The following is a 72089-nucleotide window of genomic DNA, read 5'->3' as shown; positions in this document are numbered from 1 at the left end:
ATTTTTTTATAAACTGTTACTGTGAAGTATAATCTTTTAATGTTATAAAACAGTATTCTCAAAGACATGCACATTTATTAGAGTCACTGCTCTCAAGAATACTCAACTCTACCTGGAAAACAGACTTCTGGTTTCCAAGGGGCGGGGGGGAGTGGGATGGACTGGGAGTCAGGGGTTAATTGATGCAAACTATTGCATTTGGAGGGATAAACAATGAGATCCTGCTGTATACCACAGGAAACTGTATCTAGTCACTTGCGATGGAACATGATGGAAGATCAAGTGAGAAAAAGAATATATATATATATATTTGTGACTGTGTCACTTTGCCATACAGTAGGAAATTGACAGAACACTGTAAACCAACTATAATGGAAAAAATTAAAATCATTAGAAAAAAAGAACACCCAAATCTATGGCTTCTCGCTAAAAAATAATAGGTCACTCGTTAAATTCTTACTCCAGATAAAAAGTTACCAAATCAATTTTACCTTAACAAATATTTCTTAGTAGAATAGCTGACATTCCACCATTTTTAGGTTTTCAATGAACAGAGCTGCAAAATTAACCCCAAATAAAATGTATTCAGAAAAAAATAATGCAGTTACTGTAAATTAAGGCAAAGTTCACTTTCCTTCAAATGTCTACAGCTTTCTGTTTCATCCCACGTTTTGTCTTTCATCATTTTATTTCACATCCTGGCACAACCTGACATTTAGGTTTTAAAACAAATGACTCTTCTCTGCTCTCACTCAGTAAGAACATAGTCATTCGCTCACATAGACATTTGTCTTTCCTTACCACCAATGTATTTAGAAGAGTCTCAACCACTTATATTAATTACAAGTATTAACCAAGGAAAAATAGGAGATGGATACTTGAGAATTTCTACACACAAGCATCTCAGCAGATCAGCAATGAGCACACATTTTATGAATGCCTACAGTCACACGCATCCCTTTGGTTCCTTAAAGAGACGAAAATAATCACACACCTTAACATGGTCTACAGGCAGCTAAACACCCTATCAAACTGTTATCTGACAGCCATTCTATAATATGTAAAAATAGGAGGCAAATTAAAACTATGCCTGCTAATCGGTATGTTTGCATCCTATTTTATTAAAAATTGTCTCGATAGCCCAAATTTTTTACTAATTAAAGTTTACAAAGGTTATTAGAAATTGTACGTAAGATGACATATTACAGAGCATCACAACTACTGCTAACAAAAATATCTTCAGAAATAAATTCAATTAAATAAATTCAATTTATGAACAATTTATTTAATTTTTTAATTACATTCAATTTGTTTCAGAAATCAATGCAATTTGATTGAACACATAATTTTACATTTTCAATAATGCTACATATGCAGAAGTAATGCCAACTCATCTGATCAAGCCAGTACAGCAAGTTTAAGTTCAAATTAAGTATTACAAAAGTTTTGCAAAAAATAAAATGCATGTTTATATACTATTCCAACTTGTTATAAAATGGAGAGAAACATACCACTCTTTCTAAACCAAAATGACTGAACCCTTCTGATTTATCCAAGGGTTCATTCTGAATACCTGAACGTGGATTCTTACATATAAATGACGTGAGCTAGAAGTTTCTTTCTTTCTTTTTCTTAAAAGTCTAGCACACTTAACTTATTAAAAAGCCATTTCCTTTCTAAGACCAGAGTAAGCAACAAACATGTGTAAGCAAAGGATGTGTTTGACTGTTAGTACTGACTGAACATGAAGTTAAAACTTCTGAGATCACCAGTTATTCATTTCTAAATAGAATTATGATATTTAGAGTCATCCTTAAGTAAACTGAGAATTCCTCTCAAGCTGAGTGGTAGAAAGATAATTACAAATCTCTCTTCCCCTTTTATTGATTTCCCTTGGATGTGTTTTACTTTGGGGTCTTGCATCTGCCTTTATCCTTTGAAATTGCAATGGTGGTGCCAAAGAAAGCAGGTGACTAATGAAAACCATTACCTCCTCATGAGCACTAGCTTCCCTTCCCCTTATACAGAGAACTCAGAAAAACAGATAAAGCATGGAAAGAAAGAATTTCTTAAAGAAATTTGGAGGAATCACACATTTGCTGGAAAATGGGAACATGTCATAACAGTCTCACAACTTACAAATAAACATATCCTCCACCAGTGATATTTTTAATTTCTAAGAAAATATTCTGATATTGCAACCCAATAGACTTATGTCCCCTGATAAACTTGGAGAGTTTGATATTTACCCTGAAACTTCATAGTAGTCAAGATAAATCTTCCCAGAATTAGTTTTTAATACTTAGTTTTCTGGAGTTCCCACTGTGGCACAAGGGGTCAAGGATCTGACTGCAGTGGCTCAAGTGACTGTGGAGGTAAAGTTTAACCTCTGGCCCCAGAACTTCCATATGCACAGATGCAGGCAAAATAATAATTATAATTATTATTGCTAGGGAACAATTTACCCATAAATAATCATACTCTTTCATCAATTTTGAAATTGTAAATATTTCATAATATTGGTAGACTAATTATATTACTTTATGAATTTAATCCCATACTTGGGATAATAGTAGAATAACCATGGACTTTTAAATTAGATCAGGTCTGAACTCCATTACTTGTTTACCTTGTGATCTTGAGCTAAATTTCATGTCTTTTTTCTTTTTAGGGCCGCACCATCGGCATATGGAAGTTCCCAGGCTAGGGGTCTAATGGGAACTGTAGCTGCCAGGCTACTCCACAGCCACAGCAACAGTAATACCAGATCTGAGCCACATCTGCGACCTATACCACAGCTCACAACAACACCGCATCCTTAACCTGCTGAGTGAGGCCAGGGATGGAACCTACAAACTCATGGTTCCCAGCTGAATTCTTCTCCACTGCGCCACGATGAGTACTCCTAAATTTCATTTTTGTTTCCATTTCATCATCTGTAAAAACAGAACACTCAATCTAATAGACTTGTTGTCTAGTCAGAAAATATACATAAAGAACTTAACAGGTTTCTGGTACTCAGTGTACATTTTACTTCCTTTCCCAATTGATGAAAATGCACTTACAGTCCTAAAGTCTGCAAAGCTTATTGGCAGCAGTCTTAGAGAACAGCCAACCACTTTCTGAGGTAAAAGAAAAGAATCAACCTTCTTTAAAATGCCACTCCTTACATTCTCTCCAAATTAATAATGAGATGCTTAATAACCTGTAGGATGCAGGTGCAAGAAAAGTATCAGGCTTCTTGCTTCTTGCTTTCCATGAGCTTAACAACTTTTTCACCTTTCACTTCTACTTTTATCCAGGAGGGGATTAATATTTTGAGAAGACTGACAGAGGAAATAACACAGTCTTTCAAAGTACCTTTGGAACTCTGTAACTCAGGGTACATTTTCACAAAAGGAGGTAGAGATAACTTTGGGATTAGTAAACTTGAAAACCTAAGGAAAAGAAACAAGTTGAGTCACTCTTCTTGGAATATTAAAATATAGCAATGCATTTTTCTTCCTGTTCTCGATGCAATGTCCTTCCATTAATTTTTTAATTTAGAATCCTAAAACTGTGAGATTATCAACATTTATAATTTACAAGTATAAACTCAGAGAATTTAATAGATTGCCTGAGATAGACACCAGATGAATTATGCAGAGAGATGTCCAAGTTCCTTCCACTACCTAAAGCTGCCTTCCTGTTTTCTCAGGTTAATGAGATTTAATCCTATTAAATCCTATTAATCCTATGTAACTGAGTCTTGTATCACTGCCCACTGGATATATAATTTTTTACTTCTATGTCTACGCTAAAAGTTATCTTAGTATTCATAACTCTCTCTGATAATAACATTCTTTATCTTCTTAAATGGGAAGAACCATTAAGCCATAATAGTTTCTAATAATCAAGTACTTGTCAAAGAACCATGACCTCCCAAAGCAGACTTAGAGCATCTCTGAGGTACAGCATTATGTGTGGTATGTACACTGTTGTTAGAGACCACAGAAATCTAGTAGGAATAGCATAGGAGCAGAAAAACCCATGATTTATCTCTTTAAAGGTCAGAAGCTGAACAAGCTGTACTCAACTCCAAACAGAGTGGGCATGCATGAAACACATACATAGAAGTATTTTAAAATTATTTAGAGAGTCACCGAGAATATGAGATAACTTACTATACACAAATTTGTCTAAGACCAGATTACTTTTCTACCCTTATCTTCTGATATATGCTTGAGATAATATCCATTGTTAGGTGGAGGTAGTGGGAGAACTTTCCCTCAGCCTGATATTTATTCATCACTGGAAGGAATCCCTTGGGTGAAGTTTTCCTGGTCTTGGTTTTGGCCAGAACAAGAAGCATGAAAATAACTCACCCTGGACATCTCTTGGGAACCTCTATGTTAAGAGTGATAACTTTTGCATATTCTGGGAATCAGAACAGGGAGACAAGAAAAACACATATAAAGCAGCTAAGCACGTACTTGTGAGTCTGTGGTTCACCGAATAGTGTTCCAAGGCATAGATTCCTGATCTCCTCACATCATGTTACACTATATGATATGAGCATGCATTCCCACCTGGGTGTTTTACTCATAATATGTAGACTCCAAACACATAAAAATGAAAGGGGCACTATTTAATGACATCAGTTGGGCCATCACATGTTCATCTGAAGTGTTTCAGTCAGTCAACTCAAATACTGAGACTTCTTGCTCTTTTCTCTCAAATCTAAAGAATTCTACCATGCTGCCTTTATAAATCTCATTTCTAAATTCTCCAAGTTTTTATCATCAAGGTCCTACACTATCTATACCTCAACATTTGCCTTAATGACCTCTCTGCACAGCACTTCTGTATCCTATAATCTATGCGACTATATTTGAAATTTAGTCATATACATTCAATATATTCAGTATATTTGAAATGCTCCTGAACTTCAGATCAGAACTTTTGGTGATAAGTTGTCTCCTAATGCTCCTCAAACTGTGTCTTCTGGAGACTTCTTGGAATCCGTATTTCAGTTGGGCAAGAGAAAAGTTGCCCCAGAAAAGTTGTTACTGCTCTTTACTGATTCCTCAGGGAATGTGCAATAGTTTAACTTTTTAAAAAACCATTGGCTTGGAAGAGGACATTCCTAATGCTACGGAGGCCAAGTCCCAGGAGAACCTGTGATAATAAAAGTGCAATCTTAATTTTTGTGTTGCAATAATGTCTTTGTCCAGCTGGAGATGGAAGGATAAGATTTATTAAACAGATCCTTAGAGATTTGGTTAATATCAAAACCATGAAGCTCTATTTTCTGCACAGCAGAGACAGCTCTATGCTAATCTCTTTCATTTCATAATTGCTTTATGTTGATTTATAAATTCTCCTGAACTTGAGCAGTTTTAAAAGGATTCTTATAACTAAAAGAAAAACAAGCTCCCACTAAATCATTATAAAAACCTTCTCAAAGCACTGGTGTGGAGAACAGATGGGAAAAAATTCCTTTTTAAAATTTTGTGAGCTCTCACAACTTTTAGGACTCATATCCTTGCAAATCACTACACCCAAAATATTTCAGAGAACTCAGGTCCCTGGAGTCTTTTCCATGAGAATGTAAAATGAAGGACGTTTACTTATGGCAAAGAAAGCATTTGACTTTTCTCAGCTTTGAAATTTTTTTCTTTAAAATAGCATATAAAGAAAATCAATACCAAAATTTTGTGGGAAAAAAATACTTCAAAAAATAAATCCCATACCTAGGTTTTTTTTTTTTTTGTTTTTTTTTTTTTTTTTTTTTTTTTTTTTTTCGCAAACTTCTGTTTAAATAAAAGATTTAGTGAAAACATAAAGCTATTCTTTTCTACAAGAAATACTACAACATTACAGTATTAAAAGTCAATGTTGGTAAGTAAAATTATGGTATTACAGTTTTATAATGCTTAATCTAACAGCAACAAGAAATGCAGAAATTGGCCTTGAAATGATTAGTACCAACTTACTATGAAATATGTCCATTTTTTTCATATTTGAATGATAAGTAATATATTTAACTGAGATGTAAGTCATAAAACTCTCTACCAAGTCTATTTTACCATAGAATGGGATTAGGATTAGAAAATAGTATACTTATTAAGTGTTAACTCTGTGTTATATGCTACTCAGAGACTATCACAGATCATCTCAGTCCCCCCAAAATAACAAGCTTACAAAATGTAGGACAGACTTGTGTTTGCCAGTGGGGAGGGGGAGGTAGTGGGTTGCATTGGGAGTCTAGCATTTGTAAATGAAAACTGCTGCATTTGGAGTGGATGGGCAATGAGATCCTGCTGTATAGAAACATGATGGAGGATAGAGAAAAAGAATATATATATATAGAGAATATATATATATTCAGAATATATATATATTTCTACAAGAAACACTACAAATATATATATATTCTATATATATATATTTCTACAAAAAACATGATGGAGGATAGACAAAAAGAATATGAATATATATATATATATAGAATAACTGGGTCACTGTGCTACATAGCAGAAATTGATAGAACATTGTAAATCCATCATAATAAAAAATTTCAAAAAATTAAACTGCCAAAAAAGGAAATAAAATAAATTTCTCTAGTTGTGTCATTGTAAGGGAGAGATACAGAAGCAGGCAAAAGTTTCTTTCTGTGCAGCCAGCTGCCTACTATGCCCAGAACACAGAGTATATAGCCAAGAGCAAGTAGACTACATTCTCTTCCTAAATGAGGACGCTCTTGAAAAATGAGCCTTCTCGTCATTCTTAACAGCAACACATTTGAAACTAGTCCTAACTGATAAATATGTGTCTCTTGACCTTGCAGGTGATCGACCCCATGAACGTCTCTGAGCCAGATTCCAGCTTTGCTTTTGTAAGAGAATTTATACTCCTAGGTTTTTCTTGTGAGTGGAAGATTCAGATCCTCCTCTTCTCACTTTCCTTACAACATATGCTCTGACCATAACAGGCAATGGGGCCATTGTTTGTGCGTTATGCTGTGACCGGCGACTCCACATCCCCATGTATATGTTCCTGGGGAATTTCTCCTTTCTAGAAATCTGGTATGTCTCGTCTACAACACCCAAGATGTTAATCAACTTCCTCTCAGACAAAAAGACCATCTCCTTTGTTGGATGTTCCTCCAATTTTATTTCTTTTTTTCTTTGGGAACAAGTGAATGCTTACTTTTGGCTGTCATGGCCTTTGATCGGTACCTCGCTATCTGCCGTCCCTTGCACTACCCTAATCTCATGACTGGGCATCTCTGTACCAAACTGGTCATGACCTGCTGGGCTTGTGGGTTTCTGTGGTTCCTGATCCCCATTGTTCTCATCTCTCAGATGTCCTTCTGTGGATCAAACATTATTGACCATGTTGTGTGTGACCCAGGACCACTATTTGCACTGGCGTGTGTCTCTGCCCCAGCAACTCAACTGCTTTGTTACACTCTAAGCTCTTTAGTTATCATTGGTAACTTTCTCTTCATCCTTGGGTCCTATACCCTTGTCCTAACAGCTGTGTTACGGATGCCTTCAGCCACTGGGAGACATAAGGCCTTCTCCACTTGCGGGTCTCATTTGGCTGTGGTATCACTGTTCTATGGATCTCTGATGGTCATATATGTGAGCCCAGGACTCGGACATTCTGCTGCAATGCAGAAAGTTGCAACTTTGTTCTATGCTATGGTGACCCCACTCTTCAATCCCTTCATCTATAGTTTCCGGAATAAGGAGATAAAGGCGCCCTGAGGAAAGTTCTGGGGAGCTTCAGTATATTCTAAGACATATTAGATGACCCCTCTATGATCAGGTCAGTAGAGTCTGATGAAAACCAACCTGAATTGTATCATTATCCAAATCTTCAAATATGGGTCTAGTGATATTAATTTATATCAGCCTATGAAATTAAGAATCTATGGTGTCACTTATAAAGTGCTGAAATTATATAGATAAATGGAAGTGTGGGGTTCCTCTTTGCACTTACACTGCATATTAAATAAGAAATGTACCCATTTGGATGTTGTTCAAATAGTTCATTTATCAGTGATTAAAAACTATCTTGGTGTTCCCACTGTGGCTCAGTGGGTTATGAACTTGACTAGTACCTAAGAGTATACAGGTTCAATCCCTGCCTTTGCTCAGTCAGTTAAGAATATGGTGTGGCCATGAGCTGTGGTGTAGGTTGCAGACACAGCTTGGATCCTACATTGCTGTGGCTGTGGTGCAGGCTGCCAGGTGCAGCTCCAATTTGACCCCTAGCCCCAGAACTTCCATATGCAACAGGTGCAGCCTTAAAAAGCAAAAATTAATTTAAAAATAAAGGATAAAAAAAAACATTTAATTTAAAAAATTCCTTTTACATGATAATTTACATTAATAGTTCTGTCATCCATCAATAAAATTATAATTTTGTCATTTTGGTTGTTTGCTTAGCAAGTTATAAATAAAGGAAGGAAATATATTCTTTTCTGATTGTGGTTACTGTATATGACTTTATTATTTTTGTGACATGATCATTACTAGTAATTAAACTCTAAAAACGATCATTGATTGGAGTTCCCACTGTGGCGTAGTGGGAATGATCAGACTCATATCCATGAAGATGGGGGTTCGATCCCTGGCATCACTCAGTGGGGTAAGGATTTGGCTTTGGCATGAGCTGTGATGTACGTCACAGAAGGGGCTTAGATCCTGTGTTGCCCTGGCTGTCATGCTTGATGCTTTTCTTTTTTTTTTTTTTTTTTTTGCTATTTCTTGGGCTGCTCCCGCAGCACATGGAGATTCCCAGGCTAGGGGTCGAATCGGAGCTGTAGCCATTAGCCTACACCAGAGCCACAGCAACGCGGGATCCGAGCCGCGTCTGCAACCTACACCACAGCTCACGGCAATGCCGATCGTTAACCCACTGAGCAAGGGCAGGGACCGAACCACAACCTCATGGTTCCTAGTCAGATTTGTTAACCACTGCACCACGATGGGAACTCCATTGATGTTTTCCTTTCACTGTCTGACTAACTTCACTTAGTATGATAATCTCTAGATCCATCCATGTTGCTGCAAATCACTTCATTCTTTTTATGGCTGAGTAATATTCCCTTGTATGTATGTACCACATCTTATCTACTCTTCTCACGGTGGACATTTTGGTTGCTTCCATGTCTTGGCTATTGTAAATAGTGCTGCAGTGAACATGGGGATGCATGTATCTTTTCAAAATATGTTTTTTTTTTTCCAGTTAGATTTCCAGAAGTGAGACTGCTGGATCATAAGGTAGTTCTATTTTTAGTTTTTTGAGGAACCTCCATACTGTTTTCCATAGTGGTTGGACCAGTTTACATTCCTACCAACTGTGTAAGATGGTTAGCCTTACCCTGATTTTTCACCTGGAGTTAAACTCCTTTAGCATTAAGTGAGATAAGACATAGGTAGGATTAGGCAAGAAGCTTCCTTCTGTCTTCATTTTCTTCCCTTCTCTCTTTCTTAGGATTCTTTGCAGTTTCCTTCTCATCTGCCTGTCTCTTAAATACTATTAAAATGAAATTTTAATATTTTAAATTATAAAAACAATAAATCAGCATGTCCCACATTTTAGAAAAATGTATACACAGTAACATGTACACACACACCTATTTGGTCTTCCCCTTGACCCCACCCCATGGGCTCTTACTGTATATACTATTTTGCAGCTTAATTTTTTCATTTTATATTTTTTACTTTTATTAAAGTACAGTTGATTTACAATGCTGTGCCAATTTCTGCTTTATAGCATAGTGACACATTCATACATATATACACATTCTTCTTTTTCATTAGATATGAAAGAGATTGAATATAGTTCCCTGTACTGTATACTAAGATCTCATTGCTTAACCATTCTAAACATAAAGAAAACTATTTCTTTTCATGTGAGTTCTAAAGCTCCTTATCAATCTTACTTATCAGTACTCTGCCATAAAATTTCTCACTTCTCTAGTCCATTGAGGATGTTTTCTAACCCTATACCCTTATCCAGATTACATGACTTTGAATTTTCCTGAGATCAAATAGGGAAAGGGCTCAAAAAGAATAGGTCATCAAGGCAAGAAATATTTCCACCATAGTGTCAGACTCACTACCTTGTGTTCATAAGTTACTATGTTCATGTCGCCACTGGTTTTTATGATCTCATCTTATAACCCCAATCACAATGACTGCTTCACAACACTTTCATAGTATAACATTACAACCTGTATATGACATTTTTTCAAAGCCAAACTGTATTCCAGATAGAGAGAGAGAGTTTAGTAGCAGTAAAAAGATAGAGTTCTTTTTGTTTGTTTGTTTCTTTTTTTTTTTTTTGTAATCATGTAGATTTTCAAAAGAACACAGCAAGGTGATGTTTAAAAGTAATTGTGTTGAGTGAGGTATGCTCTCACACCAGTCAGAATGGCCATCATTAATAAGTCTACAAATAACAATGCTGGAGAAGGTATGTAGAAAGGAAAACTCTCCTACACTGTTGGTGGGCATGTAAATTGGTATTACCACTATGGAAAACAGTATTGAGATTCCTCATAAAATTAAAATGAGAATTACTAGCAATCCACTCCTGGGTATACATTCAGAAAAAAATATAATTCAAAAAGATACATGTACTCTTATGTTATAGAAGCGCTATTCACAATAGCCAGGACTGGGTGACAACCTAAATGTCCATCAACAGAGGAATGGATTAAGAAGATGTGTTACATATATACAATGGAATACTACTCAGCATGAACAAGGACAAAATAATGCCATTTGCAGCAACATGGATGCAATTAGAGATTCTCATACTAAGTGAAGTAAGTCAGAAAGAGAAAGACAAATACCGTATGTCAGGGTTTTTTTTTGGGGGGGGGGCTTTTTTTTAGGGCCACACCTGCGGCATTTAGAGGTTCCCAGGTTAGGGGTTGAATTGGAGCTATAGCTGCCAGTCTAGGACACAGCCACAGCAATGCCAGATCCAAGCCACATCTGTGACCTAAATCACACAGCTCATGGAAATGCCAGATCCTTAACCCACTGAGAGAGGCCAGAGATCAAACCTGCAACCTCATGGTTCCTAGTCAGATTCCTTTCTGCTGGGCCACGATGGGAAATCCCTATTTGTCATTTATATGTGGAGTCTAAAATATGGCACAAATGAACCTATCTACAAAAAGAGAAACACACTTACAGACATGGAGAACAGACTTGTGTTTGCCAAGGGGGAAGGGGGAGGGAGTTGGATGGACTGGGAGTTTGGAGTTAGTAGATGCAAACTATAATATTTAAAATGGATAAACTATATAGCACAGGGAATTATATCTAATCTCTAGGGATAAACCATGATGGAAAATAATATGAAAAAAGATGTGTGTGTGTATGAGTATATATATATATATATAGCTGAGTGACTCTGTTATATAGCAGAAAATGACACAAAATTGTAAATCAACTATATTTTAAATAAAAATTTTAAAAAATTGTGATATCCTCTGAGAAAATGAAAAAAGAAAGTCCATATTTTTTACCTTGAGGTATGAGTTATGGTATTTGCTAGCTGCCTTTAAACCCTTGTTAAGTGACCAAACACTGAATCTCTCTCAATTGCTACTTACTCCCTCACAAAATAAAATTTATTTCTAAAACCAAACATTACGTATGTTCAAGATTCTGTGAAAAGTAAGAGCATGAGCACATGGGAAAACAATACTACAAGAAAAGATAAAGTGAATGTATTCATTTCCCAAATTTGTCTTTTTTTTTGGGGGGGGGGACCCTCAGCATATGGAGTTGCCCAGGCTAGGGGTTGAATCGGAGCTACAGCTGCTGGCCTATGCCACAGCAACATCAGATCCAAGCCATGTCTGTGACCTACACCATAGCTCACAGCAACACTGGAGCCTTAACCCACTGAGAGAGGCCAGGGATCGAACATGCAATCTCATGGTTCTGAGTCAGATTTGTTCCCGCTGCGCCATGATGGGAACTCCTAGTTTCCCAAGTTTAGATGTGTAAATTTTCCATGACTGGGTTTGTTCTTATGGACAACACTGAAAGGAATAATAATTAATATTTTGAGCCACTTGTTTTGTGCTAGGCACTATCCTAGGTCCTTTTATATAAATGACTTTATTTAACAACTCATGACAACCCAAAGAGTCAATTCAGTATTACTGCATCTCCAATTTACTAAGGATGAAGCAGGCATAAAGGGTAACTTAGATGGAGATGGTATTTGATGACATTCAGGCTAACTGCAGGACCCATACTTTTCTACTACTGTAAAGGAGAAGGGCCAACACTCTGGAATCAGATGGATTGATTTCAAATCTAAGTACCATCACTAACTATATGAGCTTATGCAAATTATTTCATCTTTCTTTTTTTACTTTTTGTAATTTAAAAATTGAGCTAAGGATAATACTTTCATTACAAAGTGGCTGTGATGAATAAATGAGACTAATCAGAAAAGCATCTTTGCACACAGTAGAATATAATTGATGTCAGTTAATATTATTGATATCTTCCATTAGTAAAGCTCTTCATCTTTTACAAAACACTTTGATATACTCTATCAGTTCATCCTCACAAATTCTGTGACATAATTCGAGTCGATATTCTCATGCTCATTTCATAGATGAAACCCAAAAAACCAACTGTGTTGTCCAAGATCCCACAAGTAGAGAAAGGAAGCAGTTTGGCTGACATCAGTACCAGGAGGAACTTTGCTGTGCCACACTTTCCCTCCTGGAAACTACAGCTACATCTTACATAGCTACCTTTAGATCTGCATGGCAATGCAGTCAAAAAGCAGCATTTATCTCAGAAGTGAATCCTGTAGAGAAAATATGCATGTAGGAGAAACACTTAGAGTGGATTTATTTTCAATTGTTTTAAGACAGAAACTAGATAAATTACATGAGGTTTTAAATAAAAACTATACAATAGGTAAAATATGTTCCTGAGTAAAGAACACAGATCACAAAACACTATTATTATATAAGCTTACTTAATACAGAGTGATGGTATTCTGGGTGATTTAGATTCTTTTTACATCTTTTGTGTTAATATCTGTTTATATCCTAATTTTTCCACAATGAACATGTGCATTTCATCTAATTTACAAAGGATGAGAGCTTAATAATTAATGTTTAGAATAGAACATGTAATTCATTATATGTATTTATTTTTTATTAAAATATAGTTGCTATACTATTTCTGCTATATAGCATTGTGATGCAATCATATATATTACATGTGTATGTGTGTAAATATATATATATATAATGTATATATATATATGTATACAGTCCATTTCTTATATTGTATGTCATCATGGTCTATCTCTAGAGATTAGATATAATTCCCTGTGCTATACAGTAGATCCCTATTGTTTATCTATTCTAAGTGTAATAGTTTGCATCTACTAACCCAAAACTCCCTCTCCCTCGCACTTCCTCCCCCTCTCCCCTGAAAACCATAAGTCTGTTCTCTATGAGTCTATTTCTTTTTGTAGATCAGTTCATTTGTGCTATATTTTAGATTCCACATATAAGTGTCATATGGTATATGTCTTTCTCTTTCTTACTTCACTTAGTATGAGAATCTCTAGTTGCATCAATGTTGCCACAAATGGCATTATTTTGTCCTTGTTTATGCCTGAGTAGTATTCCATGGTATATATGTACTCTGTCGATGGACATTTAGGTTGTTTCCCTGTCTTGGCTATTGTGAATAGCACTGCAATGAATGTGGGGGTGCACGTATCTTTTTAAAAGGTACTAAAACATTTAATTTAGAACAATGCTTTTAGACATATTGCATACCTAAGCTTTCTCTCTGTTTTAAGCATTAAGAAATGACTCTGCTCCTGTCTTTGGTAGGCTTTATAGAACATGCCTTTCAAGAACTTCTCAAAGACTTTTCCATGCGAGGTCATTTGGGGAGAGAAGGAAACTTGGCCCCCAAGTTCTTCTATTTCTCTCAGAATCAGCTCTATCTCTAAAGTAAAGAGGCATTCCTAGCAGAAACTCTGGTTTTTATAGTTTTTGGTCTCCATGCTTAGAACAGAAAGAAAAGAGGAAATAGACATAATAAAATCAAATGAACCACCAATGAATGTACCCAAACAACAACATTTTCACCAGGGCACTACACGTTTCCATCTCTCACCTAAACTCCTGGTTACCACTAGTACAAGAGCCAGTTTTTCATTAAAAGAGAGTTTTAATTATTCTTTAACACCCACCCTTTATTACTTCCATTTTTTTCTTTTTTTTTATAATTTTTTTTATTTTCCCACTGTACAGTAAGGGGGTCAGGCTATCCTTACATGTATACATTATAATTACATTTTTCCCCCACCCTTTCTTCTCTTGCAACATGAGTATCTAGACAAAGTTCTCAATGCTATTCAGCAGGATCTCCTTGTAAATCTATTCTAAGTTGTGTCTGATAAGCCCAAGCTCCCGATCCCTCCCACTCCCTCCCCCTCCCATCAGGCAGCCACAAGTCTCTTCTCCAAGTCCATGATTTTCTTTTCTGAGGAGATGTTCATTTGTACTGGATATTAGATTCCAGTTATAAGTGATATCATATGGTATTTGTCTTTGTCTTTCTGGCTCATTTCACTCAGGATGAGATTCTCTAGTTCCATCCATGTTGCTGCAAATGGCATTATGTCATTCTTGTTTATGGGTGAGTAGTATTCCATTGTGTATATATACCACCTCTTCCGAATCCAATCATCTGTCGATGGACATTTGGGTTGTGTCCATGTCCTGGCTATTGTGAATAGTGCTTCATGAACATGCGGGTGCACGTGTCTCTTTTAAGTAGAGTTTTGTCCGGATAGATGCCCAAGAGTGGGATTGCAGGGTCATATGGAAGTTCTATGTATAGTTTCTAAGGTTCTCCAAACTTTCTCCATAGTGGCTGTACCAGTTTCCATTCCCACCAGCAGTGCAGGAGGGTTCCCTTTTCTCCACAGCCCCTCCAGCACTTGTTATTTGTGGATTTATTAATGATGGCCATTCTGACTGGTGTGAGGTGGTATCTCATGGTAGTTTTGATTTGCATTTCTCTTATAATCAGTGATGTTGAGCATTTTTTCATGTGTTTGTTGGCCATCTGTATATCTTCTTTGGAGAAATGTCTATTTAGGTCTTTTGCCCATTTTTCCATTAATTGGTTTTTTGCTGTTGGGTTGTATAAGTTGTTTATATATTCTAGAGATTAAGCCCTTGTCAGTTGCATCATTTGAAACTGTTTCCTCCCATTCTGTAAGTTGTCTTTTTGTTGTCTTTTTGGTTTCCTTTGCTGTGCAAAAGCTTTTCAGTTTGATGAGGTCCCATGGGTTTATTTTTGCTCTAATTTCTATTGCTTTGGGAGACTGACCTGAGAAAATATTCATGATGTTGATGTCAGAGAGTGTTTTGTCTATGTTCTCTTCTAGGAGTTTGATGGTGTCCTGTCGTATATTTAAGTCTTTCAGCCATTGGGAGTTTATTTTTGTGCATGGTGTGAGGGTATGTTCTAGTTTCATTGCTTTGCATGCAGCTGTCCAGGTTTCCCAGCAATGCTTGCTGAATAGACTTTCTTTTTCCCATTTGATGTTCTTGCCTCCCTTGTCAAAGATTAATTGACCATAGGTGTCAGGGTTTATTTCCGGATTCTCTATTCTGTTCCATTGGTCTGTCTGTCTGTTTTGATACCAGTACCACCTGTTTTGATGACTGTGGCTTTGTAGTACTTTCATTTTTTTTAAGAAACTTTTTCAAATGTCTTTCCTTTTAAAGAATATAAGCCATTTATCTATCAAAATATATACTTCGAATCATCTTAAAAACAGAGCTGTTTTTCCAAATGATCATTTGACTGTCTCAAAAGCAGCTTAGAATCCAGAATTTAAATAACCAAAGGAAATAATTATGTTTATTGAATAATTCAATAACTCCATATTTGACCCACTTGGAGATGGAAACAAAGAGGAAACTCAGGAATATCCAGGGACTCAGAATTGCTATAAGTATTTAGACTTAGATTCAGCTGCATGTAATAGAAACCCAAGTATCAACTTCTATAGGTAGATAGTTCATGGAAGTCCATAGGTAGACAGTTCCAACATATCCTCAGGGACTCATGGTCTCCGGGATTTTGATAAATCCTTCCTTAGTGAGTGTGTGGTGTGTGTGTGCACGCGTGTGTAAAATAAGTATATATAATATATCCTCATTATATATATATTCATTCATTATATATATAGTATAAATACCGTGTATATATATATTCACTAAATAGATTCATCTTCAAAGTCACCTCATTATTTGAAAATGGCAGCTGAAGCTTCAGACAGCAAGCAAGAAGGCAAACTATATTCCACTTATATTTTTGATGGACCAGACTGTGCCACATGATAACCCCTATATACAAGGGAGGCTGTGACATTTGACTCTCCACACTGGGCACATGGTCATTGGAAGAGAAATGAGATTTATTAGGCAGGGATCTAAGAAAAATGGATAGTAAATACGCAGCTAACACACTTTACCACACATGTATTGAACATAAAGTAAGATAATGAATAAAGTAGGAGAAGGTTAAAAATAGCTTCTTTTCTCAGCCACTACCACTTCAGGAGGTTGATATTCAAGCAAATATTTATATATACAGAAAAACAACAAGAAACACAGATTTAGTGGCTAGAAAAGCTTTGAAAGACAAAAAAAAATGTTAACAAAACCCCAAAATGAGGGACTACAGAGCTTAGGATTTCAGTTAAAACCCAAGAGTAAGTTTGGAAAAAAATAAACATAAATTTGTTTTTCAGGGCCTCAACAAACAAAAGCACCTCATGCGGCACCTGAAAAAAAGTGAATGCTTACAATAAGAAATAATGAAATATTTTAATGTCACCATAATCAAATTGATGAAATTATTCCCCCAAGAACAGAACCCCTCCCCCAAAAAAAAGCAGTTTCTCTCAAGTCTAACATGAGAGGAATCAGAATTGGGGGCAGGGTAGGGGGTAGGGTTTTCTTTTTGGGATACTAAGTTACTAAAACTCAAAACTCAGTCCTGGCTTTGATTTCATGGCTTCCTCCCCAGAATATCTCATAACCCATATCCTCTGGAAAAGGAGATAATATCATTCAGATAGAAATCTACAATTCCTTGTCTTCTTCCTGCGCCTCTCCATTCCCAGCCTCAGTTTAAATTAGGTGAAGTTCTCTCCAGGAAAATTACGGATTCCTCTTCAATCTTCCTGCTACAAGGGGCTTAATATTGAGACCACAGGGTAACATCATCTCCAACATATCCAGCAAGAACCTGGAGGGACTGAGGTCTAGGCTAAAGACCCTAGACCTGGCTTGGAACCAAGGTAAGGTGCTGAGGGCAGGCTGGCTCTCCTCTCTTTTCTGCCCTCACCTCACTGAACATCTCAGGCACACTTAGAGTGTGTCTCAGGCAGGCAGCTCCACAGTGCCCTGAAGCTGAGCCATCTGCAGCTGGGTTCTCAGGAGATCTTGGAGTTCGAGCCTCCTGGCCTCTAGCACTGCTCAGCTTGGAGGCCTGGGCAGAAGCTAACATCAAGTGTAGGGTCCTTACTAGAGAAACCTGCTGGTTCTTCAAGAATCTTACTTTGCAAACTTCCTATATTTTCTTGCATCCAGACAATACCACAGTCCATTTCCCTTCCCTGAGTCGCCTCTCTATGTGAGGCTGCAGCCCTCACACATCCTCTAGTCATCCATCCCAGTGACTCTTCCCATAGCTTCTGCTCCTGGAGCACTTGCAACTCTGTTCTGACTGTGATGGTACAGAAGCTCTGCATCTATTTGGGGCTCCCAGGCTGCAAGTGCTGGACCTGGAGGACCTCGATGTGCTCTAGGAGCCAAGCTCAGTGAAGCTGGACGTGCCCCTGGAGGAGCTGCCTCAGATACAGGTGCTGCCAAGGAGCACCTCAATCCTCTGCAAACTCTGTCTCCAGCTTCAGAGGCTTGGCCTCCTTTGGCTGATGCTGCTCAACTCTACTCTACCACCTTTCAGTTTCTCTAACCTATGGCAACTTCTCCTGCTACAAAGTTAAATTAAGCACATATGGAAAATATTTTAACAATATGCCAACATATGATCTGCTCCCAAAAATTGTTTCTGAAGAAAGAAAAATCACATTCCCATAAAATTATAAGTGCCCCCAAAGAGAAGGATAGTTAGACTACACTGATTGAAATGGAATATCATACACCCATTAAAAATCATGCTACAAGGATTGTGTAGTTCTATGGGAAGAGACTCATGACATAATATTAAACAAAATTATTGACCAACTGCATGTTCTATGATTCCAGGTTTGAAAAAGTAGCACATGTACCTAATACATGAAATATGTGGAAAGAGAGAAAGACTAGAAATATAGAGAAGAAATGGCCCTAGAAATGTATTTATGGATGATTTAAGCTTTGTATATATTTCTGTTTTATTCATTTTTTTCTAAAGTAAAAATGCATTACTTCCAAATAATAAAAATAATAAATTCTCTTTCAAAAGTAAAAACTTTACACCTGAAACTAACACAACTTTCTAAGTCAACTATTCTCCAATGAGATTTATTTAAACTTGGAGTTCCTATTGCGGTTCAGGGGAAAGAAATCTGACTAGCATCTATGAGGATGCAGGTTGGCTCCCTGGCCTCACTCAGTGGGTTAAGGATCCAGCCTTGCCATGAGCTGTGGTATAGGTCACTGACCAGTCTCGGATCTGGCATTGCTGTGGCTATGGCATAGGCCAGTAGCTACAGCTCCAATTTGAGCTCTAGCCTAGAAACCTCCATATGGCACAGGTGCAGCCCTAAAAACAAACAAACAAACAAAAAACAAAAATAACAATAACAAAAAAGATTTATTTAAACAAACAAGCAAAAAACAAGTAAAAACATTTAGTGTAGGCTAGTTAAATAATTCTCTACTTTATGGTGGCACAAAGGGAGCTTTAGAAAAAGCATGAGTGCTGAAATCTGGATAAATAGAGGTAACAGAGTGAAAAGCCATCACAAACAATCTATTTTAAAGACCATCTGTCATATAAATGAGAAAAATACTTTCTACATATTGGCCCCTCAGTTATTTACTTTCACAGCAGGATAAATTCTTTGAGCTCTCAAGCCCAAAGGGGCCAAATTTTTTGCATATAAAGCTGCTTCATACTTGGTCCAAATATGCAGCTTTTTAGCCATTTAAGAGCCTGCCTGCTTTAAACAGTGTCCAATATCTGCTGGACATAGTGAAGATAAAGAACCCAAGTTAGTGCAGACCTTCAGAAATCTCTGGCACAGCGTTTTCATCCTCATCAACTCACATCAACTACATTAGTAAGCCCTCTCTCTGTTTTTCCTCTTTCTCCTGGGAGTTCCTTGGCCCTCTTCCCCTTCTGAGTAGTGACCTCCATGCCTAATGGCCTCTGGAAGGTCTCCTGCTGTGAGCAATTTCCCCTACATGCAAATCTGTCAAAGCAATGTCCCCAGATAAAAGTATTTGCACTACTGCCTCCTCAGGGCTAAACCTTTTTCCTTGTTCAGAGTGGAAATCCCATGAATACCCGACATATGCCTAGCAGGACTATCTCTGGTCAAACTAAGGGGACATTCAATTGTTGGCTCAGAGAGTGAAAGAATTCTACAGACATTGTTTTTAGGGAAAAAAATACCAATTTCTTTAATAAAGTTGGACTATTTGTAGTTCCATGGTATAACTCTGGGACTTTGCAGACCAAGCCACAGTCCATAATTTCCTTTTCTGCTCTCAACTAATAACCTTTAGAACATAAAATTAATATTCATCAGTGTTAATAAAAACTTCAAGTTCTCATTAACCTTAATATTTCCCATTACACTTTTTTTTTTTTTTTTTTTTTGCTATTTCTTGGGCCGCTCCTGCGGCATATGGAGATTCCCAGGCTAGGGGTCGAATCAGAGCTGTAGCTGCCAGCCTAAGCCAGAGCCACAGCAACGCAGGATCCAAGCCGCGTCTGTGACCTACACCACAGCTCACAGCAATGCTGGATCGTTAACCCACTGAGCAAGGGCAGGGACCGAACCACAACCTCATGGTTCCTAGTCGGATTTGTTAACCACTGCGCCATGACAGGAACTCCCCTTTACACTTTTTTTATGACATTGAGGTTGCCTGGATAGGTTTTCTTTTTCTTGATGTATCTTAAATGCATGTAACCAAATTTCAATATGGAAAGAAATTTCCTTCTGATGCTTAAATACCCTCTAACACACTCCCAGTCTTTATCTGACAAAATTCATTATAGGAACTAGTTTTCTGAAATAGCTCATTTCATCACTGGATAGGATTCTGCTTCAAAGTTATTCTCCACAGTAAATTACCATGTGTCAGGAGTTTCCTTGTGGCTCAGAGGATCAAGCATCCAGCTTTGTCAATGTAGCAGCTCAGGCTGCAGCTCAGGGTTTGCTCCCTGGCCCAGGAATGTGCACATGCCATGGGCACAGCCAAAAAAAATTACAGTGTGTATACCTATAACTTTTAACTTCTATTTTTAATTCTATAATTTGAGGATTAAATGGGACAAATTGAATTGCTGTGTTAAATGATCACCCCTCCTTTATTCCAATGGAATCATTTATTTTCCAATTTAAAATTCCAGTCCTTTACACTGTTATTCTTTTTAGATATTTCTAGGCCCCTCTAAGATACTTCCCTCTAAATTCACTACACTTTGCCCATGTTTTTCTTAAATTATGAGTCCCAGAACTAATAAAAGGTTCTATATCGGATACAGAGATATCTACAATAGAGATTAAGCAGAATTAGATCATTACCTTCATTTAAATATCTTTCTTTTTTTTTTTTGCCTTTTTGTCTTTGAAAGGCTTCACCACCGGCATATGGAGGTTACCAGGCTAGGGGTCATATGGGAGCTGTGGCCTCAGGCCTACACCACAGCCACAGCAATAATAAATCCAAGCCACGTCTGCAACCTACCACAGCTCATGGCAACGCTGGATCCTTAAGCACTGAGCGAAGCCAGGGATAGAACCTGCCAACCTCATGGTCCCTAGTCGGATTCATTTCCATTGTGCCATTATGGGAATTCTACCTTCATTTAAATATCTAAAGTCATTATTAGTTGTGGCAAAGATACCATGGATTTAAATGTTTACCTTTCTGCAGCTGAAGGGAGATTGCAAAGACAAAGTCACAAAAAAATGTAGAGTAAACTTTTATCGTCAAGTATGAATGGAACGGTTGTCACAGATCCAAAATTTTCTCAAATCAACACAGCATACACAGGCTGGTATAGGTGTAGAACTGTGGAAAGAATGGAACAGGTAGATAAAGCCTTGGAGAGAGATGGGATTTAGATGGTGGAATAGAAGGACTGGAGCTCAACTTCTCTCCTAAAAACAACAAAATTCACAACTAAAGGCTGAGCAACCTTCAACCAGATGGACCAGAAACCTTGAAAAAGACATCCTACTCCAGAAGACAAAAAGGCCACATCAAGAAGTAGGAGGGGCAATTATGTGATATAAGCAACCCCATGCCTCGCAGGTGGGAAGCCCCACAGACTGGAAACTAACTGGTTCACAGAGACTCACCTACAGGAGTGAGAGTTCTGAGCCCCACATAAAACCCCCATGCCTGAGGAATTGACAATGGGAGAAAGAGCCCCCAGAGCATCTGGCATTGAAGGCCAGCGGGGCTTGTGCACAGGAGCTCCACAGGACTGGGGAAACCGAGCTCCCATTCTTGAAAGGCCCACACAGACTTTCATGTGCACTGGGTCCCAGGGCAAAGCAGAGGCTTCATAGGAATCTGGGTAGGACCTGATTGCAGATCTTGGTGGATCTCCTGGGAAAACAGGGCATGAATGTGGCTTGTTGTAGGGAAAAGGCATTCGAGGCAAAGCTCTTGGGAATATTCATCAGCATGCATTTCTCTGAAGGTGGCCATTTGGGAAGATCTGGCCCCACCCATCAGCACTGAGAAGCCCCAGGTCAAATAACAACTCATGTGGGATCACAGCCCCACCCCTCAGTAAACAAGCTACCTAAAGACTAACCCACCCCCACTGGGCACACAGGCACCTCTAATCTCACCCAGAGACAAAGCCCCATTCACCAGAGGGATAGGAATCAGCTGCACCTACCAGTGGGCAGGGACCAGTCCCTCCCACCAGGAAGCCTACAGCAAACCCCCATACCAACTTCAGCCACAAGGGGGGCAGACATCAGAAGTAAGAGAGGCTACAAGTCTATTTTCTGCAAAAGGATCACCACACCAAATACCTATAAAAATGCAAAGGCACAGAACCATAACAGATAAGGGAGAAAGAAAAAAAAAAACCAGAAAAATGGCTAAGTAACCAGCAGATTCTCATCCTCCAGGAAAAAGACTTTATAGACTTTTGATCTGAAGATGAAGCAAGACACTGGAAATAAACTGGAGGTGAAGATAGATAATTTACAGGAAACACTGAGCAAAGAGATACAAGATATAAAACTTGAGAGATGCAAAGTACAGTAACTGAAATAAAAAGAATTCATGAGAAGCAGCCACAGCAGGAAATGAGACAGAAGAACAAATAAGTGAGGTGGAGGACAGATTAGCAGAAATCACGGATGAACAGAAAAGAGAAAAAAGATTGAAAAGAAATGAAGACAGTGTAAGAGAACTCTGGGACAATGTTAAATGCACCAACATCTGTATTATAGGGGTGCCAGAAGGAGAAGAGAGAGAGAAAGGGACAGAAAAAATATTTGAAGAGATAATAGCCAAAAACTTCCCTACATGGAAAAAGAAGCACTCACTCAAATCCAGGAAGCACAATGAGTACCATATAAAATAAACCCAAGGAGGAATACCCTGAGACACATATTAATCAAACTGACCAAAATTAAAGACAAAGAGAAAATATTGAAAGCAGCTAGGGAAAAGAAACAAAACCACACAAGCAAACCCCAATAAGATTATCAGCAGATTTTTCAGCAGAAACTTTGTAGGCCAGAAGGGAGTGGCATGATATACTTAATGTGATGAATGGAAAAAATTCCAGCCAAGAATACCCTACCCAGCAAGGCTCTCATTCAGATTTGAAGGAGAAATCAAAAGCTTCACAGATAAGCAAAAGCCAAGCAACACTAAACCTGCTTTACAACAAATACCAAAGGAACTTCTCTAGGCAGAAAGGAAAAGGCTGCAACCGGAAACAAAAATACCACAATGACAAGGCTCAGCAGCAAATGCATATATATAGTAAAGATACAAAATCATCTACGCACAGTAATGCTACCAAAATCATAAATCATAGAAGAGGAGGATACAAATGCAGGACACTAGAGATGTACTTGCAATTAAGAGACCAACAACTTAAAACAATCTCATATATATATGGACTCCTATATCAAAACTTCAGAGCAGCTCCAAACCAAAAATCTACAACTGACACACAAATAAATAAGAAAAATAAACTCAAATACAACACTAAAGATAGTCATCAAACCACAAGAGGAGAAAACAAGAGAAGAAGGGAAGAAAAAAGAGCAACAAAAACAAATCCAAAACAATGAATAAAATGGCAATCAAAACTTACCAATAATTACCTTAAATATTAATGGACTAACCCCCCAACCAAAAGACATAGACTTGCTGAATGGATACAAAAACAAGACCCATATATACGCTTTCTTCAAGACACCCACTTCACTTCTAGGGCCACATACAAATTGCAAGTGAGAGGATGGAAGAAAATATTCCATGAAAAAGGGGATCAAAAGAAAGCTGGAGTAACAATACTCATATCAGACAAAACAGATCTTAAAATGAATATTTTAAGGGACAAGGAAGGTCACTACAAAATTATCAAAGCATCAATCCAAGAAGATATAACAACTGTAAATATCTACACACCCAACATAGGTTCACCACAATATATAAGGCAACTGCTAACAACCTTAAAAGGACAAATCAACAATAACACAATAATAGTGGGGGACTTTAACACCCCACTTACAGCAATGGACAGATCATCAACACAAAAAATCAGCAAGGAAACACAGGCCCTGAATGAAGCATTAGACCAGATGGACTTAATAGATATTTAAAGGACACTCCATCCAAAAGCAGCAGAATACACATTCTTCTCATGTACACATGGAACATTCTCTAAGATTGATCATATCCTGGGTTACAAATCCAACCACAGTAACTTTAAGAAAATGGAAATCATATCAAGCATCTTTTCCGACCACAACTCTCTACGACTGGAAATCAACAACAAGAAAAAAACCTGCAAAACATATAAACACATGGAGACTAAACAACATGCTACTAAGCAACCAATGGATCACTGAAGAAATCAAAGAGGAAATTTAAAAATACCTAGAAGCAAATGACAACAAAGAAACGACACTCCAAAACCTTTGGGATGCAGCAAAAGCCATTCTAAGAGGAAAATATATAGCAACATAAACCTACCTCAGAAAACAAGAAAGAGCTCAAAAAAACAAGCTAACTTTACACCTAAAGCAGCTCAAGAGAGAAGAACAGACAAGACATAAAGTTAGTAGAAAGAAAGAAATCATAAAGATCAGAGCAGAAATCAATGAAATAGAAACAAAGAAAACCATAGAAAAGATCAATGAAACGAAAACCTGGTTCTTTGAAAAGATCAAAAAAAATTGATAAACCCTTAGCCAGACTTCTCAAGAAAAAAAGAGAAGATTCAATCAGTAAAATTAGAAATGAAAAAGGAGAAGTAACAATGGACATCAGAGAAATACAAAGGAGCATAAGAGACTACTATATGCAACTATATGCCAATAAAACAGAAAACCTAGAAGAAATGGACAAATTCTTAGAAAGGTACAATCTTCCAAGACTAAACCAAGATGAAATAGAAAAGATGAATGGACCAGTCACAAGGTCTGAAGTTGAAACTCTGATTACAAAACTTCCAACAAACAAAAGTCCAGGACCAGATGGCTTCACAGGTGAATTCTATCAAACATTTAGAGAAGAGCTAACACCTATACTTCTGAAACTATTCCAGAAAACTGCAGAGGAAGGGATACTGCCAAACTCATTCTATGAGGCCACCATCACCCTGGTACCAAAACCAGACAAAGATTCCACAAAAAAAGAAAAGTACCCTTCAATTTCACTGATGAACATAGATGGAAAAATCCTCAACAAAATACTAGTAAATAGCATCCAAAATACATTAAAAGGATTGTACATCATGATCAAGTGGGATTTATCCCAGGGATACAAGGATTCATTCTTCAATATCCACAAATAAATCAATAGGATACATTAACAAACTGAAGAATAAAAACCATACGATCCTCTCAATAGATGCAGAGAAAGCCTTTGACAAAATCCAACACCCATTTCTGATAAAAACCCTTCAGAAAGTGGGCACAAAGGGAACTTACCTCAACATAATAAAGGCCATATATGACAAACCCAGAGCTAACATCATTCTCAATGGTGAAAAGCTGAAAGATCCCAATCAGGAATATGACAAGGATGGCTGCTCTAACCACTACTATTCAACATAGTTTTGGAAGTCCTAACGATTGCAATGAGAGAAGTAAAATAAATAAAAGGAATCCAAATCAGAAAGGAAGAAGTATAACTATCACTATTTGCAGATGACATGACAGTATTCCTAGAGAATCCTAAAGATTCTACCAGAAAACTGGTAGAGCTCATCAATGAATTTGGCAGTCACAGGATACAAAATTAATACACATAAATCTACTGCATATCTATAATAATGAAATATCAGAAAGAGAAATTAGGGAAGCAATCCCATTTACCTTCACATCAAAAAGAATAAAATACTTAGGAATACACCTACCTAAAGAGACAAAAGACCTGTACTCTGAAAACTATAATACACTGATTAAAGAAATCAAAGAGGACACAAATAGATGGAAAGATTATCATGCTCGTGGATTGGAAGAGTTAATATTATCAACATGACTATACTACCCAAGCAATCTTCAGATTCAATGCAATCCCTATCAAAGTACCAAGGACATTTTTCACAGAACTCGAACAAAATATTTTAAAGTTTGTTTAGAAGCATAAAAGATCCAGAATAGCCAAAGATATCCTGAAAAAGAAAAATGGAGCTGGAGGAATGAGGCTCCTTGGCTTCAGACTATACTATAAAGCTACAGTCATGAAAACCATATGGCAATGGCACAAAGACACACCTATAGATCACTGGAACAGGATAGAAAGCCCAGAATTAAACCCATGCACCTACAGTCAACTAATCTATGACAAAGGAGGCAAGGATATACAATAGAGAAAAGACAGCCTGTTCAATCAGTGGTGCTGGGAATACTGGACAGCCACATGTAAAAGAATGAAATTAGAACACTCCCTACCACCATACACAAAAATAAACTCAAAGTGGATTAAAGACACAGATATAAGACCAGATATTATAAAACTCTTAGAGGAAAACATAGGCCAAACAATCTCTGACATAAACAACAGCATATCCTCTCAGATCTACCTCTTATAGTAATGGCAATAAAAGCAAAAATAAACAAATGAGACATAATTAAACTTGAAAGTTTCTACACAGCAAAGGAAACCATAAACAAAACAAAAAGACATCAAAAGAATGGGAGAAGATATTTGCAAATGAATCAATAGACAAGGGATTAATCTGCAAAATTTATAAACACCTCCTACAACTCAATACCAAAATAACAAACAAGCCTATCAAAAAATGGGCAGAAGATCTAAACAGATAGTTCTCCAAAGAAGACAAGTGGATGGCCAAAAAACACATGAAAAGATCTTCAACATCACTCATTATTAGAGAAATGCAAATCAAAACCACTATTGGTACCACCTCATACCTGCCAGAATGGCCATCATCAAAAAGTCTACACACAATAAGTGCTGGAGAGGGTGTGGAGAAAAAGGAACCCTATTATACTATTTGTGGGAATGTAAACTGGTACAACTACTGTGGAAAACAGGATGGAGATGCCTCAGAAAACTAAAAATAGAATTACCATTTGATCCAGCAATCCCACTCCTAGGCATCTATCTAGAGAAAACCACGACTCAAAAAGACACATGTACTCCAGTGTTGACTGCAGCACTATATACAATAGCCAAGACATGGAAACAACCTAAATGTGCATCGATGGAAGAGTGGATAAAGAAGAAGTGGTACATACATGCAATGGAATATTACTCAGCCATTAAAAGGAAAGAAATACCAGCATTTTTAGCAACATGGATGGACCTAGAAATTATCATGCCAAGCAAAGTCAGTCAGAGAGTGAAACACCAACATCAAATGCTATCACTTACATGTGTAATCAAAAAAAAGGACACAATGAACTTCTTTGGAGAACAGATATTGACTCACAGACTTTGAAAAACTATGGTTTCCAAATAAGACAGTTTATGGAGTCAGGGGATGCACTGAGGGTTTTGGATGGAAATGCCTGAAAATTTGTTTGTGATGATTGTTGTACACTGATAAATGTAACAAAATTCATTAGTAATTAAAAAAAAAAAAAGCCTTAGAAATGTTTTTTAAATTCTTTGCAAGAACTAATCTGTCTTTATAAACTTTGGCTTCATTGAACCCTTTGCTCTGACATTTTCAGTCCAAATCTCAGTATCATCTCTACTGTGGGAAAATATAGCTGAATTACGCTAAAAACATATACAGATGCTACGGGTTTTATTTAATATCCTCATCCAGAGTTCAAGGATAAATTATTTATCACCTTATAATACAGGCCTCATCATCCTTCCATTTCCCCTAGAGGTTGGACCAATTTAGACCTCACTTAAAGAAATGCTTTCTGACATTTGGCCAAAATAGTCTCACTGTTACGCCTAGATGAGGCCACTGGGAGGAGTAATGCAGGAAGGTCAGGCACAATCTTGGCACATTTATTAAAATCCTCTATATAGGGAAAAGGAGCACATGGGTAAAGCGTGACTGCACGCAGAGTACTCTGGATCACCTCCTCTCCAAGATGAGCTGTCCAGGGCAGAACAGCCACAGCTCAAAAGGTGTTTGCCATATCCTCTCCTTTAGCAGAAGGTATAAGTGGTTCTTCCCAAACCAGGAAAGACTACAGAACTCTTTATAGCCTCATGTAACCACCATTTCAAGCTGTTTAGAAGCCATCTAAGTAATTGGATGCCAGCGGTACTGTTTGGCTTTGCTGCACATTTCCTCCTGCTGAAGTAAGAGAATAAGGAGACTGAGGCTGACCTCATATTCCAGGAGAGAGAAACCTAAATTTTGGAATCTGCCCTTTATCAGATTCTATAATTCTCACACGAAAACTTCAGGTAAAGTGAAATCCAAAATTTTTGGTAGTTTCTCTTTCACCTTCCCCTAACCCTGAGTTGTATTATTTCCACATGAAAATATAAATTAGAATAGCTTTAACATAATGGACACTGGTCAGATTCTCAACTAATATTGCCTCTAATGTTAGAACTAGTCTGATTAAATGTTAGGTTATATGTATTTTGCTTATAAAAGTATAAATACATAGATTTAAATAAAATAACGATATATTACTTAATGGAGATGGTAGCTAAATGACAAAGCCACAAGGGTGGAATGACAATTTATATCTTATTACTTATTCAAGTCACATACACCAGATTTCCTGACCCTGAATATGATGAAAAAGAAACTTCTACATTTCTACATTTCCTCTTCAAAGAATAGAACATTCTATTAAAGTAATTGACAAGCTATATTTTCTTTAGGAAGGGGAAATCAAAAACAGTTGACTAACCTTTTTAAGAGAAAAAGAACTGTAAAAGACATTCAATGAAAATATTTTAAAATGTGGAAAATTAGATACAGAAACACATGGAGAGAGCAAAAACCAGTGTGTGTATACTCACACACAAACACATACACACAAACACTCTTACACTATGATTGTAACTTAGCAAGAATAAGAAAGCACTGAGCACCTAGCAGGGTGGATGAAGGCAACATAAAGACAGACAAGGGATTCACAGAGAGAAGGAGCTTCAAGGGTGGTCTTGAGTAGGCTCCTCTCACGGATATCCTCCTGTTTACTTGCACTGAGGCTGTCACCCCACACACAACTTGTTGCCTTGCTTTTGTTTTTAACAAACTGGAGATTCCAGTCTTCGTTGTCTTAGACTTTTTTCCTGCCTACAAGCAAATGTTTTCCTAATTGGTTATCATTAGGCCTTGCTCACTGATTGAGACAATACATATTTTAATGAGCACCACTAATTTACCCTGAATATTGTCCTAGATTCTGGGACTACATCTGGAAGCAAATTACTGACCTCTTACATTCAGGTGCCTGAGGCAGAAAATATACCCTAAGGGGATAAAATACAATGCCAGGTAGTAATATGTGCTTTGTAGAAAACAAAAGCAGAACTGGGACATAGAGCAGCAAAGATGGGCTAAATTGAGAAAGGCCTCTCTGAGTCTTTGGTTTTTACCAAAATCACAATAAGAGATTAAAGCACATGAGTATTGGCAAGGAGGAATGAGGCACATTCTGGGCCTTGAAAATGACCACACTGGCATGGTCAAGTTTCAGCATGGCTAGAGCAGAGTCAGTAGACAGGTGAGTGGTAGGATATGAGGACATGGAGAAAGGCCTCACTGGCCAAATAGACCGTGCTTAGGAATTTAGAGTTGTGTTTAAGAGTAGTTGACGTGATCAGAGTTTTGAAAGACTATATTTTGAACACAAGGCCTCAAGGATTTGTTGATGGTTTAGATGAAGAACATTCAGAGGGGCAGTAAGGATGTGGTCAAAGTTTATGGCCTGAGCAACTGAGTAATTGGAGGTACCACTGAGTGACATGGCAAAGAAGTAGGGACCAGACCGTTTCAGGTGAGAAGAACCAAAAGTTTAGTTATGGGCTCCTTGTGTTTTAGTGATCTTTCAGAGCAAATGGAGATGTTGAGTAAGAAGTTGACTAGGTAAATCTAGATTGAAGAAAATCACAGTTAAGGAGACAAAATCTGGCTTCATCTCACATGGATGGTTTTTATGTCAAGGGGCTGGGTGACAGGTCACTTGCAGAGAGAGCATCATTGGAGAAGGAAAAATAGGAAGGACCAGTACTCAGAAAAAACATTTACAGGCCAAGGCAACCATAAGGAACTCTAACATAGAGCCTCAGATAATATACAGAGAGTAATAAGAAAGAATACTGCATGCACAGATCTTCCATTAATGTAATTTAAATCTCAAGGTGTTTTCAATGATATATATACCACTGGAGTTATTTCTGCTCTGTGTGGCAAAAATATATAGAGAATACTATCCTAGGTAGTTTCTCAGCATATGATAAATTTCACCTAAGGACTGAAGCCTCTGTCCTCAATTTAGGGTAATTTTCAGTTAAAAGTGAATCATGTTAGTTTGTAGTCTCTGAAACTCACTCATTCATACCAATTTCATTTATAATGTTTATTCAAAGTGACAATGCATGAACCTCACTCCTTTTCAACAAGAACATTTTTGACTACACATAAGCAAGTTGAAATAAAGAGTAGTTTATAGGATTGTGCATACGTCACTAAACATTGAGAAAAATTAACAATGCTAGTTGTGGAATTTTTTCATGGGGATCTTTAAAAATAAGAGGGAACACGAACTTCACAATTGGCCTTGCTATAAGCAATCACTGATAAAATGTTGTTTTCCTTATTTCTTTTCCAACATTCCCAATACTATACAAACAGAAACCCCACCTGAAACTTGCCTGGGATAGCACTAAAGATTACAGTAGTAAACAAACTCTTGCTTTATGGCTATACATTCTTGCAATGTTATCTTCTATTGACACAGAGCATGATTATATAATTGTTTAAACCTCCCTGTGTCCTTATATAGGGTTGGCCCAGGGGGATGTTCCTGAACTCGGCTGAAAGCCTCTGAATGGCAAGGAGCATCTCCCATGGTTTATGTAGTGCTGAGAACATGACACAAAGGCAGGTATTTAGTAGACCGTGATAGGCATGGTGATCATGATGATACGGCCGTAATAAGCATCCACACCTCCAAGTTCCTTATTTCTCAAGTGAAACACTGGGGCAAAGAATGCTGGAAATCTTCAAAACATCTAAAACTATACTGTGAACTGAACTGTAAAGAAGTCCAGAAAACATCTGAATGAGAAAACTTCTATGGAATCATCTGTAACATGTAATGTCTTGTTACTGTAGTTGTAGGAGAGGGGAAAAAAATGAAAAACCCAGGAGGGACTAATCACTCTGACCCTGTGAGTGAATTCATTCTTCTTGGCTTCACCTGTACCTGGGCGATGCAGATCTTCCTCTTCTCACTCTTCTCTGTGATGTATGTGTTGACACTAATTGGAAACCTGTGCATTACCTGCACAGTGTGGTGGGACCAGCACCTCCACACCCCCATGTACATCCTGCTGGCCAATTTTTCCTTCCTGGAGATGTGGTATGCCACCTCCACTGTCCCCAGTATGCTAGCCAACTTTCTCTCCGAGACCAAGACCATCTCCTTCTATGGCTGCTTCCTCCAGTTCTACTTCTTCTTCTCCATGGGCACCACTGAGACATTCTTCTTATCTGCCATGGCCTTTGATAGGTATCTTGCTATCTGCAGGCCCCTACACTACCCCACTGTCATGACAGTTCAACGCTGCATCAGAATGGGAGCCTGCTGCTGGGTGTGTGGCTTCTCCTGTTTCCTTTTCCCAGTTTATCTCATCTCCCAGCTTCCTTTTTGTGGCCCTAATACTATTGATCACTTTTTATGTGACCCGGGACCCCTCATGAAGTTGTCTTGTGTGCCAGCCCCTGCCACCAAGACCATCTGTGCCATCTTTAACTCAGTCCTAATTTTCTCCACGTTCCTGTTCATTACCAGCTCCTACACCCTGGTAATCAGGGCTGTGCTTAGGGTTCCCTCAGCAGAAGGCAGGCGTAAGGCTTTCTCCACCTGTGGCTCCCATTTGGCTGTGGTGTCCCTGTTCTATGGCTCAATCATGGTGATGTATGTGAGTCCCACAGCAGGCAATCCAGCAGGGATTCAGAAAATTGTGACTTTATTTTACTCTGTGATGACTCCACTTTTCAATCCCCTGATCTACAGCCTCCGGAATAAGGAGATGAAGGAAGCCCTGAGAAAACTGTGTAGGAGCATGCTATTTGGTCAAAGACAGCTTCTCAAGTACTAGAATCCATATATAGGTAGGACATAGAGTAGTAAAAAATTATATATTAGTGGTTCCGTAAATTTGAGAGACATGTATGTTTGCTAAAATCCCTGCATTTCGATGACTTAAATAGCAAGTAAGATCTAACCAGAATTATCACAAATCATTTGTACTAGGCTTTACTGTTTGTATTAATCAATATTTAATATTTGTACGAATGTGCCTATGTGTACTGCATGGAAATAGTAAAATGAAAACTCTCTCAGTATCTGTTTTGTAAATTTAAGTAAATTTGTCTCTGACCATGAGTTCCATAGTGATTAGAGGTCTAGAGTCTATACCACTATCTACACACACACACACACACACACGCACACACCATACAAGCAGGCTCATGTGTGCTTCTATCCTCTCTCCTAATGCACCCGCTGTCTTATTTTGGTCACATCAGTCTGGGTGTGCGCCTCATCCATTTCAACATTTTATATGAAATCAAACCATTCCAGCTTTGCGTGGGTTAATAAGCCTAACTCAGGGATGGGTTTAGGGAGAGTCAGAGGAAGGACCATGCTCAACACTTAGCTTCCCACATTTTACCCTGGTGCTACCTCGTTCTCCTCTTTTCACATCTTCTCCCCACCACCCACAAGAGGGACCAGAACATCTTTCCCTTCCTTATTCACAAGAATTTTGTCCATGTTTAGGTCCTTTGGGGGTTGAGAGTCTTCGTCAAATAAGCATATCAAAAATTGCTTCTTAGCAGGCCAATTTTTGAACATGATCTTGTGAAAATAGTTTTCTCCAACTGGTTACTGTTTGGATAGTTTTAGGGTCATATAACTTGATCTACTCCTTCTTGATCTAGTACCACCCAGAAGAATGCAATCAAAAGAATAAATGTACTCAAAGAGAACAGAAGTGAGACCTGGAAACAAGATCACCTGGAATAAACTTAATAAAACAAAAATAATTCATACCTTAAGTGCCTTATGATTTCTTAAAGTGCTTTTCTCCCTGGGTGTATTAGGATGAAAATAAACCATGCAGAGAGGTTAATGTGTGAGAGAGTCAGAGAAAAGAAATAAGACAGTATGGCTAATGTCATAAATGAGGTATATTACTCTCCAGTTAATTTTTTTCAAAGTGGCCTGGACTCAGTCATCAAATTGCATCTTAGTAAATAAACCTTACTCTCAGAGGGCATATTCTCATCTACTAGTGAAATTGTACCCTGTTCCCTAGGAACACAAGAGACCAGATTCTTTAGTCTAACTTCATTTTAGTTATGCAAGGGAGATAATATGTCAGGTGCTAAGTGAGGTGATAGGATGACCAGTTTAAAGCTTGAATGCAAGGTCAAAACTAGTCTATGAAGCCTTTTGGGCTTTGTGATCAAAAAATCACAAAGCAGCAGCCTCTCAGCTGCAGGTCTTGATCAGAAGTGCTTTTATGCAACCCTTCCTCAGGGAGGACCTCCCACACACATCAGGGTGCACATTTCTGTTTCCAGGGCACAGGCTGAGTAACAGTCATCACTACCTCCTTTGGACAGGCTCCCTTATGCCAGGAACCCCTGCAGAGCCTTACACAACATCCCTTGGCAGGAGAGGGAAGAAGGGAACCACATGCAGCATTCCCCACCTTCTCTCATTAAAACTAAAGAGAGTTGTATAGATGTATGACTGGGTCACTTTGCTGTACATCAGAAATGGACAGAACAATGTAAACCAACTGTAACAAAAAATGTTTTAAAGTACTAAATAAAAGGGAAATACAAGCACTCGACCCTATAATGCTCCCTAAAGAGGGAGAAGATAGAGACTAAAACATAGCATACCAATATTCATCAATTATCTCTTGCATTGAAACTCACAAATTTGCTCTCATGACAGTCCTTATTTTGCTGCCTATTTTTCTCAATGAGTTACTAGCAGATATTTGATGCAAATTTTCGAAAAATAATTTCAAAAAATGATGAAAATCAATAAGAAACGTTAAAATGGTGGCATCATGCAAAGTAAATATACAAAAGATAATAATTAGGAAGAAAATACAATGGAAAGAAAATGTCATTCATGATGACAAAAAAAGTAGAATGCCTCTAAATAAATTCACCCCAAATCAGTGAAGTATGTAAAAAGGAAACTGCAAATATTGAACTTTAAATCAGAAAAAAAATCAATAAACGTAGGTATCTACCATATTTCTGAGTATAACAAGCAAATGTGGTAAATCTGTCATTTCAAGTGAAATAAATTTAGAAATTTAACAAAAATTAAATGTTAATGACATAAAAATCATATATCCAATGTTTAGTAATTGAAGAATTATTATGTGAATTACCATACATTCAAGTTATAAAATTTCATGCAAATGTCTTATAGATATTCAAAATCATGTTTGGAAAAATAACAGATGAGTAGAAAATGTTAACAATATAATGCCAAGTTTAGTCTTTTTTTTCCAAAATAGAAAAGACTAAAGACAACTTACAGATTGGGAGAAAATAGTTTCAAATGAAGCAACTGACAAGGGTTTAATGTTTAAAATATACAAACAGCTTATACAACTCAACATCAAAAAAGCCAATAACTCAATGGAAAAATGGGCAAAAGATCTGAATAGACATTTCTCCAAAGAAGATATACAGATAGTTAATAAGCAAATGAAAAAATACTCAACACAACTGATTATTGGAGAAATGAAAAGCAAAACTACTATGAGGTACTATCTCACAACAGTCATAATGGCCATCATTAAAAGTCCGCAATAACAAATGCTGGAGAGGGTGTGGAGAAAAGGGAACCCTTCTACACTGTTGGTGGGAATGTAAATGGGTTCAACCACAACGGAAAACAGTATGGAGGTACCTTAGAAAACTATATATAGAACTACCATATGACACAGCAATCCCACTCTTGGGCATATATCTGGAAAAAAATTTCCTTGAAAAAGACACATTTACCCGCATGTTCATTGCAGCTTTGTTCACAATAGCCAAGACATGGAAACAACCCAAATGTCCATCAACAGATGATTGGATTAAGAACATGTGGTGTATATATACACAATGGAATATTAAGCAGTGATGAAAAAGAACAAAATAACGCCATTTGCAGGGACATGGACGAAACTACAGACTCTCATACTAGTGAAGTAAGTCAGAAAGAGAAAGACAAATACCATATGATATAACATATCTCAAATCTAATATATGGCACAAATGAACTTTTCCAAAGAAAAGAAAACTATGTACACAGAGAAAAGACTTGTGGTTGCAAAGGGGGAGGGGGAGGGAGTGGGATAGATTGGGAATTTGGAGTTAATAGATGCAAACTAATGCCATTGGAATGGATAAGCAATGAGATCATGCTGTATAGCACTAGTCACTATGATGGAGCATGATAATGTGACAAAAAAAAAATGTATACATGTATGTGTAACTGGGTCACCTTGCTGTACAGTAGAAAATTGACAGAACACTGTAAACCAGCTATAATGGAAAAAATAAGAATCATTACTTAAAATAAAAAGGAAAGACTTACAAAATTGTTTCTAAACTTACTTTGAAATTTTAAAAAAATATATATGGCACAAAGCTAACCTCAAAAAAATTTAGGAGCATAGAAATTATTTCAGGTCTCTTCTCTGGCCACAATGCCATGAAACTAGAAATCAACCATGGAAAAGAAGTGAGAAAAAACTTACTACATGGAGGCTAAATAACATGCTACTAAAAAACCAATGGGTCAATGAGGAAATCAAGAAGGAAATCAAAAAATACCTCGAGACAAATGATAATGAAGGCACAATCTCTCAAAATCTATGGGACGCTGCAAAAGCAGTACTCAGAGGGAAATTCATAGCAATACAGGCCTTCCTCAAAAAAGAAGAAAAATCTCAAATCCACAACTTAACACACCACATAAATCAATTAGAAAAAGAAGAACAAACAAAACCTAAAGTCAGAAGAAGGAAGGAAATCATAAATATCAAAGAGGAAACCAATAAAATAGAGATTCAAAAAACAATAGAGAAAATTAATAAAACCAAGAGCTGGTTCTTTGAAAAGGTAAACAAAGTTGACAAACCTCTGGCTAGACTCACTAAGAAGAGGAGAGAAAGAACCCAAATAAACAAAATTAGAAATGAAAAAGGAGAAATCACAACAGATACTACAGAAATATAAAAAACCATAAGAGAATACTATGAACAACTATATGTCAACAAATTTGACAATCTGGAAGAAATGGACAATTTCCTAGAATCTTACAGCTTTCCAAAACTGAATCAAGAAGAAACAGACCAACTGAACAGACCGATCACTAAAAATGAAATTGAACACGTCATAAAAACACTCCCTACAAATAAAAGCCCAGGAGCAGATGGCTTCATTGTCAAATTGCAGCAAACCTACAAAGAGGATCTGGTGCCCATCCTCCTTAAACTTTTTCAAAAGGTTGAAGATGAAAGAACACTCCCAAAGACATTCTATGATGCCATCATCACCCTAATTCCAAAATCAGACAAAGATACCACCAAAAAAGAAAACTATGGGCCAGTATCTTTGATGCATATAGACGCAAAAATTCTCAACAAAACTCTAGCCAACCAAATCCAACAATGTATCAAAAAGATCCTACACCATGACCAGGTGGGATTCATCCCAGGTGCACAAGGATGGTTCAACATATGCAAATCAATCAACGTCATACACCACATTAACAAAAGAAAAGTCAAAAACCATATGATCATCTCAGTAGATGCAGAAAAAGCATTTGACAAAGTCCAACATCCATTTATGATAAAAACTCTCACCAAAGTAGGTATAGAGGGAACATTCCTGAACATAATCAGAGCCATTTATGTCAAACCCCCAGCAAATATAATACTCAATGAAAAAAAACTGAAAGCCTTCTCACTCAAATCTGGAACAAGACAGGGATGTCCACTCTCACCACTGCTATTCAGCATAGTTTTGGAAGTCCTAGCCACAGCAATTAGACAAACAAAAGAAATAAAAGGGATACAAATAGGAAGAGAAGAGGTAAAACTGTCATTCTATGCAGACATGATACTATACATAGAAAACCCTAAGGACTCAACTCAAAAACTGCTTGAACTGATTAAAAAATTCAGCAAAGCAGCAGGATATAAGATTAACATTAAGAAATCAGTCACATTTCTGCATACTAACAATGAAATATTAGAAAAGGAATACAGAAATACAATACCTTTTAAAATTGTACCCCAAAAAATCAAATACCTGGAAATACACCTGACCACGGAAGTAAAGGACTTATACGGCAAGAACTATAAAACACTAATTAAGGAAATTAAAGACATAAGGAAATGGAAAGATATTCCATGTTCTTGGGTTGGAAAAATTAATACTGTAAAAATGGCCCTACTACCCAAAGCAACCTACAGATTCAAGGCAATACCTATCAAATTACCCAGGACATTTTGCACAGAACTACAGCAAAAAATCCAAAAATTTATATGGAACCACAAAAGACCCAGAAGTGCCAAAGCAATCCTGAGGAACAAAAACCAGGCAGGAGGCATAACTCGCCCAGACTTCAAGCAATATTACAAAGCCACAGTCATCAAACAGTGTGGTACTGGCATCAAAACAGACATACAAACCAATGGAATACACTAGAGAATCCAGAAATAAACCCTGACACCTATGGTCAATTAATCTTTGACAAGGGAGGAAAAAGCATAAAATGGGAAAAAGAAAGCATATTCAGCAAGAATTGCTGGGAAAACTAGATAGCCTCATCCAAATCAATGAAACTAGAACACACCCTCACACCATTCACAAAAATAAACTCAAAATGGCTGAAAGACTTAAATATAAGACAAGACACCATCAAACTCCTAGAAGAGAACATAGACAAAACATTCTCTGACATCAACCTTACAAATGTTTTCTCAGGTCGGTCTCCCAAAGCAACAGAAATAAAAGCAAAAATAAACCAATGGGACCTAATCAAACTGACATGCTTTTGCACAACAAAGGAAACCAAAAAGACAACTTACAGAATGGCAGAAAATGTTTCAAATGATGCAACCGACAAGGGCTTAATCTCTAGAATATACAAGCAACTCATACAACTCAACAGCAAAAAAACCTAATCACCCAATGGAAAAGTGGGCAGAAGACCTAAATGGACATTTCTCCAAGGAAGATATACAGATGGCCAACAAGCACATGAAAAAATGCTCTACATCCTTGATCATTAGAGAAATGCAAATCAAAACTACCATGAGATACCACTTCACACCAGTCAGAATGGCCATCATTAATAAGTCCACAAATAACAAGTGCTGGAGGGGTTGCAGAGAAAAGGGAACCCTCCTGCACTGTTGGTGGGAATGTAAACTGGTACAGCCACTATGGAGAACAGTCTGGAGGTACCTTAGAAATCTATACATAGAACTACCACATGACCCAGCAGTCCCACTTTTAGGCATATATCTGGACAAAACTTTCCTTTAAAAAGACACATGCACCCACATGTTCACTGCAGCTTTATTCACAATAGCCAAGAGATGGAAACAACCCAAATGTCCATTGACAGATGATCGGATTAGGAAGATGTGGTATATATACACAATGGAATACTACTCAGCCATAAAAAAATAATGCCATTTGCAGTGACATGGGTGGAACTAGAGACTCTCATACTACATGAAGTAAGTCAGAAAGACAAAGACAAATACCATACGATATCACTTATATCTGGAATCTAATATACAGCACAAATAAATTTTTCCACAGAAAAGAAAATCATGGAGTTGGAAAATAGACTTGTGGCTGCCCAGGGGGAAAGGGAGGGAGTGGGAGGGATCAGGTGCTTGGGGTTAACGGATGAAAACTATTGCTCTTGGAATCGATTTACAATGAGATCCTGCTGTGTTGCACTGAGAACTATGTCTAGATACTTACATCACAACATGACAATGGGAGGAAAAATTATGTCTACATGTATGTGTAACTTGCTCACCATGCTATACAATGGAAAAAAATAAATAAATAAGAAAAAAATAAATTAAGAAAATACACTAAGGGATGTTTTACAACCTTTTAGTAAAATTATAGGTAATTTTCTTCTGCTTTTGAGGTTTTAAATATTTACTATAAGCTTGTTACTTTTTTACCAAAATTTTTTAAAATGTTAACTCAAAAATTTCAACTTCACAGTATTAAAGAAGGCTTATTCTTTATATCTAAAAAAAAAAAAAAAAAAAAAAAAAAAAAAAAAAAAAAAAAAAAAAAAAAAAAAAAAAAAAAAAAAAAAAATTTTATATCTAATTCTTCACTCAGTGAAATGGGGGGATGTTGCCTCTGGAGCTGAGGCTGAGTGAACACAGTGGGGTTCTGTTTGGTGTTGGAGGGGGGAGTCTGCCTGCTGCTAGCTGAAGCAGCCACTGCCAAACCTTCAGCAACAAAATCTGCAAAGAAGTTTGAGCATGGACCCTATCCCCCAAACTAAAATTGGTTCAGAACCAGTATACCAGACACACACCTGATCCTTCAAGAACAAAATAAAACCTACATAAAGTACACAGACACACAAACAAAGCTGGTATATCTGCTATTTACTATAAATGTTCTTGGAAATTTTACTCACTGCCTAGAGCTCATTTAGGATGCAAGTGCTGCATGTGTAGTTTTGGAGACCTCATCAGTGTCCTCTCAATAGCACCCATGTATAAACTAACCGCATAAGTAAACCGAGTATGACAAAAGTTTCCACTTCTTGGTTTTGTGCTCTTTCCTCAAACTGGTTCTCCTTCATATCATGTGCATTTTCTCTTAACCACCTCAGTTCCTCAAACTTCCTCTTAGAAAGTCAGGCCTGGAGAATAATCTGAAATTGTAATTAAATTATATATCCACCAATAAATAAATTGTCAGGACCATTACAGTATGTATACATGACAGAATGTTTTACCAGTAGTACAAAAAATAGTATTAAAGACTGTCCCAAAATATGAGCAAAGACTTAAGATATGCTGTTTAGTGAGAAAAATAAGGTTCCAAATTGTTATAGTATGATTAGAAAAAGATTAGGAATGGAAAATGGGGAAGATGCAGCAAGATATTAACAACAATTTGATTCAGATGGACTAGTGGTGCCATTAATACTGTTTTCTATATTTGTATATTTGCCTATTTTTCTTAATTTTCTAAAATAGTCATTAAAATGTGTAGAATTTTCTGATACAGTGTAAATGCCTGTAAACTCAAAGAGTAGATACCTACAGTGGTATGCAACTTAAAATGATTAAAACTTTTATGTGCAAAAGGTATTAATGGTGTTATTTCTAGGATGACAGTGCAGTGGCAGAGTTATTTTGATAGAGACTTAGTCCTGTGAGTCTTAGGCTTTTGAAATTGTCTCCCTAAGACAATCTCCTTCTCAGAGTTGGAAGTATTACCCCTGTGTGTGGGAAAGTGACACAATCTGGATATGTCAACAAGCTTAGTTTCCTCAATAGTTGGTGTCTTTAGCTTTACCCATATTCTTCTAGGCCTCTCTATGTCCAGGAATTTCTCCTTTTTTTCCTCTTCAATTTCATACCATCACACAATGTGCCTGAGATTGTCTTTAATATTTTAGGCACAAATGAATAATATCATTGATCCTGAAACTACACGCCACCCTAGAAACTAAATTCTTTTCACACTATTCTTACAGAAATTCTCTGAGCAACAGCTTAATACTAACAAAATTTGCTCTATCTCCCCATTCCTCCCACGCTCAAAGGTGATACCTGGATACCGTACTCTTATATGTTTTCTCTATTCCACAAATTAATTCAGTGAACTTTACAATTATAATATATATATATACTTTTAGGTATAATGTTTTGAAATTATAAAAACGCTCTTACGGAGTTCCCATCATAGCACAGTAGAAACAAATGTGACTAGGAATCATGAGGTTGCGGGTTTGATCCCTGGCCTTGATCAGGGGGCTAAGATCCAGTGTTGCCATAAGCTGTGGTGTAGGTCACAGATGCAGCTCAGATCCTATGTTGTTGTGGCTGTGGTGTAGGCCAGCTGCTGTAGCTCTGATTGGACCCTAGCCTAGGAACCTCCATATGCCACGAGTATGGCCCTAAAAAGAAAAAAAAAAAAAAAAAAAAAAAGAAAAGAAAAAACCCTCTTTAGTCATATCTTTTTATTCTCTGCCCAGCCACCTCCACTGAATCTTTCTTATAATGAAACCCAAAGTCTTTACAACACCCTACACAGCCCTAAATGATTTGCCCTCATCTTCTTATCTCTCTGCTAGCTTGTTCTATTACTTCCCCATTACACTACATAGCCACAGTAGCCTTCTTGCTGTTTCTCCAACATGTTATAATTTCTTCGGCCTGGTTTCTATGATTAACTATTCTTTTTGCCTGGAATGCAATTTTTGCAGGTATCCAGAAAGGTTGTTCTTTCACTTTAAGACGTTGTTTAAATGTTTACCTTCTGTCAGGCTTTCCTTACCACTCTATTTAAAATCATAACTCCATCATTCTAACATTCCCCACTCTCTGTGTTATTTTTTTCTCCATATTATTTTCTAATATATATGTATTATTTATTTCTTCTCCTTTCAATAAAATACAGATACTATGAAGACATTTTGGGGTTGTTTTCTATAAGAAATCTGAGATCTGAAATAGTGATTTTCACATGGTAGGTATTCCATAAAATATTTGTGGAATAAATGAATGTCAGTTAAATTTATTTTTCCCTTTTTTTGAAAATTTTTACTATAGTTGGCTTTCAGTGTTCTGTCAATTTCCACTGTACAGCAAAGTGAGCCAGATATACATATATAGACATTCTTTTTCTCACATTATCCTCTATCATGTTCCATCCCAGGTGACTGGATATAGTTCCCTGTGCTGTACAGCAGGATCTCAAAATTACAATGAGGTACCACCTCACACCAGTCAGAACGGCCATCATTGGTAAGACTACAAATAACAAATGCTGGAGAGTGGGGAGAAAAGGGAGCCCGCCCACACTACTGGTGGGAATGTAAATTGGTTCAACCGCTGTGGAAAAGAGTATGGACGTACCTCAGAAAACTGTATATAGAACTACCATATGTTCTAGCATCCCCACTCCTGGGCATATACCTGGACAAAATATTTATTCAAAAAGATCCATGCACCACTGTGTTCATTGCAGCACTATTCACAATAGCCAAGACAAGAGGACAACCTAAATGTGTATCAACAGATGAATGGATTAAGAAAATGTGGTACATATACACAATGGAATACTATTCATCCATAAAAAGAACAAAAAATGCCATTTGCAGCAACATGGATGCAACTACAGACTCCCACAGTAAGTGAAGTATGTCAGAAAGAGAAAGACAAATACCATATGATATCACTTACATCTGGAATCTAATATATGACATGAATCTGTCTATAGAAAAGAAACAAACTCATGGGGATGGATAACAGACCTGTGGTTGCCAAGGGCAAGGGGGAGGGAATAGGATGGACCGGGAGTTTGGGGTTAGTAGATCCAAAATATTGCATTTGGAGTGGACAAGCAATGAGATCCAGTTAAACTTCTTACTGACTTTTTTCCAGGTTTACTAACATGTAACACTGTGTAAGTTTAAGGCTTATAACATGATGATTTGATATACATATATATTATAAAATGAATACCATGATAAAGTTATTTGATACCTCAACTGCCTCTCAAAATTACCTTTTCTTGGTTGGGGCTAGGAACAAGAGATTTAAGGTTTACTTTCTTGCCAAATTTCAAGTATATATTTGTTAATTATAGTCACCAAGCAGTACATTAGAACTTATTCATCTTTTTAAAAAAAATTTATTGGAGCATACTTAACTTACAATGTTGTATTTCAGGTTTGTAGCAAAGTGAATCAGTTATATGTATACATATATCCATTCTTTTTTCCCATAGAGGTTATTATTACAGAAACTTTAGTAGACCTCCCTGTACAATATAGTAGGTCCTTGTTAGTTTTCTATTTTATATAGAGCAGTATGTATGTGTTAATCCCATCCTCCCAATTTGTTGTGCCCTCCCCACATGGTTCCCACTTTAGTAACCATAACTTTGATTTCAAAAGCTGTGAGTTCGTTTCTATTTTATAAAGAAGTTCTTTTGTACCATTTTTATTACATTCTACATATAAGTGATATCATATATTTGTATTTTTCTGTCTGACTTATTTCACCTAGAATATTAATTCCTAGGTCCATCCATGTTGTTGCAGATGGCATTGCTTCATTCTTTATTATGTCTGAGTAATATTCTATGGTACATATGTCCCACATCTTCTTTATTCAGTCCTCTGTTGATTTTCATTTAGGTTGCCTCCATGTCATGGCTATTGTAAATAGTGTTACAATGAACACTGCAGTATATGTATCTTTTTCAATTATGGTTTTCACTGAATATATGCCCAAGAGTGGGATTGCTCCATCATGTGGTAGTTCTGTTTTTAGATTTTTAGGAACCTCCATACCATTCTCCATAGTGGTTGCACCAGCTTACATTCCCACCAACAGTGTAGGAGGGTTCCCTTTTCTCCACACCTCTCCAGCATTTGTTGTTTGTTATCTTTTTGATGATGGCCATTTTGACTGGTGTGAGGTGATATTTCACTGTAGTTTTGATTTGAATTTCTCTAATAATTAGTGATGCTGAAGATATTTTCATGTGCTTTTTGGCCATTTGTCTGTCTTTGGAGAAATGTCTGTTCAGATTTTCTGATCATTTTTTAATTGGATTGTTTGGGTTTGTTATTAATAGAGAGATGTATGAGATGTTTGCGTATTCTGGAGAATAATCAATTACTTGTTGGCAGCTTCATTTACAAAGATTTTTTCTATTCTGTGCATTGTGTTTTCATTTTGTTTATGGTTTCCTTTGCTGTGCAAAAGCTTTTAGGTTTAATTAGGCCCAATTTGTTTGTTCTTGTTTTTATTTTCTTACTCTAGGAGGTGGATCCAAAATGATACTGCTACAATTTATGTCTAAGAGTGTTTCACCATTTTCCTCTAGGCATTTTAGAGTATCTGGTCCTATGTTTAGGTCTTTAATCCATTTTGAGTTTATTTTTGTGTATGGTGTTAGAGACTGTTCTAATTTCATTCTTTTACATGTAACTGTAGTTTTTCTAGCCCCACTTATTGAAGAGACTGTCTTTTCTCCATTATATATTCTCACCTCATTTGTAATAGATTGATTGACCATAGGTGCATGGGTTTATCTCTGGGCTTTCTATGCTGTTCCATTTATCTCTATTTCTGTCTTTGTAGCAGTACTATACTGTTTTGATGGCTGTAGATTTGTAGTACAGCCTGAAGTGAAAGAGACTGATTGTTCCTCTATTTTTCTTTCTCAAAATTGCTTTGGCTATTCGGGGTCTTAGTGTTTCCATACACATTTAAAAATTTTTTGTTCTAGTTCTGTGAAAAATGACATTGTCAATTTCATAGGAAATTAAATCTGTAGATTTCCTTGGGTAGTATAGTCATTTTGAAGATACTGATTCTTCCAACCCAAGAGCATGGTATATCTTTGCATTTGTTTGTGCCATCTTTGATTTCTTTCATCATCATCTTATAGTTTTCAGACTACAGGTCTTTTGCCTCTTTAGGTAGGTTTATTTCTAGGTATTTTATTCTTTTTGATATGATTTTAAATGCAATGTTTCCCTTAATTTCTTTTTCTGATCTTTCATTTATTGTTAGTGTATAGGAATGAAAGAGATTTCTGTGTATCTTGTATCCTGTAACTTTACCAAATTAAAGCCCTAATAGTTTTTCTGATAGAATCCTTAGGATTTTTTAATAATAGAAATGGACTTTTGCAGAGTTCCCATCGTGGCTCAGTGGTTAACAAATCCAACAAGGATCCATGAGGTTGCGGGTTGGATGCCTGGCCTCACCCAGTGGGTTAAGGATCTGGCGTTGCCATGAGCTGCGCTGTATGTCACAGACACGGCTCGGATCCCACGTTGCTGTGGCTCTGGCGTTTACTAGTGGCTACAACTCTGATTAGACCCCTAGCCTGGGAACATCCATATGCCATGGGAGCAGCCCTAGAAAAGCAAAAGGACAAAAAATAAAAAAACAATAAAAAAATAAAAAAATTTAATGGATTTTCTATGTCATCTACAAGCAGTGACAGTTTTACTTGCTCATGTCCAATTTAGAATCCTTTTTGTTCTTTTTCTCCTCATTGCTGTGGCTAGGGCATCAAAAACAATGATGAATAAAAGTAGTGAGAATGTATATCCTTGATATTAGGGAAAATGCTTTGAGCTTTTACTGTTGAGAATAAAGTTAGCAGTGGGATTGCTATATATAGCTTTTATTATGTTAAGTTAGGTTCCCTCTATGACCACTTTCTAGAGAGGTTTTTTGTTCTTGCTGTTATCAAAAATGGCTGTTCAATTTTATCAAAAGTTTTTTCTGCATTTACTGAGAAGATCATGTGGTTTTTAATCTTCATTTTGTTAATGTGGTGTATCACAAGGATTGATTTGCAGATATTTCAGAATACTTGCATCCCTGGGATAAACTCCATTTGATCATGGTGTATGATTCTTCAAATACATTGTTGGATTTTGTTTGCTAATATTTTATTAAGGAGTTCTGTGTCTAGGTTCATCAATGAGATTGGCCTGTAATTTTCTTTTTTTCTGCTATCTTTGTCTGGTTTTGGTATCAGGGCATTGGTGGCTTCATCATCACCAGAGAATAAGCTTGGGAGTTAGAACTTACTCATATGATAGCTGGAAATTTGGACCCTTTAGCCAACATCTTCCAACTTCCTTCATATCCCCAGTCTTCAGCAATCACCATTCTACTCTCTATTCTTATGAGATTTAGCTGTCAACTCTTTTTGCTGCAAATAAAATGCAACTCTAATGTCTCTAAAAAACTATGCAAGTGCAAATATATGATGGGCAAAGAGTGATTTCTTCTTCTTCAAAATAAATAGAGGGAACCTAGCGATTAAGCTTCCTATTGTCGTTACAATGACATCCCAATTATTACTTAATTATTCCCTAGGAACCTTCAACTATACATGGATACAAAAGCATAAAAAAATAGAATCTCTTTCCACACATTTTCACTATTCTTTTGTGAATAGTAAGACTTGGTGCTGGATTATGAGTAAGTGAAAATTGAAAATTATCTTCTCTTTTAAACAAACACTAACAAAATACCAAGAGAAACCCCCAAATCCCCAAAGATCATGATGCAAGCAAGTCTGTAAATATATTACCTTCATCTGTGCTCTCATCTTCACCACAACCATGTGCCTTGAAGCTAGAGAAAAAATATCCTGCAGGGTGCACACTTTACAACCCATGAAAGATTATAAACTGGATCATCCAATTTCTTGCAAGTCCCTCACATGCCTTCTGCTCCATGGAGTAATATTTCATCTCCCATCTCTGAACCTCTTCTCAGCATTCATCCAAGGAGTGAGTGGAAACTCTACCTTGAAAGCCACATGTACTCCAATTTTTTACAAAAGTAATTTTATAGGAAGTATTTCTTCTTATCTTTGAGGAAGCTGAAAATATTTCATAAGAACACAATGCTGACAATCAACTCTAAAAATACAGATTTCCTCCTTGTTTCCTTAAGTTTTGGAAGGTATTTTTCACTCAGTTCATTTTCTCTCTAAGAGATGAATGAGAGAGAGAAACCAAGAGGCTTAGGATTTCCACTGGAAATGCCTATTAACTCATAAACTACTGGAGAAGGATTTATTTTGATGAGTTCTGATGCCTGGTGAGTAGAGGGAATATGGCAAACCTTTTATTTAAGAGATATCTTCTTTCCCAAGCCCACATATTGCTCCTCAGTTCCATTAGATTAATGCACCCTGGTTTAACATGTATTAATTCTTCTTGAAGTAACAATTTCAGCATGTATGAGTTTGTTTTTCTTTTTTCTTCTTTTGTATATTCAAGATTTACTCTAAATCTGTCACTGGACAATCACCATCCTCAGGAAATAGTCCAAAACAAAAAGGGTAAGTATCAATAATGATTTAAAACAAATCCTTTGTCAATGACTTTTCTCTACATAAATACATCAAAATGACTGACACTAGGATCCTGAGTAAAAAGAACAGGAATGCCTAAAGGACAGAGAGATAATCTACTGAAATATAAACACATCTTTCAAACAAGGTATTAGGAGATATGATTCTTCAAAACCCCTGGCTGAATAAGTGAATTCATTCTTTAAAATCAGTAACAAACTATTTGAGACAACACAGAGAGCCAAGAATTTTGCTGGCTTAATTTACTACATCTATATTACATATTCCAAAGGGTAATGGGGATCTATAAATAGTAACAGTTCCTTCAATTTAGGTGCCATCTCAATCATCAAATAAAAGAGTTAGCCATCTATGTGGCCGGACTTAGGACTCCTGATATTATCTTCCTATACAGGACTATGTCAAGGACTTTCCAGACTCAAAGTCTTACATTCCCACCTTGAAAAGGCAACCTTGATTTATTAAATATTCCTTACGGAATCCAGAAGTATTTCCAGTAGTGGAAAATCAAAATTCAGCAAAAAAAAAAAAAAATGTGTTAAAAATCTGCCGTTAACCCTCCACATTTAAAAAAATGTGTTAAAAATCTGCACAGGCTCTATCACATCCACAGCTGTTTACATAGCACTTAAAAGCCTACTCAACATAGTGAAGATGTTCATAAATATTTTTAGGGCTGAGTAATATTCCATTACACTGTAATGTTATTGGTTCAATAATATATGTGGTAAAATTTTATTACTTTATGGCTTATTAGTCCATGTATCAATATACCACATCTTTTTTATTCATTTGTCTCTTGATGGACACTTGAGTTGCTTCTATATCTGCCATTTGCAGCAGTGTGGATGGACCTAGAGAATATTCCATTATGGAAATAAGTCAGACAAAGACAAAAGGCTGTATGATACTAACTTGTATGTGGAATATAAACAATAATACAAATGAGTGTATATGGCAAAATAGAAACAAATCATAGACACAGAAAACAAACAAGTGGTTAACAGTGGGGAGAGGGAAGGGGGAAGGAAGATATGCTGGCGTATAGGACTAAGAGACAAATACTATTATAAATAAAATATATAGGCAGTAAGGATATATTTATAGAGCAGGGAAATATATCCATTAGCTTGAAATAACTTTTATTGCAGTATAATCTGTAAAAACACTGAATCGCCATGCTGTACACCTAAAGTAATACAATACTGTCAATCAAAAAGAAAGAAAGAAAGATTTTGGAATGATTCCTTTAGCCTAATGTAGTTATGTTGGAACAAGGCTGAGGAAACAGGAGAATTGAGTTTTGATTCAATAACAACTAGCTGGGATAGAAGCAGCCAGAGGGGGAGAGAAGTGAGACATTTCTTGTTTCATTTTTAAGGCCTAGATGGGCTTAATGAGATAGTGGGATGTAAAAAGATACCAAAGTTCTGTCTAAAATGAAGGACATGAAAGGGGCTATGAATAAAGCATTATGAAAATCCTCACAGACACATTATATATATATAGAATATATAATATTCTATATAAATATATGTATTATTTTTATATATTATTATTATATATAAATATATGTATTATTTTTTCTTTCAACTAACTTGATTTTGGATACCACATCAGGAACACTGAACTTGTCCAGTCACTGAGACAGGCTGCTCTTCCTTTTCTTAATTGTCATATTCAGCTCATTACACCTTGACTAAGCTGGAGGAACTGAAAGTGAGAATGAGATTTAGGTTCTACCATGGTACCACATTGGAACAGAGTGCTTTACAATACCTTGCTTTCAGTTTTATTATTATATCACTTACAAATCATAAAGAAACAAGTATCCTTAGTACTGTTGAAAGAACACATGCACAGAAATATAAGATCAATAGCGCGGGTAAATAGATGAAAGAGGAGATTAATATAGGCAATTTATCAGAATCACAAAAGTTTACATTCCTCATAACAAGTTTAGCATTCTCAAAAGGTAAAATTTTGTCTCCAATTTATGTTTTTCCCTCTTTTTGATTATTGTGACTTTTTAAAATAATATGTGTTCAGGGTCTGGATCATGAATGTCATAGTTATAGTTGCTTAAGGAAGTCTGTTAACAACTTATAAAAGATAAAGGCAGTAGGTGTTTTCAGGAAGAACCTGCACACTCCACTGAAGTGCAGTATCCATTATCATCTCCATGTCTTCCAGAATAATGAATGTGTCCAGCAGAGAAACCACCCACACCGTTAGCCACTTTATCCTCCTCGGCTTCCCCTCACACCCACGAATGCAGCTCCTCTACTTCGGGCTCTTCTCAGTAGCCTACACCCTGACCCTGATGGGGAACACAGCCATTGTCTGCGCTGTGCGGTGGGATCGGCGCCTTCACACCCCCATGTACATCCTCTTGGGGAACTTCTCTCTCCTGGAAATATGTTATGTCACCACGACTGTCCCTAACATGTTGGCCAACTTCCTGTCCACAAGCAAGTCCATCTCCTTTGTGAGCTGTTTTGCACAGTTCTATTTCTTCTTCTCTTTCGGGTGTGATGAGGGCTTCTACCTTTGCATCATGGCCTTTGACAGGTACCTTGCCATCTGCTGTCCTCTGCACTACCCACGCATCATGACAAAACAACTGTGCACTGGCCTCATCGTCTTTGGGTGGTCCTGTGGGTTCATCCTCTTCCTAACCCCGGTCATTCTCATTTCTCAGTTGCCCTATTGTGGCCCAAATGTCATCAACCATTTCGTATGTGATCCTGTCCCATTGATGATGCTGTCCTGTTCTGAAGACACCACCACACAATTCATTTACTCTACTTTCAATGCCGTTTTCATGATTGGCCCCTTTCTCTTCATCCTCTGCTCCTATGCTCTGGTGATTCTGGCTGTGCTAAGGATGCCCTCGGCAGCGAGCAAGCGCAAGGCTTTCTCCACTTGTGCTTCTCATCTGGCTGTGGTAATCCTCTTTTTTGGCTCTGTTATGGTGATGTATGTTAGCCCTGGATCAGAACACCCAGTGGAAATGCAAAAACTTGTGACTTTATTTTATTCTGTGATAACACCTTTATGCAATCCTCTAATTTATAGCCTCCGGAACAAGGAGATGAAGGCTGCCCTAAAGAAAGTATGTGGGACTGAAGGACGTGTTAATAAAATACAAATGAGAGCTAAATTTCATATTTCAAATGCAACTTACCTTAATAAGACATAAGTGATACCTCCATTCATTAAGTTTTATTAAGAAGCTATTGTAATGGGTACTGATTATCATCCTATCACTTGCCACAAGATTCAGTAGTCTTATTTAAGAAAAATATTTTAACAATTCCATTTTCAAGACACTATCAAGAAAGTGAAACTTCATGTATCTAAACCAATCAGCCCCACCATATATAATTCAATTTCTAAATAGAGGATAGAAGTCTCCTTCGTATTACTGAGTTGAAGCACATGTAATAGAGGTGACAGACTGACCTGGAGATTCATACTGTAAACCAGAAATTTTCCACTGGAAGATAGTGCCTGTTAAAAAAGACTCAATTTTAAAGAAAGTCTACCTTGCCAGAGTGTAGCAGTTATTTTATTCTAAAAAGACAGACTAATAACATTGGCTAGATATTTGTGATTTTTTGATGCAATTAGAAATGGAATTGTTTTCTTAATTTCTCATTTGGTTATTTCATTATTAGTGTACAGAAATGCCATCATTTTCTATATATTAATCTTGTATCCTTTCACCTTACTGAATTCATTGTTGTTAGTTTTACCAGTTTTTTATGGAGTTTTTAGAGTTCTTTGTACATTATATCTTGTCATTTGCAAATAGTGACATTTTACTTCTTTCTTTCTGATGTGGATACATATTTTTTCCTTGCTCAACAGCTCTGGTTAGGACTTCCAATACTATCCTAAGTAAATGATGAGAGTGCACATATTTGTTTTATTCCTTTTGTAGAGAGAAATCTTTCACTTTTCACCCCTGAGTATGATGTTAGCTGTGGTTCTGTCATATGTAGCCTTTATTATGGTGAGGTACATTCCCTCTATACCACTTTATGGAGAATTTTTATTATAAACGGCTATTGAACTCTGTAAAATGCTTTTTGTGTATCTATGAGACTATCACATATGAAAGGAAAAATGAAAATACGGGGTATGTATATACAATGGACTATTACTTGGCCATAAAAAAAAAATGAAATCCTGTCATTTGCTGCAATGTGGACAGACCAAGAGAATATTATGCTTAGTTAAATAAGTTAAAGAAAGACAAATGCTACATGATATCAATTATACATGGAATCTAAAAAATAATACAAATCATAGAGCAGAACAAAAACAGCTCACAGATAAGGAAATCAAACTGATATTTAACAGTGAGAAAAAGAAAGGGGAGAGAGGCAAGTTTGGGGTATGGTATTAAGAGATTCAAACTAGTATGTATAATAATGGGGAAAAAACTGTAATTGCAATGTATACACGTAAGGATAACCTGACCCCCTTGCTGTACAGGGGGAAAATAAAAAAAAAAGAGAGAGAAAAAAAAAAAAAGAATAACAAACTAGTATGTATAATACAGATAAGCAACAAGGATATATTGTATACAAGGATATATTATATAGCTATTAGCTTATAATAACATTTAAAGGAGTATAATCTGTAAAAACCCTGAATCACTATGCTGTACACCTGAAAGGAAAGAGAGAAAATGCAAGGAAATTTGAAGAATAATAGAAACACATACAGTGTCTAATCTTAGAGTGGAGAAATGTCTTGAAACTTCTGGGGAAAACAACATTTTCAGAAAGGCTAACTTTCCCACAATGTCTTGGAGAGATACAGTTTCATGGAAGAATGGATTCTGAGCTACATGTCATCTCAGACTAAAAATAAAAAGATTTGGGACTGATTTGGAAAGACACTATTGTAACACCAAGAAGTTCATATTAAAGAAGATAGACTATCGTTAAAATGGCAGAAAATTAACAGATACTTAATGTAAACAGATAATTGAGCTGGGTATGACAAGGTTTTTGAAATGAAGGATGAAACCCCAGATACTCTAGAAATTCTAAAAACTCTAGAAATTCTCCAAAGTATAACCTTGGAATGTCCTTGAGTTAGCACTGAAAAGAGAGTAGACCCAAAGGTGGGTGGTAAATGGAAACTAAATATTTCCTCTGAATTGCTCCCAGCCTGAGTTTGAGGTATGGGTAAGCATGCACTTAAAAGCCTGTGGCTGCAGTCAGTTTGAATAAGAAATGATGAGGCTTGGAGTTCCCATTGTGGCTCAGCAGTTAACGAACTTGACTATATCCATGAGGACAGGGGTTCCATCCCTGGCCTTGCTCAGTGGGTTAAGGATCTGGTGTTGCCTTGAGCTGTGGTGTAGGTCGCAGATGCAACTCACATTATGTGTTGCTGTAGCTGTGGCGTCCAGCAGCTACAGCTCTGATTCAACCCCTAGCCTGGGAACCTCCATATGCCACAGTGAGACCCCTAAAAAATAAAAGGAAAGAAAAAGAAATGATGACACTTATCCTGCCACCTGTGGCACTGGGTCAATGTGCACAAAGCTTGGAGAAGGGAAGCCAGTGCTGAAGAGAATCAGAGTGCTTAACTAAAGAAGTAAGTTCAGAACACATCCTCATCTCTCCTTCCCACAGAAATCAACTCGGCCAAGACTGTACAACACTCCCAGTGTAGGATGTCAATGTAATTACTTACTTAGCTAAAAATGAGTCACTTCTGAAGTTCCACCCTTGAGTGGGATTTTTGCCCCATAGACTCCCTAGGACTTTTGTCTGATCACAGTGGCTGGTTAGACTGTGAGCTTCTTAAGGGCAAAGATTAACTTTTCTTGTCACTCTAGAAACTAACGTTCAAATCATCTTTATCAAGTAGAGTGCTTTAAGTGACAACATTATTTAAAAAATCAGCTTAAAAAAATAAAAGGGTGTCTGTTTTAATGTTGACCTGATGAGGAAAAAGCATAACAATTTAATAACAGCTAATGTAATTTTCACTAGGGCTACCCTAGTCCCTTGAAAGATAAAACACCTAGATGAATTATAGCCAACTCCATAATTCTCTGTAAACTTCTGTTTTGTCCCATGAAAGGGGTAATGCCTCCCTCACATGTTGCAAGTAAAATCTGCTGGCACAGGGCCTGGCATGAGATAGACTTGTGGGGATGGCCCAGGAACGTGAATGCTGCATTAGAGCCCAAGTGGTTCAAATACACCCTGAAGTCTGTAGGCTAGTAGACCACTCCAGTGAGCATCAGTTCCTCTGCTGAGTGGCCTGTAGGTGGAATAGAGGAGACCAAATAGTAAGACTCCTCTACTGAGTAAGAATAACAGGCAGGTTATTCTTAATGGGTGATTGGCAAGGTACCTGGGATTTGGGGATTCCCTGGAGTGAATTTTAGCTGTCACATAAAGAAGCACATGAAGAAAGAGGAGCTCCAGAATCCTGGAAGCCACTGGTGACATCCAACATGGAGCTGGTGTTTTAAACCCAGAAACTCTCTGGAGGTGTCAGGTGAACAGGAAATCAGGGGGCCATTACTAGGTGACAGTCTCTGACAGATTCAGGGAGGTTCTTTCACCTTTACACTCATCACTGAAAGTAAAACTCATTTGGGGATTGAGTGATGCACTGTGATTGTCCCTGCGGCTCCTGAGAGGCAACCCCCAGGGACAATATAGGGCCAGAAAAGGATAAATAATAAAAGGAAGGGAGAGTTTGCTCATCTCTACTCCTTTTTGGTCTAACAGCTAAAGGGGAATCTTTTATGAAGACCAGCCTGTGTCAATACTGCAGTAGGAATCCACAATCTTGAATACCTTAGATTGCTTAGAAATGTTTAAGTGGAAGGTCTCTGACTGTCCTGATTCAATGTTCACTTTGTCATAAATGTTGCTACCAAAAAAATCCATGAGCATTATTTTATCTATAAACATATTTTAAATTATAGAAGAATTAAACATATTTTAAATAAAATAACATATCATTCTTCTACAAAACCCACATATGGTTTGGTTGGCCTTCCCAGAGAATATCTATGAAATATTTGTTTGAAAATCTTGTCAGGTTAATCTTAGTACCTCTTTGTTTCCTGTTATTTTTCATATGACATGACAGAATTTAGTGAGTTTGGCTTGAATCAGAAATGCAATAGTTGAAATTAGGTTTATTTATTTATTTATTTAAAACAATTTTTTTCCTTATAGTTGATTTACAATGTCCTGTCAATATCTGCGGTATAGCAAAGTGACCCTGTCATAAATAAATATATGTCAATATACACAAATATATATTTATATATATATATTCTTCTTCTCATATTATCTTGCATCATGTTCTATCACAAGTGACTGGGTATAGTGCCCTGTGCTATAGAGCAGGACCTCATTGTTTATCCAGTCTAAACATAATAGTTCACATCTACAAACCCCAAACTCCCAGTCCATCCCACTCCCTCCCCCTCCCCCTTGCCAAACACAAGTCTGTCCTCCACATCTCTGAGTTTCTTTCTGTTCTGTAGACAAGTTCATCTGTGTCATATTTTAGATTCTACATTTAAATGATACCATACGGCATTTGTCATTCTCTTCCTGACTTACTTCACAAAGTATGAGAATCTCTTTTTCCATCCATGATGCTGTAAATGGCATTAGTTTGTCTTTTTTATGGCTGAGTAGAATTTCATTGTATGTATGTACCACTTCTTTGTTACTTGTAGGCTTATTAATGATAGCCATTCTGACGGGCTATGATTATGTCTACTTAGGTCTTCCACCCATTTTTCAGTTGGGTTGTTCTTTTCTGTTGAGCTGAAGACAACTAAAGTCAATTAATCTTCAACAAGGGGGGCAAGAATATTAAATAGGAAAAAGATAGTATCCTCAGCAAGTAGGACTGGGAAAACTGGACAGCTACATGTAAATCAATGAAACTACAACACACCTTCACACCATGCACAAAAGTAAGCTCGAAATGGTTTAAAGACTTAAACCTAAGACAAGAGACCATAAAACTCCTAGAAGAGAACACAGGCCAAACATCCTCTGACATCAGTCATACAAATGTTTTCTTAGGTCAGGATCCCATGGCAATAGAAATAAAAACAAAAATAAACCAATGGGACGTAATCAAGCTTAGAAATTTGGTACAGCAAAATGCTGTAAAATTAGGTTGTGATGATCATTGTACAACAGTAAATGTAATAAAATTCATTGAGTAATTTTTTTAAAAAAAGGGAAACATTTTAAAAAAAAGACAACCTATGGATTAGGCAAAAATTGTTGCAAATGATGCAACTGACAAGGGCTTAATCTCCAAATTTTGAAATTAAGATTTTTAAATTCCCTATACCTGAAAAAGGAAAACTGAACTTGTGTTACTAGGTGAAATGTATAATAAGGCAGAAACAGGATGATCCCTCCTACATTTTTGGTGGGAATGTAAATTGGTGTAGCCAGTATAGAGATTCCTCAAAAAACTTAAAGCAGAGCTACCATATGATCCAGAAACCTCACTCCCTGACATATATACAGAAAAAACTATAACTTAAAATGATACATACACCCCTATGTTTATAGCAATACTATTTACAATATCCAAGACATAGAAAAAACTTAAATGTCCATTCACAGAGGAATGAATATATACAAATATATATACACACACTATATATACTCTATACACACACACACAGTATGATATATTACTTAGCCATAAAAAAGAGTAAAATAAGTCATTTGCAACAAAATGGATGAAACTAGAGATTATTATCCTAAGATAGGTAAGTCAGAAAAAGACAAACACTATGTGATATCACTTATATGTGAAATACAATACAAATGAGCATGTATATGAAAGAGAAACAGATTCACAGATATAGAAAACAGATTTGTGATGCCAAGCGGGGAGGGTGGTTGGGGAGGGAAGGACTGAAAGTTTTGGATTAGCCAATGCAAACTATTATATATAGGATGGATAAACAATAAAGTCCTACTGTACAGCACAGGAAACTATATTCAATATCTTATAATAAACCATAATGGAAAATAGATGAAAAAGAATACATATATACATGTAAATAAATGAAACTAGAACACACCCTCAGACCATGTACAAGTAAACCCCACCAATGGGTAACTTTGGGTAAATCTACTTATCTTCTCTGAATCTTGATTTTCTCATCTATAACAGATGGATGACAAAGTTATTTACCTCACAAAGCTGTTATAGAAATAAAATGAGATCATATATATAAAGGTTTTGGATTTATGAAGTTTTCAATTTATAATTCTGTGAAGTGAGATCTCTCTAGTAAGTAGAATTTGTAATTTGATCTAGTTAGCTATTTTATAAAATTTATATAGTTAATTAGTAGAAAATATTACACTCATATAATTTTATTCTGAGATAATAAACTATAGCATAAACTCATTTTCACTGTAGAGATACAATTAATAGTTATTAACATTTATTTAAGCACTTTTCTATGTTCAGGATTGTATACTAAATTTTATCTTATGTTACCTCATTCTACTCTCACATCAGCATTATGATTTTTATCCTCATTTTACAAAGCACCTAAGTTTGAAGAGTTTATTGTAAGTTTTCCAATATAACAGTCAGTGAAGGGGCTAATATTTGCATTGCCATATTCTGATTATAAAACCCAAAAAAATACACACATGTACATAAATGACGAAAGAATGAACAATATAGAGAAATATGATTGATAGATGGTTGATATGATGATGAGATAGATTATTAATAGAAAGATAAACTTCTCATGAAAAAGCATTGAATTTAAATAAGCAATTGTTCTTATGGTACAAAGTCCCCTTTAATAGGAAAGTATGCTCTATGTCCTTAAATAGGAAGTCACCTCCTAAACTTAGAATCACTTTTCTCTGAGATGAGGGTAAGGAGGTCCAGGAGAGTCAAGGACATCTTTCCAAGGAAGGTCATCACTGAGTGGAATTTTTGGAAGTTGAGTCCCTGAAGCTGAAGCAGATTGCAGGGTGTAGGCACAGAAAAGTGTATGAGGCAAGAAGGGAAGAGTAAATAGGATATAGGAAGATAAAGGGTGCAAATCATCCTAGCATTCTCTATGTGGAATGTCAGGGAGTTTCACCAGATTTAGCACAGAATCCATGAAGAGAAGTCTTGGGAAAGAAGAACAAAAAGGAAGGGTTTCTCAAATCATAAAGAGTCTTGTCAGTGAAGTTGAGGACATGGAATTATCTTGGATGACTCAGAGGATGATAAAGAAAGGTCATCCTCCTCTTGTTGCTGATCTCAGCAGGAATTCTTTCAGCTTTTCACCATTGAGAATGATGTTAGGTGTGGGTCTGTCATATATGGCCTTTATTATGTTGAGGTAGGTTCCCTCTGTGCCCACTTTCTGAAGGGTTTTTATCAGAAACAGGTGTTGGATTTTGTCAAAGGTTTTTTCTGCATCTATTGAGAGGATCATATGGTTTTTATTCTTAAGTTTGTTAATGTGGTATATCACATTGATGGATTTGCAGATAAGAACCCTTGCATCCCTGGGATAAGTCCCACTTGATCATGATGTACAATCCTTTTAATGTATTGTTGGATGCGTTTTGCTAGGATTTTGTTGAGGATTTTTGCATCAATGTTCATCAGTGAAATTGAAGGGTACTTTTCTTTTTTGTGGAATCTTTGTCTGGTTTTGGTACCAGGGTGATGGTGGCCTTACAGAATGAGTTTGGCAGTATCCCTTCCTCTGCAATTTTTTGGAATAGTTTCAGAAGTATAGGTGTTAGCTCTTCTCTAAATGTTGATATAATTCACCTGTGAAGCCAACTGGTCCTGGACTTTTGTTGGTTGGAAGTTTTGTAATCAGAGTTTCAACTTCAGACCTTGTGACTGGTCCATTCATCTTTTCTATTTCATCTTGGTTTAGTCTTGGAAGATTGTACCTTTCTAAGAATACGTCCATTTCTTCTAGGTTTTCCGTTTTATTGGCATATAGTTGCATGTAGTAGTCTCTTATGATCCTTTGTATTTCTGTGATGTCCATTGTTACTTCTCCCTTTTCATTTCCAATTTTATTGATCTGAATCTTCTCTCTTTTTTTCTTGAGAAGTCTGCTAAGGGTTTATCAATTTTTTTGATCTTTTCAAAGAACAAGCTTTTCATTTCATTGATCTTTTCTATGGTTTTCTTTGTTTCTATTTCATTGATTTCTGCTCTGATCTTTATGATTTCTTTCTTTCTACTAACTTTAGGTCTTGTCTGTCTGTTCTTCTCTCTTGAGCTGCTTTAGATGTAAAGTTAGCTTGTTTCCTGAGGTGGGCTTATTGCTATAAACTTTCCTCTTAGAATGGCTTTTGCTGCATCCCATAGGTTTTGGAGTGTTGTATCTTCATTGTCATTTGCTTCTAGGTATTTTTTAATTTCCTCTTGGATTTCTTCAGTGATCCATTGGTTATTTAGTAGCATGTTATTTAGTGTTTGTGTTTTTTGCAGTTTTTTTCTTGTTGTTGATTTCCAGTCGTAGAGTTGTGGTCAGAAAAGATGCTTGATATAATTTCAATTTTCTTAAAGTTACTGAGGTTGGATTTGCAGCCCATGATGTGATCAATCTTAGAGAATGTTCCATGTGCACTTGAGAAGAATGTGTATTCTGTTGCTTTTGGATGAAATGTCCTATAAATATCTATTAAGTCCATCTGGTCTAATGCTTCATTTGCTCTCACCACTACTATTCAACATAGTTTTGGAAGTCCTAGCCACAGGAATCAGAGAAGTAAAAGAGATAAAAAGGAGACCAAATTGAAAAGGAAGAAGCAAAACTATCTCTATTTGCAGATGACATGATACTATAACTAGAGAATCCTAAAGATTCTACCAGAAAACTGTTAGAGCTCATCAATGAATCTGGCAAAGTCACAGGATATATAATTAATACATAGAAATCAATGGCATTTCTATATAGTAACAATGAAATATCAGAAAGAGAAATTAGGGAAGCAATTCCATTTACCTCACATCCAAAGGAATAAAATACCTAGGAGAAAACCTACCTAAAGAAACAAAAGCCCTGTACTCTGAAAACTATAAGACACTGATTAAAGAAATCAAAGAGGACAAAAATAGATGGAAAGATTTATCATGCTCGTGGATTGGAAGAGTTAATATTATCAACATGACTATACTGCCTAAGGCAATCTATAGATTCAATGCAATCCCTATCAGAGTACCAAGGACATTTTTCACAAAACTTGAACAAAATATTCTAAAGTTTGTTTGGAAGCACAAAACACCCAGAATAGCCAAAGACATCCTGAAAAAGAAAAATGGAGCTAGATGAATCAGGCTCCCGGACTTCAGACTATACTACAAAGCAACAGTCATAAAAACTGTATGGTACTGGCACAAACACAGACATATAGATGAGTGGAACAGGATAGAAAGTCCAAATTACACCCATGCACCTACAGTCAACTAATCTATGACAAAGGAGGCAAGAATATACAATGGAGAAAAGACATCTTGTTCAATAAGTGGTGCTGGGAAAACGGGACAGCCACATGCAAAGGAATGAAATTAGAACACTCCCTAATACCATACACAAAAATAAACTCCAAATGGATTAAGACCTAGATATAAGACCAGACACTATAAAACTCTTAGAGGAAAACAGGCCAAACACTCTCCCACATAAACAACAGCAACATCCTTTCAGATCCAACTCCTAGATAAAGACAATTAAAAATAAAAATACACAAATGACACTTAATTAAACTTGAAAGTTTCTACACAGCAAAGGAAACCATAAACAAAACAAAAAGACAACCCACAGAATGAGAGAAAATCTTTGTAAATGAAGTGACTGACAAGGGATTAATCTGCAAAATTTATAAACACCTGCTACAGCTCAATACCAAAATAACAAAAAACCCCATCAAAAAGTGGGCAGAAGATCTAAACAGACAGTTCTCCAAAGACATGTGGGTGGCCAAAAAACACATGAAAAGATGTTCAACATCACTCATTATTAGAGAAATGCAAATCAAAACCACTATGAGGTACCACCTTACACCAGCCAGAATGGTTATCATCAAAAAGTCTAAAATCAATAAGTGCTGGAGAGGGTGTGGAGAAAAAGGAACCCTAGTACACTGTTGGTGGGATTGTAAATTGGTGCAACCACTGTGGAAAACAGGATGGAGATGCCTCAGAAAACTAAAAATAGAACTACCATTTGATCCAGCAGTCCCACTCCTGGGCATCTATCCAGAAAAAAACATGACTTGAAAAGATGCATGTACTCCACTGTTCACTGCAGTACTATTAGCAATAGCCAAGACATTGAAACAACCTAAATGTCCAATGAAGGAAGAATGGATAAAGAAGTGGTACATATACACAATGGATTACCCAGCCATTAAATGGAACAAAATACCAGCATTTTTAGCAACATGGATGTACCTAGAAATTATCATGCCAAGCAAAGTCAGTCAGAGAGTGAAACACCAACATCAAATGCTATCATTTACATGTGTAATCAAAAAAAAGGACACAATGAACTTCTTTGGAGAACAGATACTGACTCATAGACCTTGGAAAACTTACAGTTTCCAAATTGGGGGTGAAGGGGGGATGCACTGAGGATTTGGGATGGAAATGCTATAAAATTTGGTTGTGATGATTATTGTACAACCATATAGGTAATAAAATTCACTTAGTAATTAAAAATATAATAAAAAAGTGGGAAAAAAAGCCTGAAACCCAGTGTGCTCGGTTCAGATTCTAGTTCTACTATTTGCTAACACTGACTTCAGGAAAATTACTGAACTTCTTTTTGGCTGTTTCATCAAGTGCAAAAGGAGGAGAAGATTAGTACATACAATATAAGTGTTGTAAAGATTATATATGAGTTCCATACAAAGCACTTATGTGCCCAGACACTGTCAGTGAGTATTTAATTGTCATTACCCATCTTAGTGACTAGAGAACATTCTGGAGGGAGAGAAGACTGCACAGGAGTATTCTTAGGACACTAAGTGCCTTACCATGTTTATCTCCTCATCAAAATCTTAGAAAAGGTATCTACTGCTGAAACATACCTGCTTAAATATATTTTTGACTAGAGTAGTACCAGAATAGACTATATCCTTGCATGGCTTTCTTCAAGAGTTAAGGCAAGGATAACCAAGGATGCTTGGACAGCTGCACTATCCTTCCTGAATGGTGACTATCTCAACTGTCTTAGATCCACTTTAGCAGCCCATAAAATTAAGCTGATATAAGACTCAAGACCTTTCTACTACATTCACTGGGAGAAAGAGCACAAAGATAGAACAACTGGCCTTGAACTACAACTCTGCCTCTTACAATCTGTGTGATCTTAATGCAATTTTCCTCACTTCTATTAACTTCAGTCCTCCTCTGTGAGAGAATAATGCCATTTGGGGTGAGGATCAAATTAGTAACAAACATAAAAACAATAAATGATCTGCAAATATAAGCCAAATTATCTTGGTGGTGGAATTTCAGGAGCATCAGTATCAGATATATGAACTCTGTCAAAAAGAGACTCTTAGGTCCTCCCAGGTTCTTAGGTCAAATTTGGCCTCCATAATGATGCCAAAGAATAGATACCAATTATTATGGGATCTATGCTGTTCAAGAAACAAGGTTACTCCTTTGTTTAACTCCATGAGCCCATCTAAATTATTTCAGATAGAACAAACAGCAAGACTACAGCTCCTTGAAATTTTGTGGAAAAGTCAATAATATGAGAACTCCTAGATTTTCTTATCACCATGCATACCCCATACTCCTACAGATTTCCATGATATTATCTGAACTAGAATCAAGTGCAGGATTGAACTTGCAGATGATAAACTATAGACTTGAAGAGAGGCGAGGAAGACATAGGTAAAGATAGAAAGTTGAAGAGCTATTCACTAAAGAGATCAGATCCAGACTGCACCATATTTATATTATACACATTAACATTTCCTCTAAAATCTACAATGAAATTTAGATACTGGTAGTTCTTTATGAGAACATAAAGGGCAATAAGGACAATAAGTCAATAACTATCATGATAATAAAAAAGGAATAACTTGCCCATGCCTATTTGTCAAGGAAAAACTACTGAAATTTAAATAAAATATGGACTTCAGTTAATAATAAGTATCAGTGTTGGTTCATTAGTTGTGAGAAATGTACCAAAGTAATGTAAGAAGTTAATAGGGGAAATTATGTGAGGTATACAGAAATTGTCTGAATTATCTTTGCAACCATTCTGTAAATTTAAGACTACTCAAAAATTTGAATAAAATATTTAAAATTGGGTATTCCCATTATGGCCCAGCAGGTTAAGAACCCAATTGGTATTCATGGGGATGCAGGGTCAATCCCTAGGCTTGTTTAGTGGGTTAAGGATCCGGCATTGCCATGAGATATGGTGTAAGTCACAGATACCACTCGATCCTGCATGCTGTGGCTGTGGTGTAGGCCAGCAGCTGCAACTCTGATTTGACCCCTAGCCTGGGAACTTCCCATCTGCCACAGGTATGACGCTAAAAAGAAAAAGTAAGTTTAAAAAAACGCTGTGGTATAAAAGTCTTGAAAGTATGATGTTAAGCAAACGTTTTTTAAAACACTGAAAATGTCATCTCTTTTATCACATAACATGAAATTTCTTGTCAGCGCTATTTTTAGCATGAAGGAGTTACCAGGGATTTATTGTCATATGCAGTGGTCTGGGGTCAAAAGCTCTAATCCATCTTTCTGTCCTGTGACTAAGATTAAACAATTGTGCGATCTTCTTTCAGCCTTTATTTCCCTTTTAACACAACAGTTAGCAATACTGGTAACATAACCAGTCAGTATTTATTGAGTTCTGATCATATGGAGACACACTTGTTAAAGCTTGATAGGTATTGTTTTGTTTAGTTTTCCTGAGAACCTTGTAAGGCAGATATTACTGTTGTCCTTGTAAAAAGAGATCTTGAGAGGTTAAGCCGCTTGTCTCTGCTACACTGGAGCTGGACTGTGATGAGGATGTCAGAGACCAGTGTCCACACTTCTGACCTCTCAGCTTTGCTTCCCCAATTACTGGGCTCATGCATTGTCTTATGTTGTGATTCACCTTCCCTGGTGGATATCAAGAGACTTTATAATTAGATACTTGGATGATCTGTTGATACCAAGGGAACTCCTACCTAACAAAACATCCACATTTCAAGCACATAATAGGTGCTCAGCAAACAGCTGTTAAATGAATGAATGGATGGATGATAAATTAATAGTGAATTTGTGAATGACAGGGGAATAAATAAATATTTTTAAAAAATCAAAAATTCACTAGGAGTTATTTATAAAGGGAACATCTCCCAGGAAATGTTTTCCCCAGATAAGGAGGAAGTGTTGTGATGGCAATATTGGTGGCTAACTTCTCACCAATTACACTTCCTCGTTTATAGGGTGCTAAGAGGCAGTAATTTGGCAATAGGAAAAACTTCTTTGTCTAAAAATCCCCACTAAGTGACTCTCTGAAAAATTACATTGAAGGCTACTTGGTAAAAAAAAAAAAATTAGCTAATAAAATGGGCCGTTTCTATACAGTTCTGCACAATTTGCTCAGAGTTGAGACAAGGGAAAGGGGAGGGTGGTACTCGGTATTACTATCTTGGACCACTAACCCTGCAACTGCAAATAAAACCCTGATTTTCCTGACTACTAGTGGCTTCCTTACTATGTCCTTACTATTATTTCCCTTACTCTTATTGGCTCATTCACAATGTAGAGTTTAGAGCCAGGCTATCAAAGTGCAGCCTTAGTTCCCGGTACTCTGGAAATGTGAAGTCAATAATCCCGGTGATTTTACGAATCAGACTTCTCTCTGACCCCTTTCACTTATTTTAGTACCTCAAAGGACCCCAAGAGCCTGAAAGAAGAAGGTGCAGACCCACTCCAAATATCTGTGGGACGCAGAGCAAGGTACAAAGGGCCATGTGCCATGTCTAAAACCTATAAATCAAAGTAACAAACTAAATGATTGAAGTGTTCTCATACTCAGAAAATAATATTCCCATGTTCTTATAATGACTGGAAGGCTAGTTTCAAATTTAAAATCAAATTAAAAACCCACCAGACATGGCAGTGTGGAAAGAGTAAGCTTTGGCCCTCAGTCTCCAGATCACCTTGTCTGGTTCCAAATCCCAACACAAGAGGTGTCTCATGTATGAATGTGGAATCTGCAGCCCAGCCACCCAGGCTCTGGACACACACTTTGCACACAGTGCCCCTCAGCCCAAAGGAGCTGGTCCAACTTCAGAACGATCGACCCCAAAGTCCACTGAAAAAAAAAAAAAATGCACAGGCTAAAAGCTGAGAGTTAGGTTTTTTTCAGCCAACTTTCTGAGGACTTTAAGGCCAGGAGACAGGACTCTCAGATGACCCTGAGGACTGCTCTGAAGAAGCAAGGAGAGGGCCAGGCTACATAGGAGTTTCTGCAACAAAGACAAGATAGTTGGAACATCAAAAGATTATAATGTTATTTAAAGAAAACCAGGAGTTCCCGTCGTGGCACAGTGGTTAACGAATCCGACTAGGAACCATGAGGTTGCGGGTTCGACCCCTGCCCTAGCTAAGTGGGTTAACAATCCAGCGTTGCCGTGAGCTGTGGTGTAGGTTGCAGACTCGGCTCGGATCCCGCGTTGCTGTGGCTCTGGTGTGGGCCGGTAGCTACAGCTCCGATTGGACCCCTAGCCTGGGAACCTCCATATGCCGTGGGAGCGGCCCAAGAAATAGCAAAAAAAAAGAAAAGAAAAGAAAAGAAAACCAGACACCTCGATTTAAAGAATTTAGTGCTTTTCTATTTATGGGACGACGCAAGAGTCTACGCTTACTGACATCATTCCTTGGATATACACTTCACAGCTCCCTGGGGCCAGTATCCTATGCTTTCTCACTCTGCTCCATGGGGGGCATCCTGCCTCCATCCTGAGTTCCCTCAAGGCTCAATATCGGGGCAGCTGTAATATGATGGCTTGATGCCTGCAACATCCTCTATTTACTGATATGGCAGGAAATATTTTTCATTCACACAAAGAAGAGGCTTAAGCAGGCCCTGGAAGTGAGCTCAGGGCATTTAAACTATGACCTTCGTAGGTATTATCAATTATATACAACCTAAAAACAGAAATGTTATAAGCTTATTAATGAAAATTTTACTATAGATAATTGATTAAGCAAGTATTAGAGAATTAAAAACACAAAAGGCAATATCTTGCTTTTTGGAATATCATGCTACCAATCCCAGATTATCAATAGGACATTTAAAAATGATTTCCCAAGACCTTAAATTTTGCTATGAAAGAGGAACATTAGAAAAAGTAGGGGGATCCCCACTGTGGCTCAGCGGGTAACAAACCCTATTAGTATGCATGAGGATGCAAGTTCAATCCCTGATCTCGCTCAGTTGGTTAAGAATCAGGTACTGCCAAGAGCTGTGGTGTAGGTCACAGACACAGCTCAGATCCCCCATTTCTGTGGCTGGGGCTGTGTGGGCCAGCAGCTGAAGCTCCAATTTGACCCCTAACCTGGGAACTTACGTGTCACAGGTATGGTCCTAAAAAAGCAAAAAAAAAAGAAGAAGGAAGAAAGAAAAAGAAAAAATGTAATGGGAACACTGCAGACAGCTGACACAAAAAGAAAGCCTGGGGTTGCATATCCCTACAATGTGCCTCAGCAGTGCTTAAACCTTCTGGTCAACCCACACACTACTCTGACTGGCAGTTTACCCCATCTGCTCTTCCAGATATTTATAATAGACAGCGTATCTCTGTGGAAATATTGCAGTGAAAGGGAAAGAGGAGGGTGTGATCTGTACCAGGGATGTCACTCATCCTATTAAGAAATCACCAAAGTGGGAGCTGTGTTCCTGATCTTTGAGAAACCCTTCTGTACATACACATACATACATACATAAAAACAGTTTCTTAAATATAAAGACAGTAATTCCCAGCATAAAAGTGAAAATCATCTCTTTACCTTGAGAAACCCCTACATGATGATGGGTATTGCAAACTGTCCAGTCAATCCTAGCAATCGGGTAGAATTTCAGACATTTTTCCCCTTAAATATGTTTCTCAGCTAAGTAGTCAGAAAAGCCTCTCCATAGCAATTCTTAGTAAACAAAGTGAACAAATATAAAAATATTTCTGAAAGTCCGATCATTACATTATTATTTAGTAAATAAATACCTTTCCACCAACATAAAAAGTTGCAAAGAGCCTTATGTCAGAGATAGATAAACGTAAACACAAATGTTTAAGTGAATCTTTTTAGGGATTTCCTGGATCTCAAGATCCTATACAAGTAAAGCTGAAATAAAGAAGTTAGTCTAATTGAGATAAATACTCTTTCTGGGGGAGAAAAAAAATTGTTAACTTAGACTTAATTATATAAAGTTTCTATCCTTTTTGGATAATTACACTTTTTCTAATTGATCTTTGGCAAGATCACTTAGTAATTCTGAGTTCATTAGTAAATATAAAGTTGATTAATATTACCTACTATTCAAAGTACTTTGGGGCCTCAGAGATAATAACTGTGAGTACTTTAAGGGCAGGAACCAGGCAGGTGAGAGCTTTAAACACACAGCTCATTTCTTTCTCTCTTTTCCTTTAGAATCCAGAACTTTTAAACATTATGATCAGTTAAAGAACCAGCTTATTAATTCGCCCCCTCTATAATTCAACTCAAAAAAAAAACTTGAGGTGGAGTTCCCATTGGGGCTTAGCAGTCATTAACAAACTAGTATCCATTTGCGTTTGATCCCTGGTCTTGTTCAGTGGGTTAAGGATCTGATGTTGTCTTCAGCTGTGTTGAAGTTCGCAGATGAAGCTCGGACCCTGTGTTGCTGTGGCTGTGGCATAGGCCATCAGCTGCTGCTCCAATTTGACCTCTGGCCTGGGAACCTCCATGGCCACAGGTAAGGACCTAAAAAGCCAAAAAGAAAGAAAAAGAGGTGGCGGGAAGGGATGGAGGCAGGGAGGAAAGATGGAAGGAAAACAAAGAAAATCTTGAGGTGAAATGGAATGCCCCTTCAAGAGAAGCCTCTTCAGCAGAATACTGAGAGCTTCCATCACCCCAGCATCTCCAGGCTTCATTTCTCTCACACATTAATTCTGTTAAGAGCCTATGTCCTTTCAAGTGAGTTGCTGAACTGCATGTCTAAAATTTGGCACAATACACAACACAGTTCCTGTGTGAACACTAATATGCTGGGTAGTTAGTGATATTTTCAGGCTTTCTTAGGGACAGGACAAAATGGATCCACTCTGCCTCAGAAGATATTCTGATGAGACCTCAGAAGATAGAAGGAACTTCCAGAGACCAGGAATTATTAAACCCTAGAGGAAAAGGACACAACAAGAGATGTAATATCTTCTATCAAAAGTTAAGTGAATTGAATAAAGGAAGACCACTTATAAACAAAAGCCTAGAAGAACTGATTAGTAAGGTGTCTTTTTTTTGGGGGGGGGAACACTTCTTTTCAGGATTTCTTTTTATCTTTCAAATAGATTTTAGTTATTTCTTTAAAGAAGGAGACTTACTGTAGTAAGGTGTCTTAATGACTCTACTCCTCAATTAATTTCTGTTATTACTTGTGGGCCACTGAACACTCCTGAGTTCTCTGCTTCATATTTAATACATAGAAAGTCACCTGTGCCTGCCAACTATAATCAAGAGCAATGCATTATAATTTGTATGCTGTCTTCTCTTCCATATACTAAATTCACCCAAGTGGTTTTCTTCCATGTATTCAGGTACCAAATGAGTCAAGTGTCCCAAGAAAGTACGTTTTCTAAATCACCTCCTCCTGTTCATTCTTTGACATGGCAGCAGGAAGTCACATGTTTTTTTCTCAGCTTCTTCATGGCTGTCTTCACATCAGCATTTCTGAGTGTATAGATGAGGGGGTTCAACATAGGTGTGATCACTGTGTAGAAGACGGAGAACACTTTATCCACGGAGAAGCTGCAGAAAGGCCTCAGGTAGATGAATACACATGGCACAAAGATCAGGCTGACCACTGTTAGGTGGGAGGCACAGGTAGAGAGTGCCTTGCTCTGGCCCTGGCGGAAGCGAGTTCTCAGGGTGATCAAGATGACAGCATAAGAGAAGAGCAAGACCAAGAAGCAGATGAGAGAGAGCAGACCACTGTTCGAGACCATCAGCACCTCTATCACATAGGTGTCCACGCAGGCTAGCTTGATGACCTGTGGGACATCACAGTAGAAGTTGTCCAGTTCATTGGGGCCACAGAAGGGCAGCTGAATGACCAGTGTGACCTGTGTTATAGAGTGGATGAAACCTCCACACCAGCAGGCAAAAACCAACTGAACACATAGCTGATGGTTCATGACTGTCAGGTAGTGCAAGGGATTACCTATGGCAACATACCTGTCATAGGCCATGACTGTCAGCAGAAGCATCTCACTGGCTCCCAGAAAGTGCAAGAAGTAGATCTGGGCCAGGCATCCCGAAAAAGAGATGACCTTGCCCTCCTGTAGGAAATCCCCCAACATCTTGGGCACAGTAACACAGCTCAGGCATAGGTCAAGGAAGGACAGGTGGCCCAAAAAAAAGTACATAGGCAATTGGAGCAGGTAAGCATCAGTCCACACTGTTAACATTATCAAGACATTTCCCAGGACAATAACCATGTACAACAACACAAATATTAAGAAGAGAAAGAGCTGCAGCTCCCAGGAGGATGATAGGCCCAGAAGCACAAATTCTGTCACCTTAGAATCATTTTCTTTTCTCATCAAGTCAAGGATACCAAGTGACCTAGAGAAAGAAGAATTAAATTGGAACAGGAGCATTTCAAATTAGACAAAAGATGAAAAAAAATGAGTTATCAAGATTGAGTCTGGTGTTTATAGAATTATCTTCCAAGCTGAGACAAACTTAAGCATGTTCTATAAAGTATGAAATGAACATTCCTGTGTAGCTAGAACAAGAACCAGTTTGCATCTTTTAAGCCCTACCCTATCATCTACCTCTCTAAAGTAATATTTAACACTGGGGAACTTCAGTGCAATAAGTGTTTGGGAGTAGTTTCTAGGAGATGAGTATAAAAGGATTTGATTAATAGTGATATCAAAATCTTCAAAATTTCATAAGACAAAAGTAGGCAACACTGCGTCTTAGTTATTTGAGTTATAATTATCTTGTTCGTTTGCCTTTTTAGGGTCACATAATGTCATTTGGAAGTTCCAAGGTTAGGGGTCAAATCAGAACTGCAGCTGCCAGACTAAACAAATACAGCAACACCAGATCCAACCCATGCCGCATCTTGTGGCAATGCTGGTTCCTTAAAGCACTGAGCATGGCCAGGGAATAAATCTTCATCCTCGTGGATAATAGTCAGGTTCTTAACATGTTGAGTAACAACGGGAACTCCCATGAGTTATAATTAAGGTACACACTGGATTATGGTTATTCTTGAATTTTCTTACTGACTCGAGAAATGTTTTGCCTTCAGATAATATGAAAATATAATGCCAAATATGGCAAGTTCAATTTCAGTGTTAATAAAATTCCATGTTTGGTAGAAACATTCCCAATTTCTATATTTCTGAAGCCTCTGATCACAATAAGAAATTCAGCCTGTGACTATTCTGTGAGGAAGGAAATGGGCACTATACCCATCAGCCTGAAGGAATGACCATCCCTTAAACCACCTTCCATCACAACATAGTTTCCCACACCAAAGCCCTGCTGGGACCTAGGAAGCAACCTGCAGAAGTGCCAGGTCTGTTATCACATTACTCGCTATAGGATCAGACCCTACTTAGTATATCTTGCTTCACATCCTAAGAATAACCTAAGAATTTTCAAATGTCAATGAAAATGTTTTGAATTTGTCAAAACTCAGCCAAAGGAATGGAAAATGCATACTAAGAAGTTAAAATCTTTATGGAAAGATCCAGTGCAACCTGGAGAGAAGAGGACAGAATCAAGCTCTTTAAATCTACACAGGCTATTTATGGACTCCTGAGTGGTTATTCTCTAGTTTTTCTAAGCAGGGAACCAATGTCCCCGCTACCATGGGAATTTCATTGCTCTGTAATGCTTCTAAGAGTATAAACTAAGAAAAACAAAATTCAAATAATTTCTTAAATTTAAAAATGATGTCAGTATACGGAGAAAGAGTATGAAGGTATTTTAAAAAATGGTTTCAGAAATAGAAAGAGGTGCAAGGGAGGAAAGTGGAGCGCTGAGAAACTTACATCATTGCCTTGTCAGGAGCTATGTGGGTTCAAAGAAGGAACATGCTACCCTGCTATTCATTCCACCAGTCCTGTCTCCATATCTCAGGCCAGAAAAATGAGAAATTCTCACATCAGGGTTGCCCTGTCTGTGCCCGAAATGCGTCCTTTTAAGTCCAGCCCTAATTGAGGGCTGGCTGCAAGGGTTAGAAAGATCTGTCCCTAGGGCTCTAGCTGTGTCTGAGGCTTTTATGTCCTCACGCCACCATTCAGCCTAATGAGCCCTGGGATTCCCCAGGCTCCTGAATCTCAGTCCTTTCTAGAAAACTGACCTTGGGCTCTAAAGGCTCGGAAACAGACTTTATTGCGTAACACAACCTGCCCTCTCACTTACTTTGGATTCATGAATTTGACTTTACACATGCTACCAATTTTCCATCATCAGTCTGTACCTGAGTAAAACAATTCTCCATGGTATCTATCTCAGGCATGCTTCCTGAGGGGGTAAATGGAATGAGAAATGCCAAGTTATCACTGGAAGCTATAGAAGCAGAAATACTTCCTTCAAGGTGTTATCTAGAGCCCTAATATGACACCTGAGTCTTGATGGTGCTTCAAGACTATGGATGGATCTTATCTAGAAAACAAAGCTGCTGTCATTAGTAATTCAACATTTTTTTATAAACTGTTACTGTGAAGTATAATCTTTTAATGTTATAAAACAGTATTCTCAAAGACATGCACATTTATTAGAGTCACTGCTCTCAAGAATACTCAACTCTACCTGGAAAACAGACTTCTGGTTTCCAAGGGGCGGGGGGGAGTGGGATGGACTGGGAGTCAGGGGTTAATTGATGCAAACTATTGCATTTGGAGGGATAAACAATGAGATCCTGCTGTATACCACAGGAAACTGTATCTAGTCACTTGCGATGGAACATGATGGAAGATCAAGTGAGAAAAAGAATATATATATATATATTTGTGACTGTGTCACTTTGCCATACAGTAGGAAATTGACAGAACACTGTAAACCAACTATAATGGAAAAAATTAAAATCATTAAAAAAAAAAGAACACCCAAATCTATGGCTTCTCGCTAAAAAATAATAGGTCACTCATTAAATTCTTACTCCAGATAAAAAGTTACCAAATCAATTTTACCTTAACAAATATTTCTTAGTAGAATAGCTGACATTCCACCATTTTTAGGTTTTCAATGAACAGAGCTGCAAAATTAACCCCAAATAAAATGTATTCAGAAAAAAATAATGCAGTTACTGTAAATTAAGGCAAAGTTCACTTTCCTTCAAACGTCTACAGCTTTCTGTTTCATCCCACGTTTTGTCTTTCATCATTTTATTTCACATCCTGGCACAACCTGACATTTAGGTTTTAAAACAAATGACTCTTCTCTGCTCTCACTCAGTAAGAACATAGTCATTCG

General features: G+C 37.2%; 4 protein-coding genes across 5 annotated transcripts; 3 read left to right on the top strand and 1 right to left on the bottom strand.

The window, feature by feature from the left end:
• On the top strand, positions 6809–7835 carry LOC100154563 (olfactory receptor 11H12-like). The gene is given in 3 exon segments (XM_001927208.3): positions 6809–6938; positions 6941–7141; positions 7144–7835. Coding segments are annotated over 3 exon segments (942 nt in total). The 3' UTR covers positions 7755–7835.
• On the top strand, positions 24055–32342 carry LOC102165928 (olfactory receptor 11H6-like). Of its 2 annotated transcripts, none has more exons than XM_013997581.2 (2): positions 24055–24073; positions 31332–32342. In XM_013997581.2, exons 1-2 carry the CDS (start codon positions 24055–24057, stop codon positions 32267–32269), a joined length of 957 nt encoding a protein of 318 aa, XP_013853035.2. In that variant the 3' UTR covers positions 32270–32342. The 2 variants fall into 2 exon arrangements, with proteins under 2 accessions (XP_013853035.2, XP_020955669.1); XM_021100010.1 differs by lacking the exon at positions 24055–24073 and adding an exon at positions 26023–26060 and having other exon boundaries at positions 31321–32342.
• LOC100524322 (olfactory receptor 11G2-like) lies at positions 49111–50556 on the top strand. The gene has a single exon (XM_003128788.2). The coding sequence runs from the start codon at positions 49537–49539 to the stop codon at positions 50554–50556; it is 1020 nt and encodes a 339-aa protein (XP_003128836.2). The 5' UTR covers positions 49111–49536.
• LOC100524508 (olfactory receptor 4Q3-like) lies at positions 68220–69235 on the bottom strand. The gene has a single exon (XM_003128789.3). The coding sequence runs from the start codon at positions 69194–69196 to the stop codon at positions 68249–68251; it is 948 nt and encodes a 315-aa protein (XP_003128837.1). The 5' UTR covers positions 69197–69235; the 3' UTR covers positions 68220–68248.

The sequence above is a fragment of the Sus scrofa genome, chromosome 7 (genome assembly GCF_000003025.6).
Source record: "Sus scrofa isolate TJ Tabasco breed Duroc chromosome 7, Sscrofa11.1, whole genome shotgun sequence".
Taxonomy (NCBI): Eukaryota; Metazoa; Chordata; class Mammalia; order Artiodactyla; family Suidae; genus Sus; species Sus scrofa.
This window is presented reverse-complemented; position numbering and strand designations above follow the sequence as displayed.

Excerpts from the sequence above, each read along its gene's own strand:
- LOC100524508 (XM_003128789.3), bottom strand. The coding sequence starts at position 69,196 with ATGAGAAAAGAAAATGATTCTAAGGTGACAGAATTTGTGCTTCTGGGC.
- LOC102165928 (XM_021100010.1), top strand. The coding sequence starts at position 26,023 with ATGACTATACTACCCAAGCAATCTTCAGATTCAATGCA. Across the intron at positions 26,061-31,320 it reads CAATCTTCAGATTCAATGCA|TAATCACTCTGACCCTGTGA; the intron begins ATCCCTATCAAA and ends CCCAGGAGGGAC.
- LOC100524322 (XM_003128788.2), top strand. The coding sequence starts at position 49,537 with ATGTCTTCCAGAATAATGAATGTGTCCAGCAGAGAAACCACCCACACC.